At 44.1% G+C, this 69,986-nt stretch overlaps 5 protein-coding genes and 1 long non-coding RNA gene across 21 annotated transcripts in view; 1 reads left to right on the forward strand and 5 right to left on the reverse strand.

The window, feature by feature from the left end:
• Window positions 1–11,573: 11,573 nt before the first annotated feature.
• LOC127344386 (pre-rRNA-processing protein esf1-like) lies at window positions 11,574–16,466 on the reverse strand. The gene is made up of 6 exons (XM_051370649.2): window positions 14,177–16,466; window positions 14,018–14,083; window positions 13,675–13,883; window positions 13,203–13,365; window positions 12,336–12,413; window positions 11,574–11,860 (listed from the first exon to the last, which is right to left on the reverse strand). The coding sequence occupies exons 1-6, from the start codon at window positions 14,318–14,320 to the stop codon at window positions 11,672–11,674; spliced, it is 849 nt and encodes a 282-aa protein (XP_051226609.1). The 5' UTR covers window positions 14,321–16,466; the 3' UTR covers window positions 11,574–11,671.
• Window positions 16,467–16,968: 502 nt separating this feature from the next.
• LOC127344385 (uncharacterized) lies at window positions 16,969–18,371 on the reverse strand. Its single transcript, XM_051370648.2, has 3 exons — window positions 17,961–18,371; window positions 17,790–17,857; window positions 16,969–17,556 (listed from the first exon to the last, which is right to left on the reverse strand). The coding sequence occupies exons 1-3, from the start codon at window positions 18,309–18,311 to the stop codon at window positions 17,100–17,102; spliced, it is 876 nt and encodes a 291-aa protein (XP_051226608.1). The 5' UTR covers window positions 18,312–18,371; the 3' UTR covers window positions 16,969–17,099.
• Window positions 18,372–21,640: 3,269 nt separating this feature from the next.
• On the reverse strand, window positions 21,641–25,811 carry LOC127344384 (probable 3-deoxy-D-manno-octulosonic acid transferase, mitochondrial). 3 transcript variants are annotated; one of them, XM_051370645.2, is made up of 11 exons: window positions 25,444–25,811; window positions 25,327–25,369; window positions 24,537–24,659; window positions 24,214–24,333; window positions 24,058–24,124; window positions 23,767–23,883; window positions 22,984–23,081; window positions 22,618–22,708; window positions 22,393–22,512; window positions 22,229–22,299; window positions 21,641–21,939 (listed from the first exon to the last, which is right to left on the reverse strand). In XM_051370645.2, exons 1-11 carry the CDS (start codon window positions 25,755–25,757, stop codon window positions 21,751–21,753), a joined length of 1,353 nt encoding a protein of 450 aa, XP_051226605.1. In that variant the 5' UTR covers window positions 25,758–25,811; the 3' UTR covers window positions 21,641–21,750. The 3 variants fall into 3 exon arrangements, with proteins under 3 accessions (XP_051226605.1, XP_051226604.1, XP_051226607.1); XM_051370644.2 differs by having other exon boundaries at window positions 24,058–24,136; window positions 25,444–25,810; XM_051370647.2 differs by having other exon boundaries at window positions 21,790–21,932; window positions 24,058–24,136.
• A 38-nt stretch (window positions 25,812–25,849) lies between these two features.
• On the forward strand, window positions 25,850–37,208 carry LOC127344383 (conserved oligomeric Golgi complex subunit 3). The gene is made up of 25 exons (XM_051370643.2): window positions 25,850–26,007; window positions 26,113–26,196; window positions 26,689–26,775; window positions 26,929–26,973; window positions 27,064–27,138; window positions 27,237–27,332; window positions 28,098–28,175; window positions 28,776–28,861; window positions 28,948–29,014; window positions 29,101–29,163; window positions 29,239–29,340; window positions 29,472–29,576; window positions 29,656–29,748; window positions 30,494–30,582; window positions 31,096–31,315; window positions 32,423–32,500; window positions 32,829–32,945; window positions 33,050–33,082; window positions 33,202–33,288; window positions 33,364–33,426; window positions 34,466–34,582; window positions 34,946–35,038; window positions 35,628–35,753; window positions 35,831–35,931; window positions 36,908–37,208. The coding sequence occupies exons 1-25, from the start codon at window positions 25,924–25,926 to the stop codon at window positions 37,035–37,037; spliced, it is 2,319 nt and encodes a 772-aa protein (XP_051226603.1). The 5' UTR covers window positions 25,850–25,923; the 3' UTR covers window positions 37,038–37,208.
• Window positions 37,209–40,979: 3,771 nt separating this feature from the next.
• On the reverse strand, window positions 40,980–48,259 carry LOC127344382 (GABA transporter 1). The gene is made up of 5 exons (XM_051370642.1): window positions 47,870–48,259; window positions 45,024–45,254; window positions 42,756–42,853; window positions 42,040–42,226; window positions 40,980–41,950 (listed from the first exon to the last, which is right to left on the reverse strand). Exons 1-5 carry the CDS (start codon window positions 47,976–47,978, stop codon window positions 41,205–41,207), a joined length of 1,371 nt encoding a protein of 456 aa, XP_051226602.1. The 5' UTR covers window positions 47,979–48,259; the 3' UTR covers window positions 40,980–41,204.
• Window positions 48,260–66,312: 18,053 nt separating this feature from the next.
• The window catches only part of LOC127344381 (uncharacterized), a 5,450-nt gene continuing 1,776 nt past the window's right edge, over window positions 66,313–69,986 (reverse strand). For 3 of the 14 annotated variants that reach the window (XR_007877991.1, XR_007877993.2, XR_007877994.2), the window contains 2 exons: window positions 66,676–69,986; window positions 66,313–66,585 (listed from right to left, as the gene is read on the reverse strand). The exon at window positions 66,676–69,986 is cut by the window's right edge. This is a non-coding gene — a long non-coding RNA (uncharacterized lncRNA). The remainder of the gene's footprint in view (window positions 66,586–66,675) is intronic. The other 11 variants (XR_007878004.2, XR_011756049.1, XR_007878001.2 and 8 more) reach the window with 10 other exon arrangements.

Consider the following 69,986-nt stretch of genomic DNA (forward strand, 5'->3'; position numbering starts at 1 on the left):
GAAACGGGCATAACTTTAGCATCCGAACTCCGATTTTGATTATCTTGGGCTTGTTTTAAAGCTAGGAACAAGCTCTACAATATCATGCAGGGAACCATCATAATACAACAATGTAGGATAGAAACAAATGATGAAAGATTTGACCTATTAAAAAAGACATACCGGTAAAAACCTCCAACCTTGAAAATGCAACAAGTTGCCCGTGCAAAAACCATTCTTGATGAACTAGAGCTTGTCATGAGAATAAGTACAAGCTCTAAAACATCACATGGATAAGATCCAAATAACAATCAAGAAAGATGATGCAAGGATGCAAAGGTTTGAGCTCTCTCCGAACGATACGATCGAGTTACTTACTCGAGAGCCCTCTTGATAGTACGTCAACAAAACTATAAACCGGTCTCCAACTACACTATGAGACCGGTGAGAAAGAAACCTATCAAGAGCAAACCTTATACTTGCGCATTCCACTTGAGCTCGATGATGACGATCTTGACCGCAACAATATGGAACACCTTTCTTGATTGTGCTTGCTTGACGAAGTCTTGTGGATTGCTCCCCCATAATCCACCATGGGAGAGCTTCTTATTTGGCGCATCTTCACATATCCATGATCACCATATGGATGACAAGAGTCAAGCAAAGGATCTCTTCGAGATGGCTCATCTTGAACTTGCACTTCATTTCTTCATGGCAAGCTTCAAGCTTATGATCTCTTCAAGTTGGCTCATCTTGAACTTGCACTTTATTTCGTTGATGTCTTCAAGTTAACCTTGAGAGCTCACTCCATCTTCATCTTCAAGACATACTTGACACTTGATCTTCTTCATTTGCTTCTTATTGCAATCTTGAAGCCAACATATGGTTCAAGCATTTCCTTCAAGCATATGATCTCTTCAAGGGCTCATCTTGAACTTGCACTTCATTTCGTTGATGTATTGAAGTTAACCTTGAGAGCTCACTTCATCTTCACCTTCAAGCATACTTGACACTTGATCTTCTTCATTTGCTTCTTATTGCAATCTTGAAGCCAACATATGATTCAAGCATTGCCTATGAACAACTCCTACAAATATAACTCAATGCAAACATTAGTCCATAGGGATTGTCATTAATTACCAAAACCACACATGGGGGCTCCATGCACTTTCAACTATATTGATATTGATTATATATTCATCTCATATGTTATTTGTGATCTTGCATGCTCTCCGTTGTTAGTAGAAACTCTGGCCAAGTGGATAACTGTGACTCCAAGAGAGGTATTTATGCTCGATAGTAGGTTCATGCCTCTAGTTTTCTGGGAGAGTGACTTTATAACTTCTAAGATTGTAGATGTGATGTTGCTACTAGGGTGAAAACAACAATATTTTATCCGAGGGTAATTCTATTGTTTACTTTACACACATTGCTTAATGCGATACTCTGTTGCTTGAAACTTAATACTGAAAGGGGTTCGGACGATAACTTGAAGGTGGATTATTAGTTATAGACGCAGTTGGATTACGGTATATTTATTATGTTGTAATGCCCATATCAAATATCATAGTAATCATCTTGTCATGTATTGATCGGTATTCTATCAATTCCCTAGCTGTAATTTATTCACCCAACATATTATTTCTTTATGGAGAGATACCTCTAGTGAACTGTGGACCCCAGTCTTATTTCCTTTACTGATAAATTCAACTGCAATCATGTTCTGTTTACTTTATGCACACATTTCTTTCCATTCGATACGTCTAATCCTTCGTGTTCAGCAAACCAGTGAGATTGACAACCTCACTGCAAGTTGGGGCAAAGTACTTTGGTTGTGTTGTGTGCAGGTTCAGCGTTGTTGCTGACGCCGGTATTGCTCCCTGCCACTAGTCAGCCAGCAACACCTTCAGAAGTCACTCATTTCTCCTACTGGTTGATTAAACCTTGGTTTCTTACTGAGGGAAATCTTGTTGCTGTGCTCATCACACCTTCCTCTTGGGGTTTTCCAACCGCTTACACAACAATTGCCAACAATATTATCTGGCGCCATCACTGGAGCACTATCACTGCCGCACCTGAGGTTGATGAGTGGCTTGCCTACGTTACAGATCGATATCGCGATCACAACCTCGATGTTCCCCTCCCAGTCTTTGTGGTCATTCACTGAGTCCATCCATGTCGTGTTGAAGTTTGGCGTGTCCTCTAGGTCATCGACGCTGGAGAGCAACCTCTACTGATGGAGTTATGCGGCCAGCCTTGACTCCCTGATGTTGATGTTCTCCTCCAGCTTAGGGCGGCGCGGGATACTACCGATGCACACCGATTTTTGCAGCTCGCCGTTCACGATGCAGCGCGAGGGGTTGTGCCTCCCCACCGGCTTGGCGAAGTCCACCTTCACCTCGCGTTCAGGTGCGCGGTAGGGGGAGGCCCGTGATACGTCTCCAACGTATCTATAATTTCTGATGTTCCATGCTAGTTTTATGACAATACCTACATGTTTTGTTCACACTTTATAATGATTTCATGCATTTTCCGGAACTAACCTATTAATAAGATGCCACAGTGCCAGTTCCTGTTTTCTGCTGTTTTTGGTTCCAGAAAGGCTGTTCGGGCAATATTCTCGGAATTCGACGAAACTCCAGGGACGCCGCCGCCATCGCGAAGCCAAGATTCGGGGGACAGAAGTCTCTGTTCCGGCACGCCGCCGGGACGGGGAATTGCCCCCGGAAGGCATCTCCATCGACACCACCGCCATCTTCATCGCCGCTGCTGTCTCCCATGATGAGGAGGGAGTAGTTCTCCCTCGAGGCTAAGGGCTGTACCTGTAGCTATGTGTTCATCTCTCTCTCCCATGTACTTCAATACAATGATCTCATGAGCTGCCTTACATGATTGAGATCCATATGATGAGCTTTGTATCACTATTAACCTATGTGCTACTCTAGTGATGTTATTAAAGTACTCTATTCGTCCTCCATGATGTAATGGTGACAGTGTGTGCATCATGTAGTACTTGGCATAGGTTATGATTGTAATCTCTTGTAGATTATGGAGTTAATTATTACTATGATAGTATTGATGTGATCTATTCCCCCTTTCATAGCCTGATGGTGACAGTGTGCATGCTATGTTAGTACTCGGTATAAATTGCAATGGTCTATCATGCACTCTAAAGGTTACTTAAATATGAACACCGGATGTTGTGGAGCTTGTTAACTCCGGCTTGAGGGAGCTCTTGTAGCCCTACACAATGAATGGTGTTTGTCATCCAACAAGAGAGTGTAGAGAAATTAGCACTTATTTATTCAGTTACGTGATCAATGTTGAGAGTGTCCACTAGTGAAAGTATGATCCCTAGGCCTTGTTTCCAAGCATTGAAACACCGTTTATTTACTGTTCCATTGCATGTTTACTCGCTGCCATATTTATTTCAGATTGCTATTACCACTTATATTCATCCATATCACTTGCATCTTACTATCTCTTCGCTGAACTAGTGCACCTATACATCTGACAAGTGTATTAGGTGTGTTGGGGACACAAGAGACTTCTTGCATCGTAATTGCAGGGTTGCTTGAGAGGGATATCTTTGACCTCTTCCTCCCTGAGTTCGATAAACCTTGGGTGATTCACTTAAGGGAAACTTGCTGCTGTTCTACAAACCTCTGCTCTTGGAGGCCCAACACTGTCTACAGGAATAGAAGCGTGCGTAGACATCAGCCCGCGAGGCACGAAGGAAGGACTTCATGGAGCGCACTGTCCCGGATGACGAGGTGTGGGATGCCTTCGTCTCCATGGGTAGCCACCAACTCGGTGGCGACTATAGTGGAGACGTTGGCATCTTCAGCCGATGGTCGATCGCCACGCCGGATTCCCTGCAGGATAGCCTCTAGGGTGCGGCCCGGCATACCCCAGAAAAGGTGGTGCCTCGCCATGTTGGCCTGCACCGGCGGTGTGATGAGGCCGTTGAGCCGTGCCAATAACTCCTCTTCCCATCGCATGTGGACGTAGTCCACCCACCAGTCGTCATTGACCGTGGGCACCCTCATTGGGGATGCCCGATGTGCCTCCGTCAACGTGCAGTGGTGGTCATGGATCTCCTACAACCGCTGTTCCCTTCCTACCTTTGGTGCCGACGGGATGTCCATGTCGTTCGTCCCCATTCGCCATCCGTCGTTGCTTGTCAGGCACATGTCCAACAGGTATGTGTACTGCGCTTTACAAGTCCCACGCCTAGGACGTGGTTAAGTTGTCGTTCGTAAATCAGTTGATGGCCATGCCTCCGATGCGGCAATTTGACATAGAGACCGGGGGCGCTCTCGGTGTCGCGCGGCTCTAGGTATTTGGATAAGGTGAGCGGCTAGGCGGATGTGTGTAAGGGAGCAGTGCACGCGTGTATTTAACGTTGGTGGTAGCTGAGGGGGCGATGATGCACATTAATGCTGGCGCTCCCCTTCGCGCCGCACCACCATCGCGACAAGATGACTCCCTGCGTCCGCCTTGGGAACCGACACGACAATTACTCGGCTTGACCAGAGGTTGGTGACGATGTAAATGATGAAGAAAACCTCTACTTCACCACTGTGTGTCAATGACAAGGCTGGCCCTCCCGTCATCACGTCGCCAATGTGTTGCGTCTAACGCGCCCGTAAGGAGCCATGTGGACGGGGATAGCTTGGGGGCGTCAAACACCCTATTGGACCATGCTGTATATCGAAAAGATCTTTGGGGCACGCGACTGGGCATGGTTTTTGTCCAGCGCCCCAAAGGCTTTGGAAAACGCCATTGGAGATACTATAAAAGTGAAAGCGCCTTGGCCGATGCCGTCGTGTAAAATCATATAAGTGAAGTTCTTATCTTTGGAGCTGAAATATTCTCAGTTGCTACCATAGCACAATAAACTTATATGTCGTAGCAACACACGAGTATTCAATTAGTGATGAGTAATTTTCGTGTTAAAGTTGAATGAAAGCATTCAACGAAATTAGTAAGAAAGAGGACGGAAGGTTTGACTACCACGAGTTGTTAACGCTAGCTGCATGTACGTTGGACGAGGAAGAAGATGAGCGCTCGCTCGCTCAGGTGGGCTGGTGTGATGGGCCAAGTTAAGTGGGGGCCAAGAAAAAAAGGAAGCAATGGCTGGCTGCAGTGGGCTAATTTGGTTGGTCGGCCCACTTCGGCCGGCTAACCCATTTTTTCTTTGTTCTTTTTTTTCCTGATTTCTTATAACTTTTGTTTTAGGTCTTCAAATAGATTCAATCAAACTCTAATTTTTTTGCAAAAATCAAAATAGTGTTATAAGACACTAGAGAAAACCATTACTTGTCCATTTCAAAAATACAAAATAATCTTATGAACTTTGGCCTAGGTGGCTACTTGGGCAATACTTTGCAAATTAAAGTTTTAGAATTTTTGTTTTCTCAAATAAAATTTATTTATATTTTGAGATTGAATCTCAAAATATAAATAAATTTTGTTTTAAATACTTTGAAACCAAAAAAATTATGAAATATTTATTTTGGGAAAATATTTTTAAATACAATCAAAAGTTTTAATTCCTTGTCAATTTTCAACCAATACAAACAAACAAGTTTCTAATTTCAATTTAGTTTTACATTGTGGGATGTGACACTTATGATCATGTTTGAAGTTGCATGGTTTTTGAAGATGAATTTTATATCATTTCAGACTTGTTAGCTCTTCTACTCAAGTTTATTTCTCGCTATTGTTCCTTTATGACTTTGTCACTCGAGGGCGAGTAACAGCTAAGCTTGGGGATGTTTATAGCTCCAACAATTGAGGCTTTTTTACTGCAGGTTCTTCGCTATCTATCACTTGGCTTCATTAGGTTTTCATTGGATTTTGTGTTTCAACTAATGTTAATATCGCAGTCTAGATGAAACCTTGTTTTGAATTATGTATTTCAGGAAACCATCACTTATGGAGGATCCCACGGCATTTATGAGTTGATTGCAATGAAATATGAATATTTCCTATTGAAGCCAAATCAATCCTGGCGCAGCAGGGTGTTTAGCGGCACTCGTACGGGCGGGGTCGGTCGTAGTACCCGCACTCATACTATGCGCCACGCCTTCCTCATAGCAATACGAGCCTCTTTCATGAAGGAAAAAACAACATAAACAGTACGCAGTAGCCAACATTCGCACCAGAACAGAGGAGATTACATCTGAAGAAGGAGAAGACCATCATCGACTCCCGTGAAGATCTTCTCCCTCTAGATCATGCACTCGTCCATCACACCCCACTTGTACTAAGAGAGAGAGAGATAGAGAGAGAGAGAGAGGGGTTCATACTTGTAAGATTAGGGATTGAAACATCTATTCCATGCCGGTTGATTTGATCTTCAACTATTGTGGCTTGTACCGGTAATATCGAGATGAACTCCATTTATCATGGGGGATGTAGGGGATTGGTGAGATGTGATGTGCCTATTCTATTTCATCTATTTTGTGAATTATGATTAAGATGATTATATATGAGAATGACTATCTATGGGCGCCTAATGCTGTTATCTAATTTAAGGGTTCATGTAACATGATCTCAAGAACTCATAGACATGAACTTGTTTGCTAGTGAATCGTCGATCCTCAAGTGACACGGTCGATATCAAAGATGATCTAGCAATACTCGAGGAATCACAATGAACCACCAAGCTTAAAATTTTGATCTGGTTTAATCACCTTAATAGATGCGCTGACCATGTCTTTGGTAACATGCATAAGGATCAATGGAGAAAGATGAAATCTACAAAGAGGAGTCTTTTTCTTTTTTGGGTTGCTTGCCTACTCAAATATAAATAGGAAGAATATTATTCAGTTATCACATTTATTCCACCAGGCACATTCACCATCACCATGAGCTGAATCTCCCCGCGCCTACTCTTTCATCTGCAGAAGCTCATTTTAGTTTCTAATAGTTGTTTACTGTTACTCACTTTACTTTATTGCACTTTCAATACTCAAAGCTCATTTACTTATATTCACCATTGTCCATTTCAATCCTTGCAGTCAATTCACCTAAGACCTGTGACACCTTGGGTGCGATAGAAACACCGCAGATAAACATCCTACTAATCTCTTGTTGTGATACAATATAAAACTAGAAATAATACTTCCATGAAAACATGCACGAATGACCATGTGTTCTTGCAAGCCACCAGGGTTTTGTGGGCATTCATAGCTGCGAAGTTTGGCTACCAGTGGTTGGTTGGTAATGGTAAAAATATTAAGTTTTGGGAGGACCAATGGTTCGGGAGCACTAGCCTGGCTATACACTTCTGGGAACTTTGTAATGAGCAGACGAAAAGCATTAATGAAATTTGGGATGGGGAAGAGTTGAGGTTATCCTTTAGGAGATGTTTTGATGAGAAGTTATTCCTGCAGTGGGAAGAACTAAAAGCAATCGTCCAGCAGCTGCAACTGACGGATGCACCTGACCAAATGGTTTGGAAACTAAATTCTACAAGAGTTTACTCCTCACTATTCTTATATGCAGTGGTGAATTTTAGGGGAGTAAAACATGTTTTTATTCCCGCTATTTGGAAGCTAAATATACCCCCTAGGGTCCAGTTTTTTTCTTTTGTTAATTTCACATAATAAAATTCTTACTAGGGACAATTTAGCCAAAAGATAGAGGGTACATGATGTCAGATTCTATTTTGTGAGCATGTATCATTATTCTTTGAATGTGATGTGGCCAGAGATGTTTGATCTTATATTTCTAGTTTGGTTAAAAGAGATATGGGAGGCAATTATGAGCAGGTTGCTAGACTTTGGATTAGCAATGAAAATAATGGTGCATTGAATACTATTTCACCTGATGTCATTTGGAATCTGTAGAAGATGAGAAACGAATTACATTTTGGACGTCTAACGTGGACTGGTTTTACGGTGATTTGGAAGAGGACGGCCAGACTTCCCTAGAGATGGATGCCGCTGTGCAAGAAAAGATGGAGGCCGAAGATTGGAAGCTGGTGCGAGGAGCTGGAGAAGAAGACTTTAGAGGTGTCCGGGATCAGCTGGTACTAAAGAAGATGAAGATTGTGATGAAGATGGTCGGATTCGGGATTCCGAAGGCGCGTGAAGAAATCAGAGTGAGGCTATGGGAGAAAAGAAATAGGAAGCAAAACATCATGAGAAAAAAGAAGTGCAAATAAGCATTATGAAAAAGAGCAAACTCATTTTGTGTTGGGTAGTTAGTATCAGTTTCTTTTGGGAGAGAAGTCAATTTACCCCCCTAAACTCGTCTCAAAGTTCAGATTACAACCCTTAACTTTACTTTGGTTCAATCTTCAACCCTAAATTATATAAATCGTTCGGAATTGGACCTTCTACCCTTTTTTGACATGTTTTGAACCGGTTTTTCTCGCCAGTTAGCGGGTTTTCTTCCTATATACTGTGCCAACTTATCAACATACAACATACATGCTACACGAAAAACCATCTTAATACAATGCAAGGGGTGATTTTGAACCGTTTTTAGAATTCAGTGTTGAAAGTTGAACCAAAATAAAGTTGAGAGTTGTAAGCTGAACTTTGAGACAAGTTTAGAGGGGTAGATTGGACTTCTCTCTTCTTCTGGCTGCCTGTTAAAACCTGGACGTTTTACGTGTGAAGTGGCTTTCTTTGAGTCGTAAGAGATGGTCTCTTGGGAGAGATGTGAGTTTGGACTAGCAAAACCTGACTTTGTAGTTTCGTTCAGTATGAATGAAATGGAACTGGGCGAGAGCGTCTTTATTTTAATTTATTTAGATAAAGTGAAGTTTGTTAATATGGATCGGAAGGAGTATTAATTTATTACCTAGCTCAAATTATGGTAGTTTTCTATAATTTACTCAAACAAGAAGAAAAATAAAGAAGGTAAAAGATTGTCTGCCGACGAGGTGACGAGGCAGACTAGATAATGGGTCAGCGAATCACTAAAAGTAAGACAGAGAAAAGGAGTGTCGTGTTGACTCCCCCTATCGCTAGCAAAAACCAAGTGGTGATGATCTCCTGAAAATTAATGTCGACGGAGCTTCCATGCAGAGTCAGGCTTGGGTGGATGTGGCTTCATTGTCCGAGACTGCAACGGGGAAGCCAGAGGATCGGGTGCAGGGCGAATAAACAATCTGGCCAGTGCGTTACAGGCCGAGGCATTGGCATGCTTCGAAGCGTTAAGCTGCTCATAGTGGGAATTAAATTAAGGTGGTGTCATATAAGTATAAATTACTAGTCCATGTTACTATCTTCATAGTGGAAAGTAACTTAGAGATGGTATCATGCAAAGTGTCATTTATTAGTATGTAGACTCATTTTATCTTGGGGTGTGTGATGTTATGGTAACATAGCTAGTTACACCTCCCTCTCTTTGTTTATTTATTGCTATGCTATGTCACCAAAACACATTGAAATATGTAATGTTACTACCTAAGTTACTCCCACTATGAACAGTTTTAAAGCATCTTCACCGATGCTCCAATACCGTTGGAAAGTACAGATTATGATCTAGCACCTGAAGGAGTCATGTTCCGTGACATGCGTGCATTCATACGTCTACATTTTATCTCTGTGCAATAGTGTTGCTCACTTGTTAGCTACTTTTGGTTCTAACCAAAGCATGGTAAGGCTGCTATAGCCTGAAGGTGTACCGGATGATGTACGTGTTGCTGTGGCCAGCGGTTTAGTGGAATCAGTGGGCTCCTTGTCAAAAAAAAAAAAAAAAAAAAATTTGGAGGCCCCTTTAATTAAAGACGTGGGTGGGATGTCTTTTTTTTTTTTAAGCAACCGGCAGGAACACTGCCTATTCATTAAGAAGAGGGAAATTTGGCCAGTTTATAAGGGAAACTGGCCGAAAACCATACAACCCAAACACCACACACCGACCCCGAGGCCGCACACCACACGAGCCGACAACACTCCCGCCGTAGCAAGAAGTGGCACCACTCAAAACAGAAGCTCCCGGAGCTGCCGCTCCGACATCCACACCGGTCCCGAGACCGCGCACACTAGCGAGAACCGGAAAGGGACAGCCCAAACACAACACACCTGCCCCGAGGCCGCGCATGCTACGAGCCGACGATGCTTCATCCCAAGCATGAAGAGACGACACTCAAAGACCCATAGCACTGGAGCCGCCGCTCCGACATCCACACCGGTCCCGAGACCGCGCATCCACCTAGCCGACGAAGCAGCTGCCATGCAACGGCGCCGTCGATGCCCGCTCTAGCGAAAGCCAAAGCTCAGGTTTTCACCCCGAGAGCCTGAGACTTCGCACGACAGGGGAGGTGAAGGAGCTCCTCGACAATACCTCCAACGAGGGGAGCGATGTCCGAGGATGCCGACACCAACCGAAGTGGATGTGGTGCTTTCGCGCGGAGTTCACCCAAACCCAAGTCGTTGAAGCCTGTCCACGAAGGCGAAGAAAGAGACATGCCTGCATTTCAGCCCGCCGCCACCACACGAAGCCAACCCTGTGACGGCGCTTCACGCAGTCGTGCCCTGCCGCCCGCACGGCCAGGGCAGAGCAGCAAAAACCTCCACGTGCCGGAGCCGCCGCTCCGGCCTCCATGCGCAGCAGCAGAGCAGACACCTCAAGTCGACTCGTCGCTCGCCTCGGGGTGCCAGCCAGCACCCCGACCACTAGAGAAGTGGCGCCGCCGCGCCGCCGTCCATGCACCATGGCACACCTCAACCATGGCATGCAGGTGGCACAACCGTCGGGACGCCACAAAACTGGGGCCACCACCACGCGACCGCCGCGCCGAGGCACCCACCAGCTCCATGGACCTCCACACAACCACTGCGTCGAGGCACCGCCCAGCCACCAACCACCCACGCGCAGTCCAGACGCCGCAGATGGCGAGACGAAGACGCGCACCCGGGGCCGCCGCCCCGGCATCCCCAACTCTGGCAGAGAGCATGCCAGCACCGGGCACCTCCACCACCTCCACCCATCACGGGCAACATCGCATCCCCGTCTGGGCCCGCCAAGGCCCAGAAATGGCCCGCCCTGGGCAACACCGGCACGCCGCCACCCGCCGCCGCACGCAGCAGCACGTCCGCTGCCGCACCACCGTGGCCTCCCGCAGCCGCCCCCAACAACCGCGCAGCGGCCCGCCCCGCCGCCGCGAGCTCGTTGCGCGCGCTAGGGAGCGCCGCAAGACCGCCTTCCGGGGCCGCCGCCCCGGCGTCCGCGCTAGATCCGGCCGCGCCGACCCCAACCAGCCTAGCAGCTCCCGCCGCCGAGGACCAGAAGACGCCGCGCCTAGCGCCTACCCCCGCGCCGCGACGCGAGACGATCTCCCCGCCACCGCCCACAGCCGCACGAGCTTTGCCCGTCGGAGCGCTCCAGCGGCGGCAGAGGGGAGGGGAGGCGGAGGAGGGGCGGCCGAGCCCGGCGGCTAGGGTTTCGCCACCCGAGTCGCCCGAGCGGGACGACGCGGGGGCAGTCGGGGGTGTGTTGGGTGGGATGTCTTAAGGGTGACTGGGTGAGCGGACATTCATGATTTAGATCGGAGGATTAAGCACTTCGGATGCATGGATACATGAAACATGCGGATGCACCACGGCATATATGAAAACAGTGGTACAAGTCACAGGATACAACTCCAGTACTCAAAGATAATTAGAAATACAAAAAGATAACTATTATCGCACCAGAGTCCCCAAAGTAACGCAAAGGAATGAACCTTTCACTCTAGCTTGCTTTTAGAACGCCTCACAAGAGAGTTGACAGCAGAATCTTGGTACCACGTTTCCCCATCATTCGGTTCCTCCACAGGTGCGCACCTTCTATGCTTGTTTCTGCTGACTCCTGTTGTACAAAACCATTCATCTGATTCGCCCTCATACCTCGCTATATATTTAATAAGTTTATCTAACTGCAACAGGAAAAAGACAAGACGTCAAAAAGGATAAACACAATACAAGGAAGGACAAGAAACGATGACCAACATATTGGAAAAAATTCATGAGACAAAAGAGTAGAAACATGCATGCCACCATTATCAAGTCATGTGATTCCGTAGCAAGTGTACAATTCACAGCTGTGCAAAAGAAGATACGAAAAAAAATACAAGAGTCTACAATGAAACTGTATTTCCTCCTTTATTATTTCACTACTGCTGAATGCCTATCTTGACAGTTGACACTGGGTTTTCCTCCCTTGACATTTATAAATTTAAAGAGAAAATTTTGTTTTCAGTTTTACGGTAGAAATAAACTCAATTTTTTCTAGATACAGATGTATGTACAACTAAAAATAAATCTAGATACATACTTGAGTCACTTATTTTTGGACGGAGGGAGTACTTAAAATGATAGAGCTGAAAATAATTTGATTAAAATAGAGCTGACCTTAGCATCATTATCCCAGATGGGCTCAACTTTGGTAAGTTGAGTCCCAAAATCAGGTTCCTTGTAATTCGGAGGTGCCTGCATTAAGTCAAACAAGTTGCGGACACAAAAGACTTCCTTTAGCATGACTGAAAGGGGCAAGTTCTGCCTACATGGAAGTATATATTTGAAAAGCGTTTCAGAAGAAACATAATATAATCAACCACTACTGAAGAAGAGAAACTTTGATGCTGACAAGTGTTCACAATTTATAATATGTCCACAAACCAATATACGAAAAAAAACGAGCTCCCTCGTCTCTCCTCTCCATAGCCCCTTGGCCAGTTCAATGAGGTCGGTGGAGCTTAGATCTGGGGTGGTTTGGCCCTTTTCTGTTGTCATGGTCGCTAAAGGGGGCAGGCTCGCCCATATCTGAAGCCTCACGGGACGAAAGTGAAGCTGCACATGCGTTTAGGAGAGCATACCCAGTAGTGCTATGACAATCATCGCCATATTGCCGCTGGCTCTTCTAGCCGAAAAGGCAGCTATTCTCAACCTTCAGGCTTGCAGTCCAGGATGTAGGCTCTTCGGCTTCAACGCGGCGTCCACCGCCTGCTCTCTCTCAAGGGGTGATATCCCAGGCAAAGGTGGAGCTGTCTGTGTTCTAAAGCTTCAACGAAATCTCGGTGGAGAAGGACCAAATCATGATTTACTGATTTGTTGTAGGGTCCTTTTTGTAAAGCTAGAGAGCTGATGTGCTTTTTTAGGTGCTGTGTGTAATTTGTAATCGCACCGAGCAGTTTTAATGTAGTTTTTTGGGTCTTCAGGACCCTTCCCTTGTCCAAGAAAAAAATACAGATGCAAACACTATCTGTTCAAGTAATATACCTCTGTAGCTACATCAAGAGCAGGATAGTTGAAGTCCATAGAGCCGGGAATAAACCGCAAATCGAACACATTTGCTGTTTTCAAGAACTCTGTACCATCAAAAGTCGTGTATAGGCGAAGTGCAGTTGCCCTGGAATCACACAACACAACTGCATAGTAGAACCTGCAGCAAGATCGACATAATCATCAGAGGGTAGAGCAACAGACCTTTGGTAGGTAGTAACATTTTCATATGGTAAATATGAAAGATGGATAGACAAGGCCATGGACATATGCACACAATCCCGAACATGTGAATGAGAAGCCACCGTAGTTGCAACTACAGAGAGGATCTGAATATTTTCATCAGCAAGAGAATATTATGGACTTACTGTTAAAAAAAGCATTCAAACTCTTCTCTTTAAGTCCCAGACAGACAGAAAAGTAAACAAGATGATAATCAGCAAAAGTATCTCTATGCTTTGTTGCTAACCTACGTCTGTTTAGAGAAGTACGGAGCTTGTTGTTCTCGGCCTCAAAGTCACCATCTTCTTCACAATCAGCACCAATAAGAGCAGAAGGGCCTATAGCTTCCTCAACGCGCATGCACTTGAGTCCAAATTCTGTTGGATATATCGAGACTGACAGAACTCGGCCACCTTCCGGGATACCAGATGTCATGACCATATACAAGTCCACCGCCTGTTGGAAGGGCAAAACAAAGCAACAATATCATTGCCAAAGAGAAGTTTCTATGAGCAACACAAACTATAGGAACATGGATAAAGTTGTTGAGGCAAACTTCAAGATGAAAGGAATTCGAATTGGCACAAAACCTTAATATGATCCCAGTCCATGTTAACAACAGCAAGCATGTGAGTTTCCTTGTCAGTCATGTATACCTAGCAGGCATCGCTCGGTAAGATTCATTTATGAAGTGGATAAAAAAATAAATAACGGGAGCACTAGAGCAGTCAAGCACAAACATACACCACCTTGGCCTCCTTCCGCTGCTTCGGTCGGAACCTCGCCGCGAGCCACTGCAACTTCCGCTTCCCATCCGGGTTGAGGGCCACCTTCCGCTTCCTATCCGGGTTGAGGGCCACCTTCCGCTTCGGTAAGGCTATCGCCCTCTTCATCTTGTTATGGAGGGCTAGAAGCGTGGGATGCTAGATCGTGGAGGCGACACGGGATCGGCAGAGAGCAAATCGGGGGGGGCTAGGGTTGGGACTTGGGAATCGCCGAATCTTCTTTTTCTTAGCGGAAGGAAATCGCCGAATCATCAGGAGAGAAGACAAAAGGTGTCTTTGACATATGGGTCCCTTCAATTTCAGATTTTTAATTTTTTTAAAACCTCACACTTCTGTGTCTAAATAGATAGATAGATATGTATAGTATGAGTGTATGCAAAAAATCCCGTTAAAAATATGATGTATTTTAGGAAATAAAAAAAAAGACAAATTTGTGACAGTAAATGGTAATACAATAGTACTAAAATAATATATCTTTTTGTTAGAAATTTGTTTATTTTGTATTTCTCAAAATTCTAGTGGCGTTGCTTGCAACGGGGAGTTCTGTTGGTTGGGAACGTGTTCGTTATCTTGGGTGAGCTCCAACCCGACATTTTTGTTGTCCAGCTACTTCTCCGATTATCCGTAGTCCTCGTAATGGTCATGCCTATTGTTCGCGTCTCCATTCGTAGCTTCTTTGGTAGCTCGTGCCGGTGTCTTTTTGATCTTGTAAGCTGAATTTAGCACCTTGTATCTTGTCAAAGGCGGTATTAATTTATTACAATAAAATCCCAAGTCTTTCACTACAAAATCAACAACCATTTTTAGCAAAAAAAAAAACAGTCATCCCCTCCTCCAGCTTGATGAATGACTATAACATCCCAGGATTTGGGTTACAAAAATAGAGGAACACAGATGTATGCATTGTATTCATGCATAAAAATCCAGAGAATTTTCGCGCTTTCAAATAAAACATATCACAGTAACTGAAGTTTCACTTGAGCTGATGAAATTAAAGTAGATCATCAAGTCAAGTGATTATTTGTTAGTTTGATTCGTTTTCTGTGTTGTTATAGGCTTATAGTATCATCCACGATGAATGATAATTTGTCTACTTTTTCTTTTAAAAATGTATACTGCAACAAAACTATTACTTTATGTTCCTAGTTCACACTCATACATTTTATTTCCCCGTTCCACATGTATTTTCTCGAGAATAGATCCCATCCATTAGCAGTTCTTTGCACTCTATATGAAGCACTCAACATGGGTGTTTTAGATTATCGAAACTTGTGATTGGTTATCATTGTTTAAAATATTCAGTCATGTATAAATATTTCTGCACAATGAAAATTGGTGCATTACTTTGAAATGTTCCTTAATAAAACTATACCTTTCGGGATTTTTCGGGTGTGTTCTTATGTAGAATCTAGAGTAGGACATAAGTGTCCCGCCGCAACGCGCGGGGTGTCATCTAGTTTAATTAAAAGGTACTCCCTCTCTTCATAATTCTTTTCGAGAATACCCTCTCTTTTCCTCTATTGAGAATTCTTATCGTGGTTTTTGTTCTCTTATCATGTCTACTGTTTGAATTTGTGCTAAAAGCATGACAAGAATTATGGAAACAGATGGGACTAGCTCCATACTGGACGATTCAGCTATCATCTATCTCCTCCTCGAAATAGGCTTTCGCCCCGCTATATTAATATAGCAACCGACCGATACAACGAGACAGCTGGGGCCGCAGCACAACCGAACCCAAACGAAAAAGAAAAAGAAAAGAAAAAGAAACTAATGCCGACACCGGCAGATTGACGAAAACGGGGATGACTCCGCAACCGCTGCGCCCTCCGGAGAAGTACCACCACGCTCCTAGCACGCCGAGACGCCGCATACCAAGCAGCACCTTCAACAAAGGAACGACGACGATGCCGCTGTTGCCCGGACTAGACCTAGGGTTTCCCCCGGTACGCGGAAGGGATTGGGGAGGGATACATCCGACGCCCTTCAGGAAGGAAGGCTGCACCCTCAGGCGTCGCCGCGTCAGAGTCGGGCATGCCGACACGGATTTCTCCTGACCACCAAACCCACCACCCTGATCGCCCCGACGTGCTCCACCAAACAAGCCACCAACCAGCACACGCCACCACGGTCTTGTAGTCACCCTCGTCGTCGCACTGTGGTCACCGGGACAGGGCCTAGAGGAATAGACGACAAGCAGCAGGAACGGGGGTAACGGTACCACAACCGGGCGGGAGGGAACTACCTCCACAGCTTTCGCGGTCGCCGACCGGACATGGCAGCGAGGGCACACCAGGCCCGAACTGCCCGGCGGCCCAAAGCGGCCGTAAAGCCTGGCCGCCAAGCTGCGACGAGCCGGCCGTAGCGCCGCCACCACCCATCCACCGCTGCCACACCATCTCCGTCGCCAGGGAGCACCGCCGGCGCGCCGTAGACGCAGGCAGCCCGCCCAGCCCATCTGGGCCCCGCTGTCAGATGCGGGCCGAGCAGACCCGCCCGCCTTCGCAACCCGCCGTCCCTCCTCCCACCCGCCGCGCCGGACCGCCGCGCCGAGCAGCACCGCGCCGCCAAGGAGCCCCGCCGCGGGTAGAGTCAGCTCCCGCCGCCGCCGGCACCGCGCGGGCAACGCCCGGCGGCCCACGCCGGCGGCGACGGCCGGGGAGAGGAAGGGGAGGAGGACTGGGAGTTGGCGACGGCTAGGGTTCGCCCGTCGGGGGGGGGGGGGGGGGCGAGCGAGTTTTTTTCTCGCTATCATCTATCTTAAATTGTTGTTCCATGTATGAAATACAGAATGATTGGACTTGATACACCATACGGTGTTTCATGGGAACTGCTTTACCTGCTACTATCAAGCTTCTAAAAACATCAACCTTTTGGTGGCCTAATGCTACAAATTCCGTCGGCCAAACCGCCTGTCTCTGCTCTGGAAGGAGCACAGCGCTTCGAGGTAGTCAGCCTCCCCGAAGTCCGGCCACAGCGTGTCGGTGAAGAAGAGCTCGGAGTATGCCGACTGCCAGAGCAAGAAGTTGCTGAGCCTCAGCTCGCCGCTGGTCCGGATGAGCAGGTCAGGGCAAGGGAGGAGCTCGTCGCTGCCGCGGCTCGTCTCGAGCTCGCCGGCAAACAGCGACTCGTCGATGTCCTCCGGCCTGAGCAGCCCGGCGCGCACCTTCTCGGCGAGGCTCCGGCAGGCTTGCACCACGTCCCTTCGCCCGCTGTAGCTGATCGCTAGCGTGAGGTCGAGCTGGGAGTTGTTCCTCGTCGCCTCCTCGGCCTCTCTCGCGGTCCTCTGCAGCGACGCCGGCAGCCTCGAGCAGTCGCCGATCACCCGTAGGCGAATTCCGTCTCTGCAAATCAGCAGTTGTAGACGCAGGAGCATTGTTTAGTAGTCAAAAATTGAGGTGTTCTTCAGCTAGAATCTTGGTGTTTGTCACTCAGAAGTCAGAACTGGAGTGTGGTAATTAATCTACAGGAGCCGCTTGTGACAAGAAGTGAGGTGCATCTTATCGGAACAGCAATAGAGACGGCTAAGATGTGACTGTGAGGCGGCCATTGATTTGCAGTTGGGCTGAGATGTTACCTCAAGAACTCGGCGACGCTGTCGTTGATCACTCGCTCGAACAACCCCATCAGGAAATCAACCTCCAGCTGCAAATTACAAGAACAGTCGAAGTCAAGCTCAGAGTGGAGGCCGGAGGAGTCGACAAAGGCGCGCGCCGCCAGGCCAGACACAGCTGGTTGAGTGGTGTACCTTGGGGCGGCTCCAGTTCTCGTGGGAGAAGGCGAAGGCGGTGAGCGCGCGGATGCCCCAGGCGCGGGAGAGCCGCACCGTGTCCTCCAGCGCGCGCCGCCCGGCCTCGTGCCCGAACGCGGACGGCATCCCCCGCGCGCGCGCCCACCGCGAGTTCCCGTCCATCACCACCGCCACGTGACGCGGCAGCGACTCCGCCCGCAGCTCGGGAGGGAGGAGCGACTCCGCCGCCGCCGGTGCGGCGCCGGCGCGCGGGCATGGCGGTGCCGAGCGGTGCGTGCGGCGGGAGGAGGAGGAAGAGGTGGTGGGTAGCTGCGGATGGGTAGCGGCTGGAGATTGGGAGAGCAGCATGGGATTGGGCGCTCTCTCGCTTCGGAGTTCTTGACCCTGTGTGATGATTTGTCCAGTTGGCCGTTGGTCCGAAACCCCACAGGGGTAAAATCACGTGTTTGACGTGTTAAATTTTGATGACCATATATGCTGGGGCACGTTCAGCTGGGAACTTTTAAAACTCCTGTAAATCTATTTTAATGACCATACAGTGCAGTCTAAGAGTATGGTTTAGGAACATGTAACATGTTTCACCTACATGGTGTCAACTGCATGTGTGTCTTAACCCTATCCCTATGGTTTATCCTTATGAAATATCAGATAAAATAGAAGGTTGAAGAAACATATATCATTACGGCATCTTCGTCCGATGAAAGTGGATCAAATTTGTTCGTCTTCCGTGCGGGCATGCGGAAGGCAAAACCCTAGTCCAACGGTCCGGCGTAAACGGATCAACCTATTCGAGGTGATTTATTTGCGGCTCAAATTTGGATTGGCAATGCGTCGACACGGACGGCCGTCCGCGTGTGTCCCCTTCTACTACCCTAGGGCCCGCCCAACAGTGGCACACAAGCCAGCATGCACCATCTCGTACCTTCCTCTCGCGACGCAACCCTACCGCTAAGCCGCGGCATGCCGCACCCCTCGCCATTGCCAACATCGTTTGCTTAGGTCGCTGCTCGCAGAAGGCCACAAATCATGTCGGCGTCATTGCACGCACTTGCCAGCACCAGGACTAGTCCCTGCGTCGCCAATCGGCTCGCACCCACCAATTGGGATTGACACCCAGGACCTGTTCATCCATTTGCGTGGCCGAATTTGAGGTACAAAACCTGGACCATTTTTCAAGCATTTGCGCATATGTATGGCAGGGTAGTGTAGCGGGTATGGGGAGGGATGCACTGTTATTCTTGAGGCAGTTGCATCACATGATCTATGAATTTGACACTTATTCTTTGACATTGCTAGTTCCCACAATGACATCAACGTCCTCATGCGCTCTCCTGTATTCTTCATGCTAGTGGAAGGCAATGCTTGAGTGTTAACTATGAGATCAATGACAATGCCTACAACAAATAGTATTATCTAGCTGATGACAACTCTGAGTGGGACGCACCTCTGAAGACCATCCGGGAGCTTGCAACCGAGAAAAAGAAGAGGTTTGCCAAATAAAAAGAAACTTGCAAAAAAGATGTGGAACGGGTATTTGATGTGCTCCAATCTCGGTCAAACTACATACAAGTTAGTCAGGAATAGCCAAAAGAAGACACATTATTTTTCTCCATAATTCAAGTTTCATGAAATTCGTATTCCGCAGTTCATTTGCGAGTTGTGCGTTATTAAACCAAATTTGAAGATCGTTCCTTGTTTTCTTTATGAGGTATATAAGATCATGACCTTGTCCCTCTCTATACTGCTAGGAAGTTGAAGCACGCAATGTGCATTGCATGACGGAGCAGAGCTGACTCATGCTAATGTGCAGATTGTCCGTACATAGAACAGGAGAATATCACTGCTCATAAGTTTTCCATTTCTCTTTTTTTTCCCTGAGGGCATCTCCAGCGGCGCGACGCATTTCGGACGCCCAAAAATGATCGCGAGCGTCTGTTTGCGTTGCCCCGTGGACATATTTTGCCCGTGCATCCGTTTGCGTCTGGGTGTGCTCCCACCGGGACGACCCATTTTTTGAATTGCAACATAGTTAAAAACTTTCAAAGTAGTACATAAAAATGCATAAAAACTATACAAAGTAGATCTGTAGGCCTAAACTACTTGCTTCTTGACGGGCCGGCACCGTCGTTGCCGTCGCTTGCTTCTCCGCCGCCTCCCGCGCGGCCGCTATGGCTCGGTGCGCCGCCGCATCCTCACTCAGTGCCTGCTCCAGCCTCGCGTTGGCGGCGTCATCCTTGAGCGTCCCCGAAAGACTCGACGATAACCCTCTGCTCCGCCGCCCTCTCCTCCGGCGTAGGCGCATCAGGGTCATCGGAGGACCAAGATATCTCCGAGTCGGAGTCCTCTGCTGCAGCGGCGGCCGCCAGTCTGCGCTGTTCCAGCTCGGCGTCCAACGCCGCGTGGCCCGCCAGCTCCTCCTGTGCTTCCTTCTCCGCTTCAGCCAGGGCCGCGGCGTCCCTGACCGGGTGGAGGAGGTCGGTGCTGTCTTCGGAGTCGAACTCCTCGGAGGAGCTCGAGGCCGGAGGAGGTGGAGTGGGAGGTGAAGGTGGAGGCGCGACAGCCTGGCCGCGTCCGGCGCTGCTCATGGTGGATCTGCTGGAGGCTGAGAGGAAGCGGCGCTACGGCAGTGGCGGCTAGGGTTTAGTGGGGAGGAGATGAGATGCTCGCCCCCCTGTATATATAGGTCGGAGGCAGGGCGACGGCCGCGCCACGCGTGGCATCGCCATTACTACGTGCGCAGAGGTAGGCGACGGCCGCGCGCCACGCGAGGCATCGCCATTTACGTGGCCGCAGACTGCCGAAGCGGCGCCTCGCTGCCAGTACTGTCGGAGAAGACACATCGACGCTGCGTCACTGCCAGGCGGGCCCGACGAAACGTCCGCCAGACGCGAGCGGACACTTTGTCCGCCGAGCGTCCGCCAGAGACGCATCCCAGGCGTATATTTGGGCTAGGTTTGCGTCTCCACGGACGACCCGGTCACTTTGCGTCGCCCCGCTGAAGGTGGTGCCACACGCATTTCCGGTCACGGCAGACGAAAACGATCGCTGAGCGACCGTTTGCGTCGTGCCGCTGGAGATGCCCTGAACCAGTACGATAGCACGGGACGACGAATAAGCATGAAAAGAACATGAGTCCTACTTGGCAGGTCTGATAGTGATAAACCATGCGCACTTAGCGGATACATCCAGAACCAAATCTGGGTTCGACTTACAAATATCTGCAAAACGTTCACGGAGGATCAACCGTTACAAGTCTCTACAACATATCAGGTTGACAAGCGCTAGAGAATTACAACCACGTGACTTAAGAAATTAATAACAGGAGTGCAGCATGATTTTCCAAAAAGGGGGAAAATTAAAGTGAGACAAAAAAAAAATATCATGGCTATACTGTTCATTCAGCTTCAAGCGACTGTAGCCCTGTAGGGACAAGTGGCCTATAATATGAGATGTGTCCTTGTCACCAACTCACCACTCATCAGGCATGTGATGTTACATGGATACTGCAAAATGATTCAACACTGCAAAATGATTCAACACTGTCATCCTGTACATCCAATTGTACAAAGAAATTCTTGAAACCTCCTACTTTTAGGAAAGGGGGTTGCCATGTATTCCGAAGCAGTTACCAAAGGAATCGATTGGCAGATAGTAATGTGTTTGAGTGGGTCTCCATGTATTCCAAACAGTCGCTGAATAAATCCATTATCAGATGTCAACGTGTCAAATGCTGCTAATCAGGATAAGAAAATGTTGTGCAGACTTAGAGACTTGCAGCACGGGGGGCTTAATCAACTATTCCACGTTTCTGCTGGGACTCAACAGCAAACATGGAGACTAAATTCCATACACGGTTTACAACTCCATCTGACATAATGGAAAATGAATCTTTTGCAGCTTTTTGACGTGCTTCCAGAGCCTTGGAATCTCCAAGCATTTCTTTTAGTGCTTCCAAAAGTTCTACTTCTCCTGTCAACTAAAAAGAACATTGACATCATTATTCTAATAGGCGCGATCGCAAAATCTTTTGTCTAAACTCTGAAGAGCATTCTATGAAGAATTGTAGGGGTTTCACCCTGTTAAACATAAATATTACTTCCTAACAAATTTCCGAAGTACAAAGAAAGCCAAACCCAAAAAAAAAAAAATACAACTATTCATGATACAGCTGTTGTGCAGGAGTAAGTCATTCAATATACAATACAAATGATGCAAAGTAGCTATGTTGTTAAGATAAAAGGAAAAGGTAGAGAACAGTTTGTCACCTGCTTGACAGCTAAAGGGTTTATTTGCCACAATTCAACCAGCATATGATAGAAATGTCCAACATGGGGACCTGGAAAACAGTGCAACTCGTCAAACTCTATATCTTCTGAATTTTTTGAAAATAAATGATTCAAATTCAAATAGGTAGATACATTTGCTTTACCAGTTAGAACAGCACAACCAGCTGCAGCAGCCTCAGAAAAATTATGGCCAGCTAAGCTAGGTAAAAACGAGCCCCCAACAACTGCTATTGGAGTGACTTTGTAGAGCATTCTTAATTCCCCTGTTTTCCATGATATTTTCTGCCATTAACTAATACTTCAAAAAGGCTATAGATGATTTGTACAGAAATAAGGCACAAACTTTCTGAAGGAGAGATACTACATACCTAAAGTATCAACTACGTACACCCTAGTGTTTGAAGAAACCACTTCCTTTGTCGACCTCAGCACGAAATTGACCTTCTGTTTCTTCAGTGCCTGCAAGAAGTATAGAAAGAAATTCTTCATGCCTGTTACACTACCATGCTTTAGAAAACTCTCAAATTTCAGGTGGTGTACAGTTTGTTTTTTATTCCCGTAACACCTGTTTCTCATCGTAATTATTTACAACGATTTGACTTTTCGAGTATCCAACATAATATGATGATAAACAACCTTGTAATTAATTAAAATAACTAAGAGTACACTCAGGAACTGAATCATACACCAAACATGGTAATATAGAAAGAGTAAGAAAGGCACCATCAACATACTAAAGAAACATCCTTGCTGTCCTGAGGATGTCTTGGCACGAGAATTAGAAGTAGCAAAGGGTGAGTCTTGATTAACTCATGATGAACACGGAGGATGACTGAAAAATAAAACAAAAGTAAAGGTAGCATGTGAAAACCGTTTTTATGTCGAGATCACTACATAATGACCTAGGAAATATTTTCTTCCAAGTTATTCCACAAAAGCTAGTGTGCAAGGTATTTTTCCATGATTGGTGTACTGCAAGACTAGTAGGAATACTGAAGGATATGCCAGAAGACCACTCAGAAGGATATGAAATGATGGAAAATGCGACTCCCAAAACAAATAGCTATAGCTATAAATATTGGGAACCTGGAGGGGTACAGAGGCCTCTGTTAACTAAGCAACCTTAAATATATTGAAGACATATTCCATGAGCATAATAATAATTTAAATGCAATCTGCTTATCTACTCCCTATTCCTAATCCAAGTCCTTTTTAAAACAGCTGCCAAACAATTTTAACTTGCAATTCAACCCTTGAATGTCCATCTGAAGATTGCATGAATATATTCATAATACAAGTTACTTTTACTTAATGCTGATTTGAACAGCAGTTTAGCAGTGTATAAACTTATATTTGGAGAGTACTGCAAAGAAGTCAAGAAATAGATTATGCTAGCAGGGACAACCACATAGTGACATAGTTAATTACAGTCCTCTGTACAGTTCATGGGAATGACAGCTACAATTAGTTATACCAGTTCACTTAATAACAAAAAGGTGCACTTCCGTTGCGCTTACCTTCTTCTTCACCTTTGTGAATGGAAGCTGCCATCCAGATGGGCCTATCGTTGAACTGCTGTTGCAGATCTTTGATTGTATTGAGCTCTTTCTCCCCAGCCTCAACGTCACCAACAGCTAGGTAAATCACACGAGTCACTATAAATCATTCCACTTGTGAACAGGATTATCTTTTCAAGCTCCTGAGCGGCTCAGACAACCCTTTAGAATTGTGCACCAGTCACAGTTCACTACCAAATGTATTGTCAAAACAGTGAATGGCTGGAGAAAAAAATATGACATAGGGCATACCATATTTTAAATCGCCAGCAAAATGGATTTTGTGTGGTGGTGTATGCAGCAGTTGAAAACGAACAGCCTGAATAGTACTCTGCACCAGATAAAATTTACGATGGCGGGGGCACAGTTGCACATAAAAATAGGGATTAAACCTCCACTGTTACTTACCAATGGGATGACAAGTGATAGCTTAGAGAGCATTAGAGAGACTAATGGCAACCCTAGACGCACTGACCAACGGTTGAAAGACTTCAATGACATACGTGCATTTAAAAGAGCCACTGCAATCTGAAAATAGGCAGGCCAATCATGTTCATAACAAAAAATTAGCTAGGGAAGGATGAAGACACTAATGGACAACAGGGGCAATAAGATCTGCTTATGTATGCACGAAATTTAGAAAAGACAGCCCGGACACTAGAAATTAGAATGTTGGAATGATCATTAAGAGGGAGCTGGTGATGCACAAGAATCATAAAAGAACTGCTCACCCCTTTCTCTGCTGCAGACATAATGAGGTTTGGCCACAGTTCACTTTCCATGAGAAGTATCAAACTTGGTTTCCAGTATCCAATGAATCTTTCTATCGCGTCAGGACAGTCAAGAGGTGCAAACTGCACAGCCCAATAAAATGCATCGTTAGAATTTAGAAGGAAGCATGCTAAGAATCAAACAACTCACAGTTCATTGTGTATCTAACAAGCTGCATTTTTTTTTTTAATTTTTTGTGTGCATAAACCTCTGCCTGTGCTATCAAATAGTACCACGTAACAATCAAAACTACAACAGAATCTTACGAAGTTGAATTGATACAGTTGAACAGAGAAGGATGTTTCATATGGCTAGATTATCTATTTATTAGAGAGTTATATGCATAGGCACCAGTTGAGGTCAAGCACTGCTCCGGTGTTGCGTAATCAACCACCACTTGTACAAAATTAGCACCACAACTGTCTGTAGTTGTTTTTTTAATGATATGTGTTGTGTGATTTTGGAGATCAAATTTGTTTTGTTAAGTGCGAGCACCAATGCTTAGATGGTTCATTTCTACTATTAGCTAGGTACTTATTGACTGAATATTAGTTAGGCAGACTCACATCCATGAGCACTTGAAAACATAGGTGCCCTCCTCGCAGATGCTATAGAATTAGAAAGAAATGGTTTCGTTTTACACTTGCACTAAACATCTCTCCAATGCGCTGCATTGGAAGATGGCCTCGTCAAATTGACTCTAGCACAACAAGAGAGCCCTGAAGATGTGGGAGCAATATCCAAACTCACCTGGTATATGACAGCATCTGGGAGCAAATCCTTTATCACTTCACTACACCGAATCAAAGAAGGGGGTTCAGAGCATGACCACATTACATGAACAGAAGAGAGTGGTGGCGGACTTACAAGGCTGAGAGAGTCGTCGTGGTGAGGAGGATAGGGAGGCCGGGGTGGAGGCGGGCGCAGTGACGGACGACCGGGAGCGCGGCCATACCCTCGCCGAGGGAGACGGCGTGGAACCACACGAGCGGCGAGCCTGGGCGAGGCCGCGCAGCCGACGGCCGGCCCAGCCGCTCCGGCCATCGCGACGGGTGCTCCAGCCCTCGCAGCCGCCGCCATAGGAGCACCGCCGGCGCCGCCGCGCGGCTCGCCGCCCTGTACAGCTCGTACAGCGCCAGGCCTCCGCGCGCCGCCGTCGCCGGCGCATGGGCCGGCCGCATGGTCCGACGAAAGATCCGAGTCCAGCTTACACGAAACGGACGACTTCAAAGAGTACTACTTTCCGTCTCTTCGTAAAGAAGACGTAAACCTCACTGGCTTACACTTTCAGGCTTCCTTCACGGCTGAAAAGAAATCCCTCCAGTTTGGCGCGAGCTCACGCCGAGGATGTCCATGGCGACGACGCCGGCGACCCTGCCCAAGTCGGGGGCGGTCTCCAAGGGCTACAACTTCGCGTACGCGTGGGAGAAGGTCGGTGTTCTCCTCCAAGACCCCCTCCTCCTCGATGTTCCGGTTACGATCAACGGTCTGGTGGATCTGATCTGAGGGTCTCGTGTTTCGATTTCCCTGTTGCAGAACGCGCCGCTCACGGAGCAGCAGAATGCCGCCATCTCCGCGCTCTCGCACGCCGTCGCCGAGCGCCCGTTCCCGGCCAATCTGGTAAGACGCCGGATCTCACACCTGTTACTTATGCTACGGGTCACCGGTTGAGATCTCGTCAGTGCCACCGTAATCTGGTTTTCTACTTTGTCCTATGCTGAGCTTGGGCTGTAAGGGAGCCCTGTCAAATTTGTTTCTGTTTGAAGGATCCAAGATATTTCATTTGCTGTAACAGGGATGTCGTGAGTTAATAAAAAAAATGGCGATCGGTGTAACATGCCATTATTAGCTCATGCTTTTCAATCTAGCAAGTATTAGATGGGTGATAATTGTTGATATTCTTTATATGGGTGTCAAATGGATTTGCAAGCATTTGGGGCCGGGGTATAGTTTTTCATTTTATGGCTGCTTGTAACTGATTATTAGTGTTATTATAACTTTTATAAGGTTGCACTCTTTGTACTCCTGTTCCCCTTTGGCACTGTATTATAATTATATATATTCCATCGGCACCAGTGTTAGTTTTAAATGGAATTCTGGGTGTTATATTAGGAAGATGGAGGTACGACCATGCCAGAAAAAGAGTCTGCTTTGGAGGAGGCGGGTGCAATGGATGCGGTCTTGGTAAATACACATCAGGTAAGTTATCCTTCATTGCTACATATATTTGTTGACTAGAGAATTTTGGACTCTCATTTGTTCCTCTTCTTTATTGCTTTAATATAAGATGTTTGAGGATAGAAGGAACAATGTTTCTGCAGATCGAACTAATACTTTTATCACCACCTGTAGTTCTACAAATGGTTTGCTGAACTGGAATCAGCTATGAAATCTGAGGTTTGTGCCTATTCTGTTCTTCAGTGACTAGTGGACAACTTGCGATGGTGCGTTGAGTTTTCACCCCCCCTCTTTTTCTTTTTTTGACAGACGGAGGAAAAGTATCGCCTCTACGAGAGTACATTAGAGGAACGTGTTAACACATGTGATGGCATCCTTAAACAAGTAGGCTTATAAACCTTTCTTTTAGTTATGTCGAATAAATTTATAATTAACATATACATTCCTTTCTTTCAGTTTAACCTTAAGTATTTCCAATTCAGGTCGATGACACACTGAACTTATTTGAAGAACTGCAATCCTTGCACTCCAGCGTTGCCATAAAGACAAAAACTTTGCATGATGCTTGCGACCAACTTGTATGCCTCTTTAACTCATTCTTGTCGGAGTTAACTATTAGCAGTACAATTTCCACTTGAAATGATCTTTAAGTCAATATTTGTTTTTTGCACTCATTCCTTCTTTAAGAGTGTCACCGATACTGCCAAAATTTGTGAGGTTACATGTCATGAGCACCCTTTGCCTGTCGGTCTGCTTGAATCTCATATTAATGATCTGATTGTTGGTATATTTTGGATCCCTTCTTATTTCATCATCATCATCAACAACAACATCTATTTCATTAACTAAGATGTATTTTTCTTGGAAATTTTACAAAAAAAATGACATTTTCTGTTGATTGATTGTATGTGGCCTCCTTCTATACAGTTTCTATATGATCCAAATATTTTCCAGAAGTTAATATTATGAGCTATGCAATTACGATAAACTGTCATGTTATGTAATTACTCTGGTAGGGATAGCAGAGGGAACCAATCCAAGTTATGCTATTGAGAAATTACACTAGGACTAGGAAGACTTAGGTTTCTCATACTAGCTGGACAGTTAAGAAAACAAATACTATACTGATGATCTCCCATTATCCTTTGTTTTTGTGACTTCTATCAATTTTCCATCTAAAACATGTTTCATTTTACCCAATAGATGCAGGTGTTAACTTCATTTTTAACGCTTTGCTGCTATGTGTGCTATTTCTATCATGTAATAAGGTCCTAAAGGCTTATTGTTTGCAATTTTGCCATTTTAGTGCCTCTTCTGATTTTTTCTTTCTAATGCATATGCAGTTGGTGGAGAAACAGAGGCTCATCGAGTTTGCCGAAGCACTCCGAAGTAGGTTAAACTACTTTGATGAATTGGAAAATGTGAGATTTGGCATCCTAGTACATCTCTTGAAAATAAGTTGGGGTTTGACTTCATCGAAGTATTTGGTTGAACAAAATCCTTTTCAATAACTTCTTCACTTCACATAAGAGTACCCTTAACCAAACATACTGGATTCTGTAATTCGCACATTCTATAACTGAACCAATGAGCTCAAGTGAAATCCTACATGATCAACATACTTCCGAAGTTTCTGCTCGTATTTGCATCCTTGTCTCCTTGCTCTTTCTCAACTGGGTGACTGGTGTGGACCCTGTGGATTCATTTGTGCAAAAACTGAACTGTGATATGGTTGTTAAAATAAAACGTGAATATGATTCTGCTTTTGTGAATGTTATTAAATATGAATTTTGTGCCTTGCTCTTCATGTTATCATCTTGTAGCTAATTTTATTAAGACCCCGCTGAGTGATATTATTAAGTATACTCCACAGCTTTGAGATCTAAACATTTTTTGGTTGCTGACTACACTTTGTCACCAGCCAAGCACTTTTCAGTTCATCAAAATACTGGCATCCAGGCATTATTGTAAATCGACATAGGCTGCTTCATATGGCTCACTTACCTATTCCTACTTTTCAGGCCTCTACTAGCTTTTATTCTCAGACTATGAACATTGGAAATGAACAGTTTCTCCCGCTGTTGAAACGGCTTGATGATTGTATCTCGTAAGTAGTTGCATAATAGTGACATGTTTCTAGTTTTCTGTGTTGAGATTTTTTGAGCTCAGGTTCTATCTTCTTGGTGAATATAGATATGTTGAAAATAATCCACAATATGCTGAATCTGCTGTTTACTTGGTGAAGTTCCGCCAACTTCAGGTAAAGGACTGTGTGAGGCAAACTACATTTATATTCATAACGAATAGGTGACCTAACCCTATAGTTATCTGCTTCTTGTATTACAGTCTCGGGCATTAGGTATGATTCGGTCACATGTCCTGTCAACACTGAAAGCTGCATCAGCCCAGGTATCCTCAGCTGCATTTGGTAGGTAGAAGTGCTGCAACTAATAGTTACTAGATAATAGCTTTACTTGTTTGCAGGTTCAAGCTGCAATCCGGGGCAGTGGTTCTGGCAAAAATGCTGTTACGGAGGGTGTGGAAGCATCTCTTATCTATGTCCGTTTCAAGGCAGCAGCCGGGGAGGTACACTTTTTCATTAAATGATTTGTAGTTTATTGAAAATTTTGAACCAGTTGTTGACACTCTTATGCTATATTAATGAAGCTTTCGTAGTGTTTCAATTGTAATTCTGTTGCTCTTGACTTTTCCCCCAGCTAAAACCAATTTTCGATGAGATTGAAAGTAGATCTGCTAAGAAAGAATATGCGCAGATTCTTTCAGAGTGTCACAGTTTGTTTTGTGAGCAGAGGCTGTACCTGGTAAGTTTAAATTGTAGTACTTTGCACTCTGTTTTGACCTTAACATGATTATATCCTATCATGTCTGATTTCCTTGTAGATACGAGGCATGGTGCAGCAAAGTATTTCTGAGTTTGCTAAAAATGAGGCCTTACCTTCTTTAACAAGGTCTGGTTGTGCCTATTTAATGGAGGTAACCACATATTCAGCTAATTATACTATTTAGGTTATTTTTTTTTAGCAAAATGTTAGTTATTTTTCTTATGTCTATAAAGTTACAACTTATATGCATATGCTTTATTTTCATTGGCCCCCTTCATACCTTGAATTAATATATATTGGATCCACTGGTCAGTCGATTCTCAAGTGGACGAAAACAGAGGCAAACAAAGCCATAACTCATAAATGAACATTATTTTAAAAATATGCCATGAAAGGGATGTGCGTTCACACGTTTTATTCATTTTGTGTTTTTTAGTGTAAGATGAACTATAAGTGGGATTTAGGTGGGATCCCACTTGTATCTCTAATCAATACCCCTTGACGCACCAACTAACTAGTTACAACAACGAGAACATCAAAGCCTTTTTCCCAACTAACTAGTTTATTAGAAATAAATCAAAACTTCTGAATAAATATTACTTACTGGAAACCACCAAAAAGATTCAAGCACCAGCATGTGACCATATATACATACTGGAAAGTTAAAAGTAGAGGATCATCACACTGTATATACAGTGTTCACATATGAAGTGTGTTAAATAGTTTATTTTTTATATTTCTACTCATTGTTCAGCGTGCATGCGGAGTATCACATGGTTATATTTTACCAAAGCTTGTATTATTCTTGCGGTTTAATTTGTTCTCATTGTTGTAATAATTATATCATTCTGACTGCTAGAGAGAAAATATTTACTAGTTTTCCTGTTGCTTCTCAGGCATGCCAGCTTGAGCACCAGCTTTTTGCTCATTTCTTCCCAGCATCTGCATCGGATGTTTCAAGTATGGCTCCTTTAATGGATCCATTGTAAGATTATTTCCTCCCCTCATGGTTCTGTCACTTCAATTTGCGTCATGCTGGCTGTCTTAGAAGTTACAAGCTACAAATTGTACAGTTGACCAAACTTGACTTGATAATCCCCACAAGAAAAACTTGACATAATGATAACATAAAGTTGGGTTGACAAATCAACATTCAACAAGGCAGCAGCCAATAACGAGTCCTAACATCTTATTTACATGTTATACTGCAAGCTGGGTGTTGGCAGGAGGTATTGTTTTGTATGTTAGCAAAGTAAAATAGCCAAAGAAAAACTGAAGATATAGTGATATATAATACTTGCTACAAGGATTTAACTTGATGATCAACATCAACTTAATCTCTCTTCTGCCTTCTTGGATGAGGTTATAAAAAGAGCTGTCACATTATTCAACTTTTATAAACTTGAACTTACTGTGACAATTGTGATATATAATACTTGCTACAAGGATTTAACTTGAATGTTTCAATAAATATGATAAAATTTGTTTTTTCATTCAGGTGCACACACTTGTATGATACTCTGAGGCCTAGACTAATATATGAAGGAAACATTGATTCTCTCTGTGAACTCGTCAACATTCTGAAGGCTGAAGTGTTGGCGGAGCAACTGAGTAGACCTGAGGATTCAGTAGCTGGGCTGCGTCCAATATTTCAGAGGATACTTGCAGATGTTCATGAGCGGTTAGCATTTTGTGCTCGGACTCATATTCGTGAGGAGGTACTATTTCAAATACGTTCTTCTGTGATCGCTCACATTGTGTTTTTTCAGCCAGCATATTTCTTTGTTTTATTGCTTAGTGTGTATTTAATCGTTTGTTTCCATATTTATTGTGAGCATATCTCCTTGAGTCGGTCAGCTGAAATGCCCCAAGTGAAAACTTTATAATGGCCTTACATAACACAATAATCATTTGAACTGCCTGGTGTCCATTTTGATCATCTGTATGAACATGATCTATGCACATGGGGAGGCTGTGCATGCGTTGGATAGGTAGTACGGTAGTAGTTAGAGAATGGGAGGTTGCTTGCTTGTCATGAGTTGTAAAATAGTAAGTGTATGTTGACTGTGTTATTTTCCACAAAATGAGAAATTGTTAGAATATTAACGTTTGTCTATAAACTTGAAAGTTGCACTAAGTAACATATTGAGAAACTGTGCTAGTGTGCTATGTGTAATTGGAACTCCATAATTTATTTACAACTTATCTACCTTGATTCTGCACAAGCGTGTCACCCCCTTAAAAGCCAAATTGGATATGATGCTGGCTGCTAATAATTTTTAGCGAAACGCAAAAAGCTTTGCATTTCAATGCATACAACTCAGCCCACAGATCTAAGGAGTTTTACAAATTTACAAGCTCAGGATGAGCCAACACACTGGACCATACAACTCCACCTACTAGATCTAAGCAGTCGTGGGGATCAGGGTACTTAAGCCTATCGCGCCTGCGGCAGCCCAAGATCGATCCTCGGTTCAAATCGTGTTGAGGAGACTACTTGAGTTAGGAATCGTGTTGTCGAGGATGACTGCGTTGCGATGCTTCCAAATCCACCACGCCGTCATCATAAGGATGAGTCAAAGGATTAAAAAGTGATCTGAAGTGGAAGAAACTTTATCATTAGGTCTGAGTTCATAGGATAGCAGTTTCTGTTACTTTGTATTGAACCTTATGCCATATTAGCACCTTTGTTTTTTGTTTTCTGTCAACTGGTTACATTCCATTGTTTAACACACAATCGTCAGTATTTTGGGGAGATGAAGCAGCTGTTGTTTAAATTATCAAAACCTTTTTGCTTAATATTTATCGTCTATTTTCTTGTCCAGATTGCAAACTTTCGCCCTTCTGATGAAGATCTGGATTATCCTGGAAAACTTGAGAGATCAGCAACTTCAAGTGCTAATGTTAGTTTTCTTCTTATTGCAATAATAACAAATGTTTATTTTCTGTTCAACTCCTTTGGTCCTGTACATTCATAAAAACCTTTACTAAAATTTGTATGTATAATCATGTTTGCGAGTTCTTTTATAGCTGTATATATACTTATGAGTAAAATTTAGACTTCCTGCCTTCTCTCTCCCTGGCCTTAGTTATGCCTGGATTGCCTTTTTTCATGATAACTGCTTCTGATTTAAGAAAATGGTAATTGTAACTGATTTGAGTTAACAGCGAGCATGAGAAAGATGTAGATCTCGTTGAGAGAGGGTAATGAAGTATATTTCTTATTTGTAGGTTAGTGACAACCCAGACATGTATGCAACCTGGTACAGACCATTGGAGAAAACAGTTTCGTGCCTATCAAAGCTATATCGCTGCTTAGAATCTTCGGTTTTTACTGGTTTAGCCCAGGTATTGTACCTCTGAAAGCCTATGATAAATCTCTGGTTAATTATTCTTTTACTGCTTGATGATGCCCTGACCATTCAACTTGACGTATCACTTAAATGTCACAGGAAGCTTTAGAAGTTTGCTCAACATCCCTTCAGGTCCACTCTCTTTACTATTGTCCATGTGATATAAAAACATGCTATTTGCAGTTTCCGTACCATGTCACATTTTTTTCTTAAAAAAAATCTGAGCAACAAACTGTTGATCCTGTGAATAGAATGCAAGCAAGGTCATTACAAAAAGAGCAAGCCCCATGGATGGACAGCTTTTCCTGATTAAGCACCTGCTCATTTTAAGGGAACAGGTGGCCATGCAACTCATAATAAGTTCCATTGATTACGGTAATCCATCTGGCAACTCATAAATTACATGTTTTCAGATTGCGCCATTTGATATAGAGTTCTCTGTCACACATAAGGAGCTGGATTTCTCCCATTTGCTGGTATGTGCAACTTTATCCTTCGCATATTTGTGTGTATTTCTTGACTTGAAGCCTGATGTGATGGATTATGTTTGCTTTCATTATATATATGGGTATATCCATTGGTGCTTATTTCAAGAACTGTCTCGTGTGTTTACTTATTTTTTATTTGATGCTAATCTAGTATGCATGAGAACATAGTTTTAACTTCTAATGTGAAAACTTAAGTTCCACTAGCCCATCTGAATGTTAAATAAAAAGTCTGGTACATTTGGTAGTTATCAGAATGCCAGCAGTCTTATAATTTGTCACCTGTTACACAAAATAATCAAAAAAAAATCGCTATGTCTAATTTATATTTGATATTGGGTGAGACCATATGAGTTCTTGTCTACCAACCAGATGTCCTTGAGTTGGTGCGCATATTTTATTCGTATTTTCGTGCACCCTGGTGAGCGGTAACATATGGTCTGGTTTTCATTTGTTGTCTTCCAGTTGAATGAAGTATTGGGAAAGACATTCCTTGCCTTTCTGCTTTCGTTGGCAGCAGCTTACAGGTTAGGTGGAATTAGACTTGAGCATTGGTCAGCTACTCAGCACAGACAGAGTTGCTGCCTGTAGCATAGAAGTGATTTTTGGCAAGACCAAATAGATGCACCGATATCTTGTCTCCTTTAGTTTTTAGAGAGAATATAAACCCTATGCTTTTAAAAACATATCGTACATTCCTACTTTCTCTTTGCATCTAACTTGTAGTAAAGATCAGGTTTTCTTCAATCTTGAGTAACGTTTTCAACAATACAATATGGCTTGTGATACCCCGATTTAAAAGGTCCTTTGCGGACCCAAACTTAATTGCTTTATTCTTAAATACGAAAGCAACACCAGAATCCGAAATAACAATCAAGAATAACACTAGGAGAATGAGGTTGATTTAGTCACATGACCTCCACAGGTCCAATTTTTTTATTATCTTTTAGCTATCCTTACATATGTTAATATCATGTAGATGGATCATATCTGATAGGTAACTATAGGAAATTACTTGTTCCGTTTACAGGATCACTTAAGAAGGATTCTCAGGGGTCAGGTCTCACTATTTGACTGGTCAAGGTCAACATCACTTGCTAGGACCTTTTCTCCTCGTGTTTTGGAGAGCCAAATTGACGCCAGAAAAGTAAGTAACTTGAACTGTCGGATGTTTTGCCTTCTGACATAGAAGAATTGTAAGATGTGTTATTTTCTCATCAGTTGCTACTAGGAAGTTGGCATTCCATATTGTGAAAATTGGAAATAAAGAGCGGAGATGCACACGCACTTGTGAGCATATATTGGACCTTGCCTGTGCTGATTGGCAAGTGCAGCTTGCCAACCTGACACGTCCTTAAATTTTTGACACTTGTTAAACAATGTCTCAAATATGTCAATTGTCAACACTAAAAACACCGAAATGATTGTTTAACCGTTTGCTAGTTGCACAAATCCTCTTTCAGTTTTGTTGATTTCAGCTAATTTCCGTACGACAACTCTTTAATTTCAGGAGCTGGAGAAAAGCCTTAAATCTACCTGTGAAGAGTTCATAATGTCCATCACTAAACTAGTAGTGGACCCAATGCTTTCTTTTGTTACTAAGGTATGATCAATGAAAACTTCATCCCTTTGAAGTTAAAAAAGTGTCAGCTTCATGGCTTTGCGTGTGGGTAGGGTGTTAAAATAAACAACATGATACAGTTAGGTGTCGCGTGGACACTGGGGATGCTAGTATGGTACAGAAGAGTAAAGTGGAGTTCTTCCTTGCTGTAATAACTTCAGTTCTGAAATTTAATTATTTGGTGTTGTGGGTTGTGACTGTCCCATTCTGTAGTATTAATCTTGCCATCATTTGATAGTTTGGACCAAACAGTAATGCCAGGCTTCGAGATGCTTAACCAGATACTTCTAGAACAATCAATGTTATGTGCTCCCTCCGTTCACTAATGTAAGACCTTTTAGGTATTTCAAATTGGACTAGATACGGACCAAAATGAGTGAACCTACACATTAAAACGCGTCTAGATACATGTATTTACTGAGTGAACCTACATATTAAAACATGTCTAAGTACATGTATTTACCCCCAAAAAAAAACTAAAAGGTCTTATATTAGTGAACAGAGGGAGTACATCATTGTAGGCTGTACTCTAAAATGTTGATTGTAAAATGATTCACTTATTGTTTGGCAGGTAACTGCTGTCAAAGTTGCATTGTCCTCAGGTAGCCAGGGGCAGAAATTGGATTCTGTTCTAGCAAAACCCCTTAAGACACAAGCATTTGCCTCACCTGATAAAGTTGCAGAGCTCATTCAAAAGGTACATCTTGTGAAATGAGATTTACTGCTATGCTGCTTTTCTATATGCTATGAAGAAAAATCCATTGTGATAAGCAGGTTGGGACTGCTATTCAAGAAGACCTTCCCAAAGTAATGATCAAGATGAGGTTGTATTTGCAAAATCCATCGACGAGATTAATTTTATTCAAACCCATCAAGTAAGGATCTACATCTCACTGCACCTACCGAGAATAACCTGGCATTATTTATCCAATGCAATAGTAATGCTTATTTGGCCAAAGTCTCTTACCAGCATAAGTTTTTTGTCATAATAAATCATATGCGTATATTGATAGAAATCCTAACCCCTGAGCCATATCTTGTACTGGATCATGTAATCAGACCTGATGGTAGGATAACTTGTTGGGGTTACTTGGTCACGGCGGGCGTTCAGGTTTACCCGAATCTCGGGTCGGTAATTCGGGCTATGGAAATTTCAGGTTTCCAGAAGTAACACCCGAAAATTGCCTGAAAAAACAGAAACCCGACAGTTTGGGTACCAGCAAATTCAGGTTTGGGCTCGGGTAATCCTGAATCACGGCCCAGATGCGGCCGACAGGATTAGGAGGAGGGGAGGCGGCGGCCGACACGAGGCTGCACTGCTACTCCTTCCTTCCCCCCTCGCTCCATGTCTCTAGCGGTAGTACTTGGTACTTCCCTGCTTCTATCCTTTTTTCGGAGACCGTGCTCATGGCAGTTCACACAACCGTGATAAAAGCCTGCAGCCGCAGCTCTGCCTCTTCCTGTTTCTATTCTTGTGGCATCGTAGTGAGCATATTAACCATAGCTGTCTATTAAGAAATATATTTTTATGCCTGAAAGGTCCCAAGTATTTGAGCAGAAATTTACCTATTATTCCACTATTTTTCATAAATCCATGCACATCCTTACATTGTTTCAATCATGGTACTGTTTACTTGTGCACATCATCTAGACTTATTTTTCACAGGAGTCCCTTGTTTAGTAAGTTGAAATGTGCTAAGCTACACGCAGCTAAGTTTTGGTTTAATTGAATATAGTACTCCGTACTAACCTTTAATCCTAAAAAGAAATAACTGTACAATTCTAACGTGTATATTGAAAATTGTGTCGTTGTTTGTGTATTTATTCTTAATCCTTCATTTTGTGCTCTAGGACAAATATAGTTGAGGCTCATATACAGCTGCAATCCCTTGTGAAGTCAGAGTACTCAGCTGACGAGATTCAGTCTATGGGTATGCTGTCCATATCCGATCTACAGTCTCAACTCGACAGTCTGATGTAGCCCGTAGCTTTTTGTCCGTTTTATTAGGGTATTCTTAAGTCTCGGAAATTCACTCGATTAATGTGCTAGAGTGATGTTGTTTTTCATTTTACAACTAAATGTAACTATTGTTGTGTATTACACCATCGACCATGGTATGGCTAATAAAAGGTGTTGTTCATTATGTATTTATCACACTGGTTCAACCATTTCAATGTGCGTGTAGGCTGTAACCCTGCTGTTATGGTTTACTCTACAACAACAACCAAGCCTTTCAGTCCCAAACAAGTTGGGGTAGGCTAGAGTTGAAACCCATAAGATCTCGAAGCTAAGTCATGGTTCCGGAACGTGGATAGCTAACTTCCACGCACCCCTATCCATGGCTAAATTTTTGTCGATATTCCAAACCTTCAGGTCTCTCTTAACGGACTCCTCCCATGTCAAGTTTGGTCTACCACGACCCCTCTTAACATTCTCATCACGCTTTATCCGTCCGCTATGCACTGGCGCTTCCGGAGGCCTCCGTTGGATATGTCCAAACCATCTGAGACGATGTTGGACCAGCTTCTCTTCAATCGGTGCTACCCCAACTCTCTCCCGTATATCGTCGTTCCGTACCCGATCCTTTCTTGTGTGGCCACATATCCATCTCAACATGCGCATCTCTGCTACACTTAACTGTTGGATATGTCGTCTCTTCGTTGGCCAACACTCAGCGCCATACAACATCGCAGGTCGGATAGCTGTCCTATAAAACCTGCCTTTTAGCTTTTGTGGCACTCTCTTGTCACGTAGTACGCCGAGCTTGGCGCCACTTCATCCAACCAGCCTTGATTCGGTGGCCCACATCTTCATCGATATCGCCATCCTTCGCAACATGGACCCCAAATATCGAAAAGTGTCTCTCTCCGGTACCACCGCCCATCAAGGCTAACCTCTCCCTCCTCGTGCCTAGTAGAGCTGAAATCGCACCTCATGTATTCGGTTTAGTTCTACTAAGCCTAAAACCTTTCGATTCGAGAGTTCGCCTCCACAACTCTAACTTTCTATTAACCCCCGTTCGGCTATCATCGACTAGCACCACATCATCCGCAAAGAGCATACACCATGGGATGTCTCCTTGTATATCCCTTGTGACCTCGTCCATCACCAAATCAAAAAGATAAGGGCTCAAAGCTGACCCTTGGTGTAGCCCTATTCTAATTGGAAAGTCATCAGTGTCGCCATCGCTTGTTCGAACACTTGTCACAACATTATCATACATATCCTTGATGAGGGTAATGTACTTTATTGGGACTTTGTGTTTCTCCAAGGCCCACCACATGACATTCCGAGGTATCTTATCATAGGCCTTCTCCAAATCAATGAACACCATATGAAGGTTCTTCTTTTGCTCCCTATATCTCTCCATCAGCTGTCGTACCAAGAAGATGGCTTCCATGGTAGACCTCCCAGGCATGAAACCAAATTGGTTTTTGGTCACGCTTGTCAACCTTCTTAAGCGGTGCTCAATGACTCTCTCACATAGCTTCATAGTATGGCTCATCAGCTTGATTCCACGGTAATTAGTACAACTTTGAACATTCCCCTTGTTCTTGAAGATTGGTACTAAAATACTCCGCCTCCATTCTTCGGGCATCTTGTTTGACCGAAAAATGAGGTTGAAAAGCTTAGTTAGCCATACTATCGCTACATCTCCAAGGCCTCTCCACGCCTCGATGGGGATACCATCAGGACCCATCGCCTTGCCGCCTTTCATCCTCCTTAACGCCTCCTTAACCTCAGACTCCTGGATACGCCGCACAAAGCACATGCTGGTATCATCAAAGGAGTCGTCTAGCTCAATGGTAGAGCTCTCAGCCTCTCCATTGTAAAGGTTGTCAAAGTACTCCCGCCATCTACGCTTGATCGCCTCATCCTTCACAAGAAGCTGATCATCTCCGTCCTTGATGCATTTGACTTCGTTGACATCCCTCGTCTTCCTCTCCCTAAACTTGGCCATCTTATAGATGTCCCTTTCGCCTTCCTTCGTGTTTAAACGTTGGTAGAGGTCCTCATACGCCCGACCCCTTGCTTCACTCACCGCCTGCTTTGCAGCCTTCTTCGCCACCTTGTACTTCTCCATGTTAGCTGCACTCATGTCCAGATATAGGCATCTGAAACAGTCTTTTTTCTCCCTAATAACCTTCTGGACCTCATCGTTCCACCACCAGGTATCCTTAGCTTCCCTTCTACTTCCCTTAGTCACCCCAAACTCCTCTACAGCGACCTTCCACAAGCAGGTCGCCATACTCGTCCACATCATGTTTGCATCGCCTCCTTCCTCCCAAGGGCCCTCCTTAATAACCCTCTCCCTGAAAGCCTGGGATGCCTCACCCTTGAGCTTCCACCACTTTGTTCTAGCGACTTTGGCGCGCTTACCCCGCTGGACACGGATCCTAAAGCGAAAGTCAGCAACCACCAGCTTATGTTGAGGGACAACACTCTCTCCAGGTAGGCGCGTCTGTCTTCTCTTCTAGAGAGGACAAAATCAATCTGGCTAGAGTGTAGACCACTACTGAACGTCACTAGATGGGATTCTCTCTTCCTAAAGAGGGTGTTAGCTACGACCATGTCATAGGCTAGAGCGAAGCTCAGGACATCTTCTCCTTCTTGGTTCCTGATGCCATAGCCAAAGCCCCCATGCACCCTTTCAAAACCAGTGTTAGATGTACCCACATGGCCATTGAGGTCTCCTCCTATGAAGAGCTTATCACCAATAGGTACCCTCCTAACCAAGTCCTCCAGGCCTTCCCAGAACTCCCTCTTGGTGCTCTCATTGTGGCCTACTTGTGGGGCATACGCGCTGATAACATTGAGTACTAAGTCCCCAACAACCAGCTTGACAAGGATCATCCGATCCCCTTGCCTCTTGACGTCCACAACTCCATCCCTGAGGCTCTTATTGACCAAGATGCCTACTCCATTTTTGTTTGAAGTTGTCCCCGTGTACCACAACTTGAAACCGGTATCCTCCACCTCCTTCGCCTTCTGTCCCTTCCATTTGGTCTCTTGGACACATAGGACATCAACACGCCTCCTCACCGCTGTATCAACTAACTCCCGTAACTTACCCGTCAGCGACCCTACGTTCCAGCTACCTAAGCGTATCCTCCTAGGCTCGGCTAACTTCCTTACCCTCCGCACTCGTCGAGTCAAATGCGGAGACCCTTGCTCATTTTTCACTACACCGGGGCGTCGGTGCAGCGCGCCACTAAGGATGCGGCGACCCGACCCTTGCTCACTTATCACCGTATCCAGATCAAGATACGGCGCGCCACCAAGGGGGTGACGGCCCGGCCCTTGCCCATTTGACACCACACCCGGGTTCCGATGTGGCGCGTCGCTAAGAGGGTTACGCCCCAACGAGGTTCCTTTGGGTTTCATCTCCATAAGAGTGGCTGGGTTTTTTTACGTTGGCTCGCCTCGCCTATCACAACCCTCCTCCTTTACCCGGGCTTGGGACCGGCTATGTTGAGACAACATAGGCGGAGTTTATGGTTTACTCTACATTCTAGAAAAAAAGAGACAAACTAGTATACATTTATTGGTATTAGTACTTAGATATGTAAACCACCAATTAAAGCTATATTGAAAATAACGTCCAATAAAGAGAGCAAAACCATTCCGTTTTCGGTGTTGCTGACAAAAAGCTATAGAATGTAGATTATTTGAGAACAAATTTTAAGCCTAGAATGTAGACTATTTTAGAATGGAGAGAGTACATCCATATCCTTTCATGGTTTTGAAACGTTGAACTGGAACTCTTTCAGGGCATGAAAATTTGTGACGCCCGTGTTAACTGTTTACTTGCACATCTTGCGAGCTATTACTACACGCTCGTGTCTCCAAAATTCACACGGGTAATCTGAATAGATTTTGGTGCACAATGTTTCGCATCAAGATTTTATATCTCTTCTCTCGTGAATGAAGAATCAGAGTACATAATTGATGTTCTGAACCCTATCCGATCACACTCATTCGCCTACATGACGTATCCACAGATCAAAACTCGGTATGTACTTGATACGTGTCTCGATCAGCCGAGCAGCATTTTCTAACGAATGCAGAGTTGCAATTACTTTCAGCTAGCTGCACGGATGCTGAATTGGCGCTCCTCGTGTGATGCGTGAAGCCTCATCACCATCATCACACGTTAGCGAAAAGTTTGTAGGTGCCAGCATCGAGTATGATCTGCCTGACTGCAGTGACGGACGCGACGACGGCGAGCGCAGAGAAGACGACAGCGATGGCCGTGTTGAGCCAGAACACGACCCCCTTCTTGGACGGCTTGAACGTGAGGTTGTAGAAGATGGCTGGCACGGCGAAGTCGAGCGGCAAGAACCCGAACGCGCCGATGAGCGCGTTCATGTCCCCGAAGAAGGGTATCATCGCCGCGATGGTGGTGCCAAAGGCGACGGCGAGGGTGCGGGACAGCAGCCTTGGCATGACATTCCGTGCGGCGTACTGCCCGGCCTTGGGGTCGGAGAGGAGGCCCTCGAGGACCTCGTTGGTGGGTTGCAGGTACACCGTGGCCGTGGCGGAGAGCTGCATGAGCGTGAAGAGCTCCGCCATGAGGAGGAGCCACTCCGGGATGACGGGCCTCCCGTCCACCATGAAGTTGTTGAGGAGCAGACCTTGCGCGGCGTTGCCAAAGGCCCAGTACCCCGCGGTGGCCACGCTGAAGAAGGTGGTGACCACCACGGCGTAGCAGAGACAGAGGCCCTTGAACATCTTGCCCGTGACAGGCGCCGCCACCGTGGCCTGGATCTCCGGGATGATGCCGTTGCCGTAGGTGGTGGCGATGACGGCGATGGCGTTGAAGACGCCGTAGACGCGGGTGCTGGTGCCGCCGCGGATCGAGTAGTCCTTGGGGGGCGCCCTCTCGGAGCTCCCTGTATGCATGCAGAGCTCGTTAATTAGTTGAAACTTTTCATATCACTAGCACAAAGTTTGTGGACGGCGGGGCCGCCCGGGTACGTACCTAGGTAGATGCAGCCGGCGACGGCGCAGAGGCTGTAGGAGAGGCAGAGGAGGAGGGAGATGAGGTTGACGTGGCGGAGGGAATGGAAGGACGGCAGCTGCGCCAGGGTCACGAGGAAGACACCGAAGATGGCCACGAATACGTACAACTTGATGGTGCCGCCAGGGTTAGCGATCAGGTAGATGGCCTGCAGTAAAAATCGTACATGTGAGTCTTAGGTTCTACAATGAAAGGGTGCTTATATGAGTGCTTAGGTCATCTACAATGCTAGGTGCTTATATATGAATGCTTAGAAAACAAATCAAGCATTTTCATAAGCATATGTGCTTATTTATATAGAAGAGGTGCGTAGTTAGGCATCTAACTATTATAAATAACCACCTATGCTTAAACAAAAATTTGTGTATTTCTCTAAGCGCTTCTTCTAAGCATCTTGCATTATACATGCCCTAATCTTGCTTGCGTGCAAGGCCATGTACAGTAAGAGATGCTTAGAGGGGTATTAAGAAAAATAAATCAAGCTCATTGTTAAGCAACTGGTTCTTATTTATACATAAGAGATGCCTAGTTAGATAAATAAGTACCAGTGATTAGACAAAATTTCTAAAAATTTCTCTGAACACCTTTTATTATACATGTCCTGAGTGCACCGTTAAAGATGTGACCGGCCCGACACAAAGCCGGTGGTAGACTCGTACTTAGTAACTTGATCGTACCTTCATGCTTTGGCCGGCAAGGAGAGTGGACGCCACGACTGCCCCGAAACACACCAGGAACTGGATCGGCCCGATGTAGTACCGTCCCCATGCAGGCCCTGCATCAAAGAGAATGTGGGTTATAGGTTAATTCGAACATGCACACATTAGCACACATGATACTCTTGCACACACAAAAAACATGTCAGTAATACTTACCCCCTTCCATAATTCTTATTGCAGATTTGGATCTATCTAGACATATTAGCTGAAACTGCGACAAAAATTATAGAATGGGGGGGGGGGGGGGGAGTTATTGGCGTAAACCAGCAACCTGATGTTCAAATTCACTGAATTGTACCAGTTTATGATTTGTGGGAAAACTCCACAACATTTTCTGAAGTTTGTTTTTTGAAAAAAGACAAAAAACGCTAACCGAACACGAAATATTACCTTTCTGATGAGTGGGACCCACCTATTATGATGTTGTGGCAGAAAACGTAGTGGACACAATCTAATTATCTGAAAATAAAACCACCATGGCACCACTACCGCCTCCGGTACCACAATCACCACTGCACTCTGGTGAGGCACATTGCCAGCCACCATTTCCTTCCCTCTCTTCCTGGCCAGCCACCCGTCCCTCAGTCCTCTCTAAGATCCAGCGCAGGCCACCGCTAGGATTCGATGCTCAACCAGCTCGGTCACGAGCTCCGGCGCAAGCTTGGGAGAGAGAGAGACCTAGAGAGAGGAGCCCCGATGGTGGAGCTTGCGTAGAAATCGGGGCAAAAGAGTGATTAAGCTGGAGCCAAGCCAACGGTTCAACGAAGGAGACAACCTCCTACTTTTGTCTTTTGGTTTCTTCTACTTTCTCCGTCCCATGAAGAGATGCATTCAAATTTTGACAAATCTCAATCAATCTGATGGAGGGAGTATATATTTTTAGGATACCTAGATTTTCTAATTGGGCTCTCAAGTGGACCCTTATCTACCTGAGCAAACTGATTCTGACATGTGGCCCACCGGTTGAAACGATGTCAATTCACGTTTAATTTCCGTTTATTATTTTTTTCTAATAAATTAAGAAGAAAGTGGTGATTTTTTTTCATATAAACTGGTATCATTCGGGGAACATAGTGCGGTTTTATACGAAAAGTCCTTTTGGATCATGGGCACCAGCGCTCTCGGTGTATTAAAAAAATAAAAAATAAAATTTATATATTTCAAAAAATTATGTAACAAAATTCTAAAAGTAGCTAATGATGTATTCTACTAACGTATAAAATCTCAATTACAAATGTTTTGTTTTCTAAGCTACACAAAAATGACAAAGTCTAAATATTTTTAGAGATTTGAATCACTATACTCAGATCCACATATTTGTTATTTTTTTGCAGCCCAAAATACACATTATTTGCAGTTGAAAATTTACATGTTCGTGGGATACAATACTAACGACATCATGATTTATTTTTCAGATTTTTCTAAAATTTAGAAATATGATTTTTTATTATTTTTCTGAAAAGGGATCAGCATGTGCACCAAATCTGTATCCGGTTTTATGCTAGTACTCCCTCCGGAGGGAGCGAGTCCTTCGAAAATTTCTTCAGTGCCATGTCGGCCACGAGTCCACGGTAGTACCCCATAGGCCCATAGCGGTAGCGTCGACCAGATCTGTCGCCTGTGCTCGATGCATGACTGGCAATTATTGAAAGAACTTCACAGCTCACGTGATGGCATGCCACTCCTTCAGCTTGAAAGCCTGAATCTATCCTACCCTGATTGTCGGCTTGTCCTCTACACTTCTTGCGCTAGTCCTTGGCCACGTGCTTTGACCCGCCTGCGAGCTCACATGCCCTAGTCCAACAACACATGTACTCGCTCCTCCCGTAGTACCGTGCCTATCATCGGTGCACTCTGCGCATGTCTAGCATCATGCATGCTCCGATGCTCGATCGGTCAAGGTCGACTAAACGCTGGATTTATACTCAAAACAAAATAGGAGTAAACCCAAATAACGGCAGGATAATGCCACGTACAGGAAGATAAAGCATATATATATGGATCGGCTGTGTGATTGTGTCATAATGTCGGACATGGACGTGAACCTGTTTTGGCCGTACACGGCGGTGGCCCGACCGGGCAGTGAAACTGTCACTAAAGTTATGATGCGTTAATCATTGGGTGTGACAAGTTCTCAAAGACCTATTCTCACTTAGGTGATGTTATGGAACGTTAGTTGAAACTCATCACTAACACAAGTACATGCAACTTTGTATACATACTGACCTAGGATGTCGGTGGCCATGTCCCTGAAGCGGAGCTGTCGTCGACCCTGTTGCGCGTGGTGCTCCAGGACGCGGGAGATGAGGTTGTAGGAGTAGAAGGTGACGGCGGCGCCGACGACGAGGCAGGTCATCCCCGCCGTCCACCCCAGCGACGCGAACGCGAACGGCAGGCTCAGCAGCGGCGGCGCCACGATCGACGTCGTCAGGTGGTACCCGCAGTGCAGCCACGAACCTGCAACATACACACATGCGGTCAACAACGTCAGGGACTGCTCGATCCACAGAACGCCAATACATGTCCATTCTTACCTAATTACTACCAGGCCTGTTCATGACTAGTGGCCTAATTAATGACAATGCTACACACGATGCCATGCATGCACATGAAGATTGCACATGCTGTCAGAAATGGGGTCGATCGTCCACTGGAAAAAGAAGATTGCTGCTCGATCGGTAAAATGTCGCTGGAGTGTGAGCTTTGATCGAGTGGTGGTAAAGAATTCCATGCTATATATGTCACTGCCGTGTGCCGTCTACGTCGATATATATAAACCCCACCATGCATCACATCGAAGAAATCATGTGGCGATTGCCCCATATACTTAAATTGATTGTTACCTGTGCTAAATTTCTCAAGGTGTACGTCAGCGCACTCAATGCCTCTCCTGAAAATCGGAAGAATGATCGGAGAAAAAGTCGAATATATGGTTCAGGGGTCAACACCGAAGACCGGGCGAGATTGGATTTGTCAAGCCAATGCCTACTATATAGTGTTGGATGGGTACGTGTGACAGAAAACCTACACGCGCGCGCACTTGTTTTCCGTCGTCTCTGAAGTGGATCAAGCATGATGATTAGCGTCGAGTATACCGGCAGACCTACGTGTGTGGTCTATCTCTGTGATATCTACCATTCGTTTGCAATGTGCACGCATGGTGTATCGATGTGACGGTGACGGGCACCAGTACACACGATGCATGCAGACAAGGCTGTAAATCACCCACGATTGACCAGCGATTTTCTTGGAATTCATTTGGTAATCCCAACGTTCAATTTCAAATGAATGACGCCTTAATTTTAATTTTAATTGTTCTTGGCAATGCCTACTATTGTGTTGGATGAGTTATTTTTGTAGTTGCAATTGAAAAAAATTCAGTTGCAATCTTACTAGCAAATCCTGAGAATTAACTTAGTTTTCAGAAGACTAGCAAATCCTGAGAATTAACTTAGTTTTCGTTTAGATGATGACATCAAATTTCAGTTGCAACCCATATTACAACTTATGACTAGCACAAATAACAAAGCAAATATGATTGTTCAGATCATTTTTTTTCTTGGTTGCAACTTCATGTGTCACTAAAAATATCTCAGTTAAAATCTAACCCACAAATAATTGGTTTAATTATTGGTCAGAGGTAGGTAGTCAAAATACTGGTTACACAAAGGACTAAGGACTAGAGAGGGGTACATCGTACAAGTCTAATATACCACTCCTAGTACTAAGGGCATGCCCAATGCACTGCCCTAGAGGTGCTGCTTCACACCTTTAGCTAGGTTCGGGTGGTCCAAAGTAGGTTCGGATGAGGAGGCAGCCTCCTCTTCAAGAAGTGGGATTTTCAGTCCTAAAAGCATGCTTTTTGGAGAGAGAAGGAGATACATAGTGTCATATTTATGGGGTCCCTTCTCTTTTTTTTTCTAACTACAGTTGTAGCTTCCATTGGAGAGATAAAATTTAACATGTTGCTTCTTACAACTTTTTTACATGGAGCAGCTAGTTGTGTATGCCACCATTGCTCATGCCCTAAGTAACTATTAACGTAGCATAATATTGACTATAGTTACTGGAGTAATTGTTGTTCTGATTGGCTAGTTGATGATATCCATGTTTAAAGAAAGTGAAGTGCACATGGAGTATGGCTATGATATGGTCAGGAATCCCGGCATGCCGCAAGTACTATTTTTGTTTGTCTCATCTTTCTTTGCCGATAAAGAACATTTGAGCGAGCACCGTGCAGAGGGGGGAGAAAGTGAAAGAGAGAGATATGCAGTGAAAAGACAGGTACGTAGAAAGCATCACTCTCATAAAATAAATAGCGAAAAAAAGAAAGCAGTAGCTTGAAAGTTGAAAGGGTAAATGGGCAAGGCCAATTCAAACATGCATCCTTTCCACTACGTCACCCAAGAACTTTTGATCAGGAGATCCCAAAGATGTGGCACTGTAGGATGAGATGAGCAAAATCTATCGCTTTGAAAAAAAAGAGCATAGGATGAGCAAATCATAGATGGGCACGAAACATGACGCCGTCAAGGACAAGACAAAAGAAGTGCAAACCCATCGTGTGGGTCTCCTCCATCTCTGTAGCTGTTTTGCTACGCTAGCTGGTGCATATGAGCAGGCTGTATATGAGAGTGCAGCCATGGATTCTGAGTTGTATATTGCGATTACTACTAGGACAGGAACCATATGCAGTTGCTTCGATCAGCAGAATGGAGAAATCACATATATACCTAATTACAACCTACTACGATACGAACCTTCCGAGAACATCGGCTTCGTCTCGCTAGTATAGCCAAAATCGCCTTGGTGCTTGCTGGCTTTATATGGTACGAGTAGTTTATACTTTTTGGCTACTTATTACAAGCTAGTTTATCTGGAAGAACAAATCAGTAGTCCCAAGCACACCGTGGTATACTGATGGTCTGAAGCTCAGCATCGATCAGTCCGCGGACCATAATAATATGATACTGATGCTCGGCCGCAAGCGAACGTGCTCCAGAAAAGAAAGGCGAAGAAGATCGGCCTGCGCGCGGGAGTAGTTAGTTTGAGGCGATGGAGCGAGAGGGCACCTTTGGACTGGAGCACGAAGAGTGCGCCGGCGTCGAGCTTCTGGCCGACGGTGTCGCCGCCGGCCTCCATCTTCTTCGCCTCCTCCTCGTCCCGGCTCGGCGCTCCCATGGCGTCTAGCTCTGCTAGCTCCTGATGAGTCCTGACACACAGAAGGCAGGGGCCGGCAGGACCGGGGTGGCTAACTAGCTAGCTAAGTCGAGCCACCAGTGCCGGACTCACACGTAGTAATCCCTCTCGTCAGGTCGACAGGGCTAACTAGCTCTGTTCCTCTTTGCCTCTCTCGATCGACTACACGACGGGAGGCGCACCTCTATATAGGCGTGCGCCGCGTGCCCAGTGCCCCGTCTGCGTAGCACTGTGCCACATGAAGTGCGCACGCGATTCACTGATCCACACATCTCTCGCCGCATCAGGCTCCTAAAAACAAGTTCGCTCGTATAGTACGTGTTACCAATTCAGATTCAGCGATGTTTCAGGTAGCCAGCCGCAACCGGCGACGCCCGGCGAAATGATCTACACGTTCACATGCCAACATCGTTTTTAGGCGGCCCCCCGATAGAAACGCGAACTTGTTTTTCCTCCCCGGGTGGAACGGCCGAGGCCGACGCGCATCTTGATGGGACAACTGTACTACATCCATTCCAAACTAAACATCGAAGTTTTAGTTAGATGCCCGATATATCTACAAATTAAAATGTATTTATATTTAAATATATATATATATATATATATATATATATATATATTAGTATCTAGATAAAAATATGACACTTAATTTGAAACGGCGGATATAATTGTCAGCCATACCTTAACCACCACCGACCACGAACAGAGGTGTAGATCGACAGCGTGTATGAGTAAAAGCAACTCTAACGGGTAATGTAAACATGACACCGTAAAGTAGTTTTAGGGCGCCAATTTTTGTGTCTCGCCACTTAATTTTTGGGCACCAAATTCTGTTCAACAATTCCAGATGATGAAAATAGGGCACATGTGCAATTCCAGTTCCAAATGATGTAAATAGCGTACTGTTGCCATTTTAATTTCACACAAAGTTCAAAAATTTGGCATATTTCAAATATAGTTCCACTTTGACCATAGTTTGGAATTTTTCATAACTAGAGTTTGATACATGGAAATTTCGACACTTCGATTTGGATAGTACTACGACATTTCGATAATAGATAGGCACCATGGACCTCGATGCTACGACAACAGATAGACATCATCGTCCTTGACACTACTTCGACACTTCGACATAGACATGCCTAGAGAACATCCTAGAAACCATCTTCCTTCACCTTATCTTCAGAGGATTATTGGGCAATTGACGCCCAAAATGCGGCATCCATATCCTCGTTCGACGAATCAACGAATCAACGGTGATGATGGAAGGACCGGCCTCCCCCGGGATGTCGAGGCGCAATTGCTCCCCGCCATTACTGATCTCAACGGCCTAGCGAATGGATTGTGGCAGCCGAACGTCGTGGAACTCGGTGTTGCTCTTCCCCTAATGGCATCTAGGCACATGTGGTGCAGCAGCGATGCTCACGAACCGACGCCCCCATTGGGGGGGAGGGGGGCTGGGACAGGGATAATCGGCAACAGCGTAGCGCGACAAGTGACACGCGGATCATGGAAGAGGAAGAATACAGAGTGGTGGTTGGGCAGTGCGGCAAGGCTGTTTTTGTGCGATAGGGCACCCCTCGGTGCTATATATTTGCAGCACAAAATACAAATTTTAGAGCCCGTTGTAAAACATTTGGGCCGTATTTTTTGTTTATATCATCTGTTGGTTGGAGCCTCTTTTTTATATGCAAGGTGTCTTATATAACACCTTTTGTATTTACGAGGCATCTCCAACGGGGTGATGCAAACGGACGCTGAGCGACTGTTTGCGTCCGCCGTGACCGAAAATATGTCTGGACCTGCTCCAACAGGACGACGCAAAGTGATCGGGCCGTTCGCGGCGACGCAAACCTGACCCAAATATGCGCCAGGTTTGCGTCTCCGCAGACGCTTCTCGGTCGCGCGGAGCGTCCTCCTTTTCTTAACCGGTCTCGTATGTTAAGGACAGCGAAATCGAGCTCTTCGATTTGCTTCTTTTCCCCCTTCTTTGCTGCCCTAGTGCGATGCCACCAACCCCACCCGCCGCCTTCCCGCCGCAACGCCGCAATACTCGCCGTCGGGTCGATTCTCGCCACGCGGGAGAGCAGGATCGTAGTCGGGGTAGGTGATGTCTACGCACACTCCTTTTCCTGTAGAGAGTGTTGGGCCTCCAAGAGCAGAGGTTTGTAGAACAGCAGCAAGTTTTCCCTTAAGTGGATCACCCAAGGTTTATCGAACTCAGGGATGAAGAGGTCAAAGATATCCCTCTCAAGCAACCCTGCGATCACAATGCAAGAAGCCTCTTGTGTCCCCAACACACCTAATGCACTTGTCAGATGTATATGTGCACTAGTTCGGCGAAGAGATAGTGAGATGCAAGTAATATGGATGAGTATGAGTGGTAATAGCAATCTGAATAAAATATGGCAGCGAGTAAACATGCAACAAAATAGTAAACAAACGGAGATTCGATGTGTGGAAACAAGGCCTAGGGATCCTGCTTTCACTAGTGGACACTCTCAACAATGATCACATAATAGAACCACTCTACACTCTTTTGTTGGATGATGAACACCATGATTGTGTAGGGCTACAAGAGCACCTCAATGCCGGAGTTAACAAGCTCCACAACATTCGATATTCATATTTAATTAACCTTAGAGGGCATGATAGATCAACACAACTATACCAAGTACTAACATAGCATGCACACTGTCACCATCACACTATGAAGGAGGCATAGATCACATCAATACTATCATAGCAATAATTAACTTCATAATCTACAAGAGATTACAATCATAACCTACGCCAAGTACTACACGATGCACACACTGTCACCATTACACCGTGCAGGAGGAATAGAGTACTTTAATAACATCACTAGAGTAGCACATAGATGAATAGTGATACAAAATACATTGCAATCATAAAGGGATATAAATAAGGACTTCACTATGCTATTCATAACAGTGAATAAGTATTCTGTGAAATATAGCCTAAGAGACCCACACGGTGCACACACTGTCACCTTTACACACGTGGGACAAGGAGTCTCCGGAGATCACATAAGTAAAATCCACTTGACTAGCATAATGACATCTAGATTACAAGCATCATCATATGAATCTCAATCATGTAAGGCAGCTCATGAGATTATTGTATTGAAGTACATAGGGAGAGAGATTAACCACATAGCTACCGGTACAGCCCTTAGCCTCGATGGAGAACTACTCCCTCCTCATGGGAGACAGCAGCGGTGATGAAGATGGCAGCGGTGTCGATGGAGAAGCCTTTCGGGGGCACTTCCCCGTCCCGGCGGCGTGCCGGAACAGAGACTCCTGTCCCCCAGATCTTGGCTTCGCGATGGCGGCGGCTCTGGATGGTTTCTCGTACCGTAGCTTTTCCGTATCGATGTTTTAGGTCAGGGACCTTTATATAGGCGAAGAGGCGGAGTCAGAGGGCTGACGAGGCGGCGACACAGTAGGGGGGCGCGGCCCACCCCCTGGCCGCGCCGGCTTGTCATCTGGGGCCCACTGGGCCCTCCTCTGGTGGCTCTCGGGTGTTCTGGAAGCTTCATGCAATTCTAAGATGCTGGGCGTTGATTTCGTCCAATTCCGAGAATATTTCCTTACTAGGATTTCTGAAACCAAAAACAGCAGAAAACAGGAACTGGCACTTCGGCATCTCGTCAATAGGTTAGTTCCGGAAAACGCATAAAATCATCATAAAGTGTGAACAAAACATGTAGGTATTGTCACTAAACAAGCATGGAACATAAGAAATTATCGATACGTCGGAGACGTATCAGCATCCCCAAGCTTAGTTCCTACTCGTCCCCGAGTAGGTAAACGATAACAAAGATAATTTCTGAAGTGACATGCTACCAACATGATCTTAATCATACTATTGTAAAGCATATGAGATGAATGCAGCGATTCAAAGCAATGGTAAAGACAATGATTAAACAAATGAACCATATAGCAAAGACTTTTCATGAATAGTACTTTCAAGACAAGCATCAATAAGTCTTGCATAAGAGTTAACTCATAAAGCAATAAATTCAAAGTAAAGGTATTGAAGCAACACAAAGGAAGATTAAGTTTCAGCGATTGCTTTCAACTTGTAACATGTATATCTCATGGATATTGTCAACATAAAGTAATATAATAAGTGCAATATGCAAGTATGTAGGAATCAATGCACAGTTCACACAAGTGTTTGCTTCTTGAGATGGAGAGAAATAGGTGAACTGACTCAACATAAAAGTAAAAGAAAGGCCCTTCGCAGAGGGAAGCATCGATTTCTATATTTGTGCTAGAGCTTTGGTTTTGAAAACAAGAAACAATTTTGTCAACGGTAGTAATAAAGCATATGTATTATGTAAATTATATCCTACAAGTTGCAAGCCTCATGCATAGATTACCAATAGTGCCCGCACCTTGTCCTAATTAGCTCGGATTACCTGGATTATCATCGCAATACATATGTTTTAACCAAGTATCACAAAGGGGTACCTCTATGCCGCCTGTACAAAGGTCTAAGGAGAAAGCTCGCATTGGATTTCTCGCTTTTGATTATTCTCAACTTAGACATCCATACCGGGACAACATAGACAACAGATAATGGACTCCTCTTTAATGCATAAGCATTTAGCAACAAATAATATTCTCATAAGAGATTGAGGATTGTTGTCCAAAACTGAAACTTCCACCATGGATCATGGCTTTAGTTAGCGGCCCAATGTTCTTGTCTAACAATATGCATGCTCAAACCATTCAACTCATGGTAAATCGCCCTTACTTCAGACAAGACGAACATGCATAACAACTCACATGATATTCAACAAAGAGTAGTTGATGGCGTCCCCAGGAACATGGTTATCGCTCAACAAGCAACTTATAAGAGATAAGATGCATAAGTACATATTCAATACCACAATAGTTTTTAGGCTATTTGTCCCATGAGCTATGTATTGCAAAGACAAAGAATGGAAATTTAAAGGTAGCACTCAAGCAATTTATTTTGGAATGGCGGAGAAATACCATGTAGTAGGTAGGTATGGTGGACACAAATGGCATAGTGTTTGGCTCAAGGATTTTGGATGCATGAGAAGTATTCCCTCTCAATACAAGGCTTAGGCTAACAAGGTTGTTTGAAGCAAACACAAGTATGAACTAGTACAACAAAACTTACATAAGAACATATTCCAAGCATTATAAGACTCTACGTTGTCTTCCTTGTTGTTCAAACACTTTACTAGAAAATATCTAGACCTTAGAGAGACCAATCATGCAAACCAAATTTAAGCAAGCTCTATGTATTTCTTCACTAATAGGTGCAAAGTATATGATGCAAGAGCTTAATCATGAGCACAACAATTTCCAAGTATCACATTATTCAAGACATCATACCAATTACTACATATAGCATTTCCCGTTTCCAACCATATAACAATTAACGAAGCAGTTTCAACCTTCGCCATGAACATTAAAAGCTAAGAACACATGTGTTCATATGAACCAGCGGAGCGTGTCTCTCTCCCACACAAGCATTTATTCAAACAAAAACAAAAACAAAAACAAACAGACGCTCCAAGTAAAGTACATAAGATGTGACCGAATAAAAATATAGTTTCAAGAGAAGTGACCTGATAATTTTGTCGATGAAGAAGGGGATGCCTTGGGCATCCCCAAGCTTAGATGCTTGAGTCTTCTTGAAATATGCAGGGTTGAACCACCGGGGCATCCCCAAGCTTAGAGCTTTCACTCTCCTTGATCATATTGTATCATCCTCCTCACTTGATCCTTGAAAACTTCCTCCACACCAAACTCAAAACAACTCATTAGAGGGTTAGTGCATATAATAAAAAATTCACATGTTCAGAGGTGACACAATCATTCTTAACACTTCTGGACATTGCTCAAAGCTACTGGAAGTTAATGGAACAAAGAAATCCATCCCACGTAGCAAAAGAAGCAATGCGAAATAAAAGGCAGAATCTGTCAAAACAGAACAGTTCGTAAAGACGAATTTTATTGAGGCACCAGACTTGCTCAAATGAAAATTCTCAAATTGAATGAAAGTTGCGTACATATCTGCGGATCACTCACGTAAATTCGCATAATTTTCTGAGTTGCCTACAGGGAATTAGGCCCAGATTCGTGACAGCAAAGTTATCTGTTTCTGCGCAGTAATCCAAATCTAGTATGAACCTTACTATCAAAGACTTTACTTGGCACAACAATGCAACAAAACTAAGATAAGGAGAGGTTTCTACAGTAGTAACAACTTCCAAGACACATATATAAAATAAAATTACTGTAGCAAAATAAACACATGGGTTATCTCCCAAGAAGTTCTTTCTTTATAGCCATTAAGATGGGCTCAGCAGTTTTAATGATTGATACGTCTCCGACGTATCGATAATTTCTTATGTTCCATGCCACATTATTGATGTTATCTACATGTTTTATGCACACTTTATGTCATATTCGTGCATTTTCTGGAACTAACCTATTAACAAGATGCCGAAGTGCCGATTCTTTGTTTTTCTGCTGTTTTTGGTTTCAGAAATCCTAGTAAGGAAATATTCTCGGAATTGGACGAAATCAAAGCCCAGGGGCCTATTTTCTCACGAAGCTTCCAGAAGTCCGAAGGAGAGACGAAGAGGGGCCACGGAGGGGCCACACCCTAGGGCGGCGCGGCCCCCTTGGCCGCGCGGCCTGTGGTGTGGGGCCCCCGTGCCGCCTCTTGACCTGCCCTTTCGCCTATAAAAAGTCTCCGTGACGAAAACCCCGGTGCCGAGAACCACGATACGGAAAACCTTCCCGGAGACGCCGCCGCCGCCGATCCAATCTCGGGGATCCGGAGATCGCCTCCGGCACCCTGCCGGAGAGGGGAATCATCTCCCGGAGGACTCTACGCCGCCATGGTCGCCTCCGGTGTGATGTGTGAGTAGTCTACCCCTGGACTATGGGTCCATAGCAGTAGCTAGATGGTTGTCTTCTCCCCATTGTGCTATCATTGTCGGATCTTGTGAGCTGCCTAACATGATCAAGATCATCTATCTGTAATTCTATATGTTGCGTTTGTTGGGATCCGATGAATAGAGAATACTTGTTATGTTGATTATCAAAGCTATGCTTATGTGTTGTTTATGATCTTGCATGCTCTCCGTTATTAGTAGATGCTCTGGCCAAGTTGATGCTAGTAACTCCAAGCGGGAGTATTTATGCACGTTAGAGGGTTCCTGCCTCTGTGAATCGGGATGAGTGACAAGAACCACTAAGGTTATGGATGTGCTGTAGCCACTCGGGAGACAACAGTAGTGCTAGGATCACGGATGTAGTCACTAGTTACCGTACGCGCAATACTTAATGCAATTGTCTGTTGTTAGCAACTTAATACTGGAGGGGTTCGGATGATAACACGAAGGTGGACTTTTTAGGCACAGAGATGCGGTTGGATGACGGTCTATGTACTTTGTCGTAATGCCCAATTAAATCTCACTATACTCATCATGATATGTATGTGCATGGTCATGCTCTCTTTATTTGTCAATTGCCCAAGCTGTAATTTGTTCACCCAACATGTCGTTCGTCTTATGGGAGAGACACCTCTAGTGAACTGTGGACCCCGGTCTAATTCTCTTTCTTGAAATACAATCTACTGCAATCTTTGTTCTACTGTTTTCTGCAAACAATCATCTTCCACACAATACGGTTAATCCTTTGTTACAGCAAGCCGGTGAGATTGACAACCTCACTGTTTCGTTGGGGCAAAGTACTTTGGTTGTGTTGTGCAGGTTCCACGCTGGCGCCGGAATCTCTGGTGTTGCGCCGCACTACATCCCGCCGCCATCAACCTTCAACGTGCTTCTTGGCTCCTCCTGGTTCGATAAACCTTGGTTTCTTTCTGAGGGAAAACTTGCTGCTGTGCGCATCATACCTTCCTCTTGGGGTTCCCAACGAACGTGTGAGTTACACGCCATCAAGCATATTTTCTGGCGCCGTTGCCGGGGAGATCAAGACACGCTGCAAGGGGAGTCTCCACTTCTCAATCTCTTTACTTTGTTTTTGTCTTGCTTAGTTTTATTTACTACTTTGTTTGCTGCACTAAATCAAAATACAAAAAAATTAGTTGCTAGTTTTACTTTATTTGTTATCTTGTTTGCTATATCAAAAACACAAAAAAATTAGTTTACTTGCATTTACTTTACTTATTTCATCATGTTTCCTTTTAATTTTACCACAAAAGACATACCGGTAGGACGTGGGTCTATAGTTGGGAGAAATAATATAGAAGAATTTTTCAATCATGTTAGTACTATTGAAAATTTTGAAGATAGACACTTGGTAGACCTTGCGCCTACTTATGAAATTGCTGCTGCACATTTAGTTCGCTTGTTGGAAACTAAATTTGTTAATCTTAATCCTATAATCCAACACATGTTCTTCACACTTGGCGATATGGAAGAAGGGGAAAAGAAAGATTTTGTATTAGAAACCCTTCTTAGAGAATTTGGTGGTTTAGCAAGAGAAGCTAGAAAGGTGTTTGCTAAATTCAATATGCTTGGTTCTCCTACTAATTTTGTTAGTCTCCTTGAAAAGATGGATATGGATAGAATAAGATTCACTAATAATATTGATGATAGAGGGGAGATCAAAGCACCAATACCATGTAAGCTCCTGGCTATGAATGATGCACTAGAAAATAACTATGCTTGGCTAGTTCCTGAAAATTTGTTTGATGAGAATAGCACGCCTAAGACTAATGAAAAGGGAGATGCTGAAACTTATGTATCCAATATACTATGCCTAGTTGAGAAAACCCCACACCCCGCTGTAGAAGTACCACCCTTCGATAATACTTGATACACACTTTCTGCGCCTAGCTGAAAGGCGTTAAAGAAAAGCGCTTATGGGAGACAACCCATGTTTTTACCTACAGTACTTTGTTTTTATTTTGTGTCTTGGAAGTTGTTTACTACTGTAGCAACCTCTCCTTATCTTAGTTTTGTGTTTTGTTGTGCCAAGTTAAGCCGTTGATAGAAAAGTAAGTACTAGATTTGGATTACTGCACAGTTCCAGATTTCTTTGCTGTCACGAATCTGGGACCACCTCCCTGTAGGTAACTCAAAAAATTAAGCCAATTTACGTGCATGATCCTCAGATATGTACGCAACTTTCATTCAATTTGAGCATTTTCATTTGAGCAAGTCTGGTGCCATTTTAAAATTCGTCAATACGAACTGTTCTGTTTTGACAGATTCTGCCTTTTATTTCGCATTGCCTCTTTCGCTATGTTGGATGAATTTCTTTGATCCACTAATGTCCAGTAGCATTATGCAATGTCCAGAAGTGTTAAGAATGATTGTGTCACCTCTGAATATGTCAATTTATAATGTGCACTAACCCTCTAATGAGTTGTTTCGAGTTTGGTGTGGAGGAAGTTTTCAAGGATCAAGAGAGGAGTATGATGCAACATGATCAAGGAGAGTGAAAGCTCTAAGCTTGGGGATGCACCCGGTGGTTCACCCTGCATATATCAAGAAGACTCAAGCGTCTAAGCTTGGGGATGCCCAAGGCATCCCCTTCTTCATCGACAACATTATCAGGTTCCTCCCCTGAAACTATATTTTTATTCCATCACATCTTATGTGCTTTTTCTTGGAGCGTCGGTTTGTTTTTTTGTTTTGTTTGAATAAAATGGATGGAAGAGATACACGCTCCGCTGTAGCGTATGGACAAGTATGTCCTTGGTTTCTACTCATAGTATTCATGGCGAAGTTTCTCCTTCGTTAAATTGTTATATGATTGGAATTGGAAAATGATACATGTAGTAATTGCTATAAATGTCTTGGGTAATGTGATACTTGGCAATTGTTGTGCTCATGATTAAGCTCTTGCATCATATGCTTTGCACCCATTAATGAAGAAATACATAGAGCATGCTAAAATTTGGTTTGCATATTTGGTTTCTCTAAGGTCTAGATAATTTCTAGTATTGAGTTTGAACAACAAGGAAGACGGTGTAGAGTCTTATAATGTTTTCAATATGTCTTTTATGTGAGTTTTGCTGCACCGGTTCATCCTTGTGTTTGTTTCAAATAAGCCTTGCTAGCCTAAACCTTGTATCGAGAGGGAATACTTCTCATGCATCCAAAATACTTGAGCCAACCACTATGCCATTTGTGTCCATTATACCTACCTACTACATGGTATTTTCCGCCATTCCAAAGTAAATTGCTTGAGTGCTACCTTTAAACAATTCAAAATTTATCACCTCTGATTTGTGTCAATGTTTTATAGCTCATGAGGAAGTATGTGGTGTTTATCTTTCAATCTTGTTGGGCAACTCTCACCAATGGACTAGTGGCTTCATCCGCTTATCCAATAATTTTGCAAAAAGAGCTGGCAATGGGATTCCCAGTCCCAAATTAATTAACAAAAATAGACACTCCTCCATGGTATGTGATTGTTGGACGGCACCCGAAGGATTCGGTTAGCCATGGCTTGTGTAAGCAAAGGTTGGGAGGAGTGTCATCATAATAAAACTAAAATAAAAAGGCACTCCTTCATGGTATGAGATTGTTGGCAGGCACCCGAGGATTCGGTTAGCCATGGTTTGAGAAAGAAAGGTTGGAAGGAGTGCCACCCAAAATAAAATAAAATGGGAGCCGCTCTTTGAAGGTTTGTCTGGCAAGGGGGTTAGAGTACCCGCTACCATTCGTTGACAACAACATACACCTCTCAAAACTTTATTTTTATGCTCTCTTTATGTTTTGTAAATCTTAGCTCTAGCACAAATATTGCAATCGATGCTTTTCCTCTATGGAGGACCATTCTTTTACTTTCAATGTTGAGTCAGTTCACCTATTTCTCTCCACCTCAAGAAGCAAACACTTGTGTGAACTATGCATTGATTCCTACATACTTGCTTATTGCACTTATTATATTACTCTATGTTGACAATATCCATGAGATATACATGTTACAAGTTGAAAGCAACCGCTGAAACTTAATCTTCTTTTGTGTTGCTTCAATACCTTTACTTTGAATTATTGCTTTATGAGTTAACTCTTATGCAAGACTTATTGATGCTTGTCTTGAAGTGCTATTCATGAAAAGTCTTTGCTATATGATTCACTTGTTTACTCATGTCATATACATTGTTTTGATCGCTGCATTCACTACATATGCTTTACAAATAGTATGATCAAGATTATGATGGCATGTCATTCCAGAAATTATCTGTGTTATCGTTTTACCTGCTCGGGACGAGCAGAACTAAGCTTGGGGATGCTGATACGTCTCCGACGTATCGATAATTTCTTATGTTCCATGCCACATTATTGATGTTATCTACATGTTTTATGCACACTTTATGTCATATTCGTGCATTTTCCGGAACTAACCTATTAACAAGATGCCGAAGTGCCGATTCTTGTTTTCTGCTGTTTTTGGTTTCAGAAATCCTAGTAATGAAATATTCTCGGAATTGGACGAAATCAAAGCCCAGGGGCCTATTTTCTCACGAAGCTTCCAGAAGTCCGAAGGAGAGACGAAGAGGGGCCACGGAGGGGCCACACCCTAGGGCGGCGCGCCCCCCTTGGCCGCGCGGCCTGTGGTGTGGGGCCCCCGTGCCGCCTCTTGACCTGCCCTTTTCGCCTATAAAAAGTCTCCGTGACGAAAACCCCGCATCGAGAACCACGATACGGAAAACCTTCCAGAGACGCCGCCGCCGCCGATCCAATCTCGGGGGATCCAGGAGATCGCCTCCGGCACCCTGCCGGAGAGGGGAATCATCTCCCGGAGGACTCTACGCCGCCATGGTCGCCTCCGGTGTGATGTGTGAGTAGTCTACCCCTGGACTATGGGTCCATAGCAGTAGCTAGATGGTTGTCTTCTCCCCATTGTGCTATCATTGTCGGATCTTGTGAGCTGCCTAACATGATCAAGATCATCTATCTGTAATTCTATATGTTGCGTTTGTTGGGATCCGATGAATAGAGAATACTTGTTATGTTGATTATCAAAGCTATGCTTATGTGTTGTTTATGATCTTGCATGCTCTCCGTTATTAGTAGATGCTCTGGCCAAGTTGATGCTAGTAACTCCAAGAGGGAGTATTTATGCTCGATAGTGGGTTCATGCCTCTGTGAATCTGGAGGAGTGACAAGAACCACTAAGGTTATGGATGTGCTGTTGCCACTAGGGATAAAACATTAGTGCTATGTTCAAGGATGTAGTCACTAGTTACATTACGCGCAATACTTAATGCAATTGTCTGTTGTTAGCAACTTAATACTGGAGGGGGTTCGGATGATAACCTGAAGGTGGACTTTTTAGGCATAGATGCAGTTGGATGACGGTCTATGTACTTTGTCGTAATGCCCAATTAAATCTCACTATACTCATCATGATATGTATGTGCATGGTCATGCTCTCTTTATTTGTCAATTGCCCAACTGTAATTTGTTCACCCAACATGCTGTTCGTCTTATGGGAGAGACACCTCTAGTGAACTGTGGACCCCGGTCCAATTCTCTTTACTGAAATACAATCTCTTTGCAATCTTTGTTCTCTTGTTTTTACGCAAACAATCATCTTCCACACAATACGGTTAATCCTTTGTTACAGCAAGCCGGTGAGATTGACAACCTCACTGTTTCGTTGGGGCAAAGTACTTTGGTTGTGTTGTGCAGGTTCCACGCTGGCGCCGGAATCTCTGGTGTTGCGCCGCACTACATCCCGCCGCCATCAACCTTCAACGTGCTTCTTGGCTCCTCCTGGTTCGATAAACCTTGGTTTCTTTCTGAGGGAAAACTTGCTGCTGTGCGCATCATACCTTCCTCTTGGGGTTCCCAACGAACGTGTGAGTTACACGCCATCAATGATGCACTCGCAAGAAATAGTATTTGAAGCAAAAGAGAGCATCAAGAGGCAAATTAAAAACACATTTAAGTCTAACATGCTTCCTATGCATAGGAATCTTGTAGATAAACAAGTTCATGAAGAGCAAAGTAACAAGCATAGGAAGATAGAACAAGTATAGCTTCAAAACTTTCAGCACATAGAGAGGTGTTTTAGTAACATGAAAACTTCTACAACCATATTTTCCTCTCTCATAAAGATTTTCAGTAGCATCATGAGCAAACTCAACAATATAACTATCACATAAAACATTCTTATCATGGTTCATATGCATAAAATTATTACTCTCCACATAAGCATAGTCATTCTTGTTAATTGTAGTGGGAGCAAATTCAACAAAGTGGCTATCATCAAATATAGGAGGCATATTATAATCATAATCAAATTCACTCTCCATAGTAGGCGGCACCAAAAGACCACTATCATTATAATCATCATAAATAGGAGGCAAAGTATCATCAAAGTAAATTTTCTCCTCCATGCTTGGGGGACTAAAAATATCATGCTCATCAAAGCCAGCTTCCCCAAGCTTAGAATTTTCCATATCATTAGCAACAATGGTATTCAAAGTGTTCATACTAATATGTTCCATGGGTTTTTTAATTTTCGCATCAAACCATCCATGTCTTAACTCAGGAAAAAGAATAAAAAGCTCCATGTTGCTTTCCATTATGCCAAACTAGTGTAAAACAAGAAACAAAAAGATGCAATTGCAGGATCTAAAGGAAATAGCTTCGAGTACTTACAACGGTGCCGGAAAATAACTTAGTAGCCGAGATCCGGAGTGTGAGTACCTTTTACCTTTCCTCCCCGGCAACGGCGCCAGTAAAGTGCTTGATGTCTACGCACACTCCTTTTCCTGTAGACAGTGTTGGGCCTCCAAGAGCAGAGGTTTGTAGAACAGCAGCAAGTTTTCCCTTAAGTGGATCACCCAAGGTTTATCGAACTCAGGGAGGAAGAGGTCAAAGATATCCCTCTCAAGCAACCCTGCGATCACAATGCAAGAAGTCTCTTGTGTCCCCAACACACCTAATACACTTGTCAGATGTATAGGTGCACTAGTTCGGCGAAGAGATAGTGAGATGCAAGTAATATGGATGAGTATGAGTGGTAATAGCAATCTGAATAAAATATGGCAGCGAGTAAACATGCAACAAAATAGTAAACAAACGGAGATTCGATGTGTGGAAACAAGGCCTAGGGATCCTGCTTTCACTAGTGGACACTCTCAACAATGATCACATAATAGAACCACTCTACACTCTTTTGTTGGATGATGAACACCATGATTGTGTAGGGCTACAAGAGCACCTCAATGCCGGAGTTAACAAGCTCCACAACATTCGATATTCATATTTAATTAACCTTAGAGGGCATGATAGATCAACACAACTATACCAAGTACTAACATAGCATGCACACTGTCACCATCACACTATGAAGGAGGCATAGATCACATCAATACTATCATAGCAATAATTAACTTCATAATCTACAAGAGATTACAATCATAACCTACGCCAAGTACTACACGATGCACACACTGTCACCATTACACCGTGCAGGAGGAATAGAGTACTTTAATAACATCACTAGAGTAGCACATAGATGAATAGTGATACAAAACACATTGCAATCATAAAGGGATATAAATAAGGACTTCACTATGCTATTCATAACAGTGAATAAGTATTCTGTGAAATATAGCCTAAGAGACCCACACGGTGCACACACTGTCACCTTTACACACGTGGGACAAGGAGTATCCGGAGATCACATAAGTAAAATCCACTTGACTAGCATAATGACATCTAGATTACAAGCATCATCATATGAATCTCAATCATGTAAGGCAGCTCATGAGATTATTGTATTGAAGTACATAGGGAGAGAGATTAACCACATAGCTACCGGTACAGCCCTTAGCCTCGATGGAGAACTACTCCCTCCTCATGGGAGACAGCAGCGGTGATGAAGATGGCGGTGGAGATGGCAGCGGTGTCGATGGAGAAGCCTTCCGGGGGCACTTCCCCGTCCCGGCGGCGTGCCGGAACAGAGACTCCTGTCCCCCAGATCTTGGCTTCGCGATGGCGGCGGCTCTGGATGGTTTCTCGTACCGTGGCTTTTCCGTATCGATGTTTTAGGTCAGGGACCTTTATATAGGCGAAGAGGCGGAGTCGGAGGGCTAACGAGGCGGCGACGCAGTAGGGGGGCGCGGCCCACCCCCTGGCTGCGCTGGCTTGTCATCTGGGGCCCACAGGGCCCTCCTCTGGTGGCTCTCGGGTGTTCTGGAAGCTTCATGCAATTCTAAGATGCTGGGCGTTGATTTCGTCCAATTCCGAGAATATTTCCTTACTAGGATTTCTGAAACCAAAAACAGCAGAAAACAGGAACTGACACTTCGGCATCTCGTCAATAGGTTAGTTCCGGAAAACGCATAAAATCATCATAAAGTGTGAACAAAACATGTAGGTATTGTCATTAAACAAGCATGGAACATAAGAAATTATCGATACGTCGGAGACGTATCAGTAGGCTCCGGCGCACCTGTCGCCTGTTTTGGGGCCAAACGTTGTCGGTTGCGCCGCCCGACCTCGCCATCCACGACCTGTTCGATCAATTGCACCGGTAGGTTTCTTACTCATGTTTTCGGCGCTATTGTGCGCGGCCATTGATCCGCAGTTCGTACCCACGCTGATGGACATGTGGCAGATGTTGGACAAGTTCCACGCGAAGGTCGTTGACTCCTCTTCTGACGAGGAGTCCGATCAGTCGACACAGACATTGGCTACTGTTGCGGCCTCCATCATCCACGAGTTCAATTCAAACTAGGCGCCAGTGCACCGGGGCACTATCAAGGGCCACTCAAAAAACCTGTCGCGCAACAGAGTGGAATGGCACCTCCGGCTCCACTGGGACTACTTCCACCGCACCGATCCGGTGTTCAAGGAAAAAATGTTCCACCACAGGTACAGGATGTCAAGGGAGTTGTTCATGGTCATTCTACGGGGCGTCAGAAACTTCGACCCCTACTTCCAATGCAGCGCCGATGCAACAGGTGCGCTAGGCTTCACCTCCTACCAAAAATGCTCCGCGGCTATTCGCATGCTATCATATGGAATGACTGCTGATATATTTGATGAGTATCTTCGAATGGGTGAGAGCATCTGCCTTGAGTCCATGTACAGGTTTTTCCGAGCCGTGATTGCCGTGTTTGGACAACATTACTGTAGGGAGCCAACTGTTGCGGATACAAGGCGGCTGTTATCTATCAACGAGTCTAGAGGGTTATCAGGAATGATTGGCAGCATAGATTGCATGCACTGAGAGTGGAAGAATTGTCTATTTGGATGGCAGGGTCAGTACAGCGGGCATGTGGAGGGACGGACTGTCATTCTTGAAGTTGTCATATCTCAAGATTTATAGATTTGGCATTCATTCTTTGGTATGGCCGGTTTCAACAATGACATCAATGTATTGCACCGATCACCGATTTTCAACAAGCTTATGCAAGGCAAAGCTCCCCAAGTGAGCTACGAGGTCAATGGAAATGAATATGACAAGCCATATTATCTTGCTGATGGTAGCTACCCTGACTGGGCCACACTGGTGAAGAGTATCCGTAATTTAAACTCGGAGAAGACGAGGAGGTTTGCCGAGATGCAAGAGACTTGCAGGAAAGATGTGGAGCGAGGATTTGGTGTGCTCCAAGCTCGGTGGGCAATTGTCCGTCACCCGACAAGAATATGGTCGCTAAAAACCATGCATGAGGTGATGACATGCTGCGTGATCATGCACAACATGATCGTTGAGAACGAGCGTCCTCATGGCCGCAATGAGAACCACTGGGATTTCCAAGGTGACCTGGTTGCGCCAATCCCTGAAGCTTTATCTTGGGAGGACTATCTGCATATGAATGTAGAAGTCACTGACGAGACCGTGTGCAAACGCCTGCAGACGGATCTGATTGAGCATCAGTGGGCATTGGCTGGCCATGAAGACAATCACTACAACAAATGTGTTGACTTGTGACCTTCTCGCGGTGACCATGGAAAAAATCGTCATGATTCTATGACGATCCCACACTGAATGGTCGTTAGCTGTTCGGGTGGGTCAAAACCCTACGAAATTAGGACGATCTAGGTCAAAAACGTCATTATTTCATAAAATGAAATCGTCATAGTCGGAGCCAGACAGTTTACGACGTTATTTCTAGACAATTACGACGAATTAAAATCATCATTACATCTAAAGTGTGATACATTGAAATGACTATCAACCAAATCATCAACTGCCTATGTGGTTGTTTACGTGTCAACATCTCACATACTTAACATGTTTGACGAGGAGGTCCAACTAGCCATATGGAGACATCTACGGACTAATATGGAGTGAGCCTGGATTTGGATTACTTGCTTGAAACGCGGAAACGTCAAACAAGTTAAGTTTTTTTGTGATCGATTTCTACATTGAGTTCGTCTAGGCACAGAGGGTCCCAAGTCCCAAGTAAAATTTCTCTTGTTGTTGTGAGGCGCGAAAGTGAATAACAAATAAATGGGTGTGGAGGGAATTAATGCCTAGAGGAATACCATCTTATTTTCATGTAAACTTTTTAAAATTTGGATGTAATAACTACAAGTTCGTTGAAACTCTTTATTTTGTTGTTTCCAAACATCCTAATTCATGCCGACGCGGAAATGCGTCGGACCGCTGGAGGCACCCTAGGTGCAAACGGACGCGCGGAAAAAAACGGTCATTTTCGCGTCTGCGGGCAACGCAAACAGACGCACGCGGACAATTTAAACATCTGATTTGCGTCGTCCCGTTGGAGATGGCTTACTGTCGGCCATTTAGAGCTAAGCTTCGGCCACTAAACCGGGTTTGTCGGCAATGCGTATCAGCGTTGGGGATCTTGTGGAATATAACGGGTAAGTAGCGTTCGCTGTCATGGGAGCAGTACCACAGTCCACGCCACAGTCAGCTCGGTGTGACATAAATAAATTAGCGTTCTGTGATGGATGAATGGATGCGATGTGCCAGGTTATCACCATCGTCGCGTCTCTCAACTTGATTGATTGTATTTTTAGGCCGGGCTATTGATCGGCCTATGTACCGGTACGGAACATGCGTCATCTCTGACAGAAAACATCGATGTCGGAACAGCTTAAGCTAAGCACTCCAGGACATATGCGATCGTTGCACGCCTTGTACAGGTACTAGTGGTTGGGGCGCCCCATGGGGCGCCTCCTCGCCGGTCAGCTGCGTACCAAATCATTCCAAAGAATTGCATGTGATGCCTTTTCTTTTTTACTCTCAAGCTGGCTATAATGGGGCAGTAAAATATGATGTGACAACATGCATGCTGTGGTACCATTTCAGACGTACATGGGTTACAATTTCAGAAGATATTTGGTGGTACCAAGCCTGTTTTTCATAGAGAAATCATTTACACAAACAAGTACTTTACATAGAGAATATGAAAGTGATTGTGTGAGCCTACCAAGGCACCTTGTGGATTTTGTTTTGCGGATAAAAAAGGTTCACTTCAATTCAATTCAATAGTGTATTACACATCACCATTTCGACATGAGCATATGCATAACTCACATACAAAGCAAAAGAGGCCAGGACCGAAAGGAGCGTGTAGGAGCACCAAGATGGATCGGGACCTATAAGGAAAGAAAGGAGGATCCACATAAGCATTCAGACATGAAAAATAACAGGATATAGAGAACCAGCAAATGATCCTATGAAGATACCTTCCATAGATGGCCCAAAATCACTGAACATGCATGGAACTACTTTCCTTTCTTTCTGGTCGGCCGAAGAAGATTCTCAACTTGATACAGTGGCCACATTGCCCTGCCAAAGAGGAAGAAACGCGAGTAAACAATGACAGTGGCAGATGGAAACCCGACCTAAACAAACAACATCATGCATCTCTTCTTAGCATAATTGACATCCTCACTGTGGAGGCCCATCAGACCAGCCTGCAAAAACACTATGTTTCGGCTGGTGTTCTCCAGCATCATATTTTACTCATAAAAATAGAAAGCCAACACAAACAGTTAAGGAGTGGATCAACGAACCACCTTGTTACCGAGTAGCAGGATCAGTTCAGTTTAGGAAAAGGAGAATAAACAGAAGCTTAGGCTAATTTACAGCATAAGAGAAAGTGATGCGCGGGAGACTGTCCTAAAACCCAAATAATTAAAAGAACCAAATAATTCCTTATGGATAAATAAAAAAACCTTCGATAGCCAACTCACAAGCAATGTAAGGAATGGGCGGGAGACTTATGGTTCCATAAAAAGGTCAGAGCAATTGTTTAGTCAAAGAAAAATTGAAGAGTGTGTATCATATCCTAATAATATTCAGGTCATTAAATCATGAAATTAAAAATGGCTGAAACATGAAAAAAGACAGGCACTTGATGCATCAACATTTGCTGATCCTTTTGTTGGCCAAGGCCAACAAAATTGCAGTCTAGAATGTAGCAATGCACGAAAGGCAATTGTGTAGGCATCGATTTATAACACTCGGGAAAAGAGAGTAACTGAATTTCCAGAAGTGAATATTTAAGTTGTTCTTGTCATGGAAAGATGCATAACATAAGGAAAGTTCCCTATTACAAAATCTGTAGTGTATAAGAAAGCAGCTAAATCATGCTATGAACAAGTATAAATATTAGTTGCATGCCAGCCTGACCATTCTTTGGCTAGAGTTATTGCAACACCATCTACCTCTCAAATAGTGAGTTATGATCATCCAACCATCATATGGACAGCGATATTTACAGATTGAACATTTAGGACAGTTCTGAAACCAACATCAAAAGCATGGAGAGAGAAAATGACCAATAGGAAGGGACAAACCATAGATGGCGATCTGAACCAGTATGTGAATTAGGCTTATCGATGGAGAAAGCAGAAGCAGGTCTTGCACTTGATGAGGGGCTAGATGCATACTTTTGAATAAGGTATTTGAGTCACGACTCAAAACTGAGTCACCAGCCCTGTGACTCAGTGTTTAGTCGACAAAAGTCGTTGTACAGTCGCCATAAGTCGATGTTTAGTTGCGAGCCGTCGTGATTTTGAGAAAATGACTCAGCGGCTATACAAAGACTCAAAAACCCTCACATGCCTTAGCATAATCACTCCAAATAGGACATCCAAGCATAGATGAGACTTATAACAGCGATCTAAATCAGGCTAGAAGCAGCATTTTTTCATGTAAAATCACTGTGAAATTGTATTACCTTGCTCTGAGTCTCATGTATCTTTTTTGCGAAATCCGAGTCTCATGTATCTAACCAGTGTAATACAAATATGGGATGCATTCCCCTACTACAAAAACACAAACGGCTAGGTGCAACCTGCAAGATATTTCTAGTGAGTATTTCGTTAGTGTTTGTACCAAAAAAAAGGAAAGAGTAGCAGCTGTCTTTATTATCCATGATTCATTCCTTTGTCACTGAATGATTATTTTGTCCTGAGTCTCATATGGTTAGGCATAATCACTCGATATAGGAAATTCAAGCATAGATGAGAATTATAACAGCGATCTAAATCAGGCTAGAAGCAGCATTTTTTTTCCTGTAACACCCTACTAATACTGCCCCATAATTCTATATTGACAAAGGAATGAGGTAACTAATTGGCTTGCAAACGCTAAATTTGTAAGCGAAGGCAGAAGCTAATTTCGGAAAAAAAAACAGAACAACAAAGCTTCTTGCCTAGACAAATACGCATGGTCATGTTACAGTAGGTATCACTATGTTAAACAAATACTGTGAGGGGAGACAGTTTCAGTGGGATAATAGCACAGGGTAAACAAATCGAGTTCACCACGTTTTAGCCTCTACCGAACCCAAAGCACATGACATCCACTCTACCGAAAGAGAATCTGAAGCATTACAATGCTAGATTCGCTTATTCCAAATTATCATTGCAGAACCTCCTCATCAAGACATCTAACACCAGTGGTGTGATAAAAATATATGAACATTTACAGAAGCAAATATAGCAAAATACCTTCTTACTTATGAGTCTGCCTCTAAAAATTGAACTTACAATTGTATGATAGCAGGTTTGCTAGCCTGCACAAAGGCACAATTGGTTACAAAGTTATATTAGCTTCCTAGCTTAAATAAATAATGGCAAAGACAACCGCAGAAATTTAAACAAATGCAGCAGTAAAGTAGACAACCAAAGTATTACAAGAAGCATCATGTAAATAGAAACTAAACCTGGTTTTACATAAGTAATTCTTACAGGCCATTTTCTTTGAAGAAGCTGACAAACTCAAACTGGGAGAAATCTGTAAGTTGGCCAGAAACATATTACATGTCACTACAATAGCTAGTCGTGTCTAGATGGCAAAAGGTGAACGATTTTAACAAGACATAAAATAAACTAAATGAAGAAACTGCTGACTGAACAGGAAGACAGCGGAACATCCTCAACCAGGCAAAGAGCAGACTATTTTATGGAGCAAATCGGCAAGGCACAGGCAAATGGACACAATAAAATAAGAACCATCATACCTCAACAAGTACTTGCCGATAACTTCAACAGCACGATAGCAGCGATGACCAGCGGCAAAACAGCTCAAATATCAGAGTCGTAACCGAAAGAAAGTAAATCAGTATGAAAACCATCTGTATAAATTATGGGGAGGGAAGCCATATCTTTCATAGTGATAGATTAAAGAAGCAGAACGATGGCAATGGCACAAATCCTGAATTAGGAAGATAAACCACCTTCTGCAGTGGTAAACAATTTCACTTTATCAAGGTCAGCCCATGCTTCCACTTTGCTCCATAGAAAACTGGGAAATTCACTTCATGCAGGAAACTTTTGTCTATCCTCACACATAGCGAGAAACAATTACATCGTGTAACTTTGATAGATACCAAAGTCTCTTAAGTCTTCAGAAATCTGATCTATTCCTCATCGTCATTAATCTCCAAGGCCTAGGTGTCGTGCCAATGCTGACCCGTCGAAAATATGGATGTCGCAGCTGTCTGTGTCATCAGCGATGCGTACACGACAAATATCGTAATACCATC

Source organism: Lolium perenne, chromosome 3 (genome assembly GCF_019359855.2).
Source record: "Lolium perenne isolate Kyuss_39 chromosome 3, Kyuss_2.0, whole genome shotgun sequence".
Lineage (NCBI taxonomy): Eukaryota > Viridiplantae > Streptophyta > Magnoliopsida > Poales > Poaceae > Lolium > Lolium perenne.

What these genes read in the sequence shown, in the direction of transcription:
- LOC127344386 (XM_051370649.2), bottom strand. Translation starts at nt 14,320, where the DNA reads ATGAAGAGGGCGATAGCCTTACCGAAGCGGAAGGTGGCCCTCAACCCG. An exon ending in ACTTCTCTAAACAGACGTAG is followed by an intron (nt 13,366 to 13,674) that starts GTTAGCAACAAA and finishes ATCTTGCTGCAG; the next exon opens with GTTCTACTATGCAGTTGTGT. An exon ending in CTCTTGATGTAGCTACAGAG is followed by an intron (nt 12,414 to 13,202) that starts GTATATTACTTG and finishes GACTTAATGCAG; the next exon opens with GCACCTCCGAATTACAAGGA.
- LOC127344385 (XM_051370648.2), bottom strand. Translation starts at nt 18,311, where the DNA reads ATGCTGCTCTCCCAATCTCCAGCCGCTACCCATCCGCAGCTACCCACC. An exon ending in AGAACTGGAGCCGCCCCAAG is followed by an intron (nt 17,858 to 17,960) that starts GTACACCACTCA and finishes TGTAATTTGCAG; the next exon opens with CTGGAGGTTGATTTCCTGAT. An exon ending in AGCGTCGCCGAGTTCTTGAG is followed by an intron (nt 17,557 to 17,789) that starts GTAACATCTCAG and finishes GCTGATTTGCAG; the next exon opens with AGACGGAATTCGCCTACGGG.
- LOC127344384 (XM_051370644.2), bottom strand. Translation starts at nt 25,757, where the DNA reads ATGCGGCCGGCCCATGCGCCGGCGACGGCGGCGCGCGGAGGCCTGGCG. An exon ending in TATCACTTGTCATCCCATTG is followed by an intron (nt 24,137 to 24,213) that starts GTAAGTAACAGT and finishes TATCTGGTGCAG; the next exon opens with AGTACTATTCAGGCTGTTCG. An exon ending in TCACAAAGGTGAAGAAGAAG is followed by an intron (nt 23,082 to 23,766) that starts GTAAGCGCAACG and finishes TTTATTTTTCAG; the next exon opens with TCATCCTCCGTGTTCATCAT.
- LOC127344383 (XM_051370643.2), top strand. Translation starts at nt 25,924, where the DNA reads ATGTCCATGGCGACGACGCCGGCGACCCTGCCCAAGTCGGGGGCGGTC. An exon ending in GCCCGTTCCCGGCCAATCTG is followed by an intron (nt 26,197 to 26,688) that starts GTAAGACGCCGG and finishes GTGTTATATTAG; the next exon opens with GAAGATGGAGGTACGACCAT. An exon ending in ACTTTGATGAATTGGAAAAT is followed by an intron (nt 28,176 to 28,775) that starts GTGAGATTTGGC and finishes CCTACTTTTCAG; the next exon opens with GCCTCTACTAGCTTTTATTC.
- LOC127344382 (XM_051370642.1), bottom strand. Translation starts at nt 47,978, where the DNA reads ATGGGAGCGCCGAGCCGGGACGAGGAGGAGGCGAAGAAGATGGAGGCC. An exon ending in CTTCGTGCTCCAGTCCAAAG is followed by an intron (nt 45,255 to 47,869) that starts GTGCCCTCTCGC and finishes TGTATGTTGCAG; the next exon opens with GTTCGTGGCTGCACTGCGGG. An exon ending in CGCCGGCTGCATCTACCTAG is followed by an intron (nt 41,951 to 42,039) that starts GTACGTACCCGG and finishes GCATGCATACAG; the next exon opens with GGAGCTCCGAGAGGGCGCCC.